Genomic DNA, 70,341 nt, shown 5'->3' with positions numbered 1-70,341 from the left:
CAAACCGAGAATTTGCTGAAAGGCAAAACTTTTCTTCCTCTTCCATGGAAGATTATTATGACAAATGGCAGCCTGACAGGCTGGGGAGCAGTGTTGGAGGAGACGTGCTCGCAGTGGAAATGGTCTGCGATCGAGAAGCTATTGCCCATAAATGTCTTGGAGATCCGGGCAGTTTATATGGCTCTCATAAACTGGTCTTTCAGACCTGTTCGGGTTCAGTCCGACAATGCCACAGCAGTGGCCTATATCAATCACCAGGGCGGTACCAGAAGTCTGGTTGCGCAAAAAGAGGTGAATCGTATACTTGTCTGGGCAGAAAGGCATGTTCCATGCCTTTCTGCAGTCTTCATTCCAGGAGTGGAAAATTGGCAGACAGATTTTCTGCGCCGCCAGCAGTTGTGCCTAGGAGAATGGGCTCTGCACCCCGACGTGTTTTGGAACATATGTCGCAGGTGGGGTACTCCAGACGTAGATCTGTTTGCGTCCAGGTTCAACAGAAAACTGGTGTAAGGGATCTTCCCGGGGTAGGGTGTGTTTGGACACAGTTCACAGCAGACTTGGAATTTATAAAGCAGACCTTGGCGTTTATTCGTGGTACAAACAGTCCAACAAACAAAATATACAGCAACACCGTGCTTCTTGTGTATAACAGGAACAAAATAATAACAAATAAAAACAACCTAGCCCGGCTGGGCGCTTACTAACAGGTTCTTCTCACCTATCTGACACTTATAAACACAGCGTCTTTCGCCTGGATATCGCAGGGTGGGTTTTAGCTCCAGCAGTGGCTGTGCTTGCAGCTTCCTCCAACACACAGACTGTTCGTTTCCCTGGCTGAGAGCGAACACCTGCAGGCCCGCAGAGCCTTTACCTTCCCAGGCTAATTAGGATCAAAGCTCACCTGAACCAAAACCCAGAACTGGATCGAGGGATGGGGGGTGTGGAATGACAGGTCCCTCTACCAAACCTACCTGCCATTCCATATAAACCCAGGCCCGGCAAGATTAAATAACAACTCAGCAGCATATTGCTGCTGAGAAACTGATCCATCCTGGACTTACCATCTCACACTGTGTAGCAACCTAGGTGAGATGTACACCCCCTCAACCACTTCTCCAGTGACATGTCTACATATCCCCCCCCTCTTTTTCAGACCGGAGGGCTGAGCCTTCTGTCCCCACAGACAACTCACCCTCGACAATGCGTCAGCATTTGCCTGTAATTTCCCTGGCCTGTGTTCCACAGTGAAATTAAAGTTTTGTAAGGACAGAAACCATCTAGTCACTCTTGCATTTCTCTCCTTGTTTAACTTCATCCATGTTAGGGGGGCATGGTCTGTCACCAACTTGAACTTCCTGCCTAGCAAGTAATACTTTAAAGATTCTAGGGCCCACTTCACTGCCAAACATTCTCGCTCCACAATGGCATAATTTTTCTCGGCCGGGGTTAGTTTTCTACTCAAGTACGTCACCGGATGCTCCTCACCATTCACTACTTGTGAGAGTACTGCACCTAAGCCTGTGTTAGAGGCATCTGTCTGGACCAGAAATTCTCGCCTGAAATTGGGGGTAACTAACACAGGTGGTTGGCACAAGGCAGACTTAAGGCTTTGGAAAGCCTTCTCGGCCTCTGGGGTCCACGTGACCATTGCTGTCTTTCCGCCCTTTGTCAAGTCAGCAGCAACTGAGGCAAAGTTCGGCACAAATCTACGGTAATAACCCGTAATACCCAGGAAAGCTCTAACCTGTTTCCTTGTCAGGGGTCTAGGCCAATTCTGTATTGCCTCAATTTTATTTAGCTGTGGCTTAATCAATCCTCTCCCAACAATGTAGCCCAGATATTTGGCCTCTTCTAGGGCTAGAGCACACTTCTCGGCATTTATGGTCAACCCTGCATCACTTATGGTATCCAACACGGCCTGTACCTTACAGAGGTGACTTTCCCAATCAGGGCTAAAAATGACCACATCATCGAGGTAGGCGGCTGAGTAATCCCGATGTGGTCGCAGAATCAAGTCCATCAACCTCTGGAAAGTTGCAGGCGCTCCATGTAACCCGAATGGCATCACTACATACTGGAATAGCCCATCAGGGGTGGAGAATGCAGTTTTCTCTTTAGCCTCGCCCGAAAGTGGAATCTGCCAGTAGCCCTTTGTGAGATCGAGGGTGGTTATGTACCTGGCGTTACCTAACTTCTCAATCAACTCATCTACCCTGGGCATAGGATAAGCATCGAACTTGGAGATCTCATTCAACTTTCTGAAATCGTTACAGAACCTCCAAGTTCCATTGGGCTTTGGGATTAGCACAATCGGGCTGGACCATTCACTCTGTGACACCTCAATTACCCCCAGATCAAGCATACGTTTTACCTCGGCAGATACGGCTTTCCTACGTGCCTCCGGTATCCTATAGGGCTTTAGGTTTACTCTGCTTCTAGGCTCAGTTTCAATGTGATGATGGATGAGGTGGGTACGCCCTGGGAGGTCAGAGAACTTGTTTTTGTTTTTCTGTAAAAATTCCAGAGCCTCCTGTTTCTGTGACACTGATAGAGCATCACTTACCTTGACTGAAGGGATTGGTGGTGACAAATTATTAACAGCATTTGTCGCCACCAAGGATTCCCTGTCTTTCCAGGGCTTGATCAAGTTTATGTGATAAACTTGGAAAGGCTTCCTTCTACCTGGTTGGTGCACCTTGTAGTTCACCTCACTGATCTTTTCAACAATTTCATAAGGACCTTGCCACTTCGCTAAGAATTTACTCTCAACAGTGGGGACTAGTATAAGGACCCTATCGCCTGGGTTGAATGTCCTGATTCTTGCGGACCGGTTGTAAATTCTACTTTGGGCCTCTTGAGCTCTCTGGAGGTGTTCCCTTACCAGGGGCATTACAGTGGCTATACGGTCCTGCATTTGTGCTACATGCTCAATAACACTCTTGTATGGGGTGGACTCACTCTCCCATGTCTCTTTTGCAATGTCCAGTAGACCCCTAGGGTGACGACCATAGACCAACTCGAATGGTGAGAACCCTGTGGACGCTTGGGGCACTTCCCTAATAGCAAACATGAGGTAGGGTAATAAATGATCCCAGTCACGACCATCTTTTCCCACCACTTTCTTCAACATATGTTTCAAAGTTTTATTAAATCTCTCCACCAATCCGTCCGTCTGGGGGTGGTATACAGAGGTACGGATGTGTGAGACTTTAAATAGTTTGCATAATTCCTTCATCAGTTTTGACATAAATGGCGTACCTTGGTCAGTTAGGATTTCTTTGGGGATCCCAGTCCTAGAGAACATATAAAACAACTCACGTGCAATTGTTTTAGATGCAGTGTTTCTTAAGGGTACAGCCTCAGGATAGCGGGTCGCATAATCTATGACTACCAAAATATACTGGTGTCCTCTAGCTGACTTTACAACGGGACCCACTAAATCCATGGCAATACGCTCAAAAGGCACCTCTATAATAGGGAGCGAAACCAAAGGACTGCGAAAATGTGACACTGGGGCACTAACCTGACATGTGGGGCACGACTCGCAGTATTTTTTAATGTCATCATATATCGCCGGCAAAAAAAACCTCTGGAGAACCCTCTCTCGCGTTTTGTCAGTCCCCAAGTGTCCCCCAAGAACATGGTTATGTGCCATGTCAAGCACCTGACGCCGGTACGGCTTAGGTACCAGAAGCTGTTCCACAATCTCATCCTTAATCTTATTGACTCTATAGAAAAGATCATTAGTCACCGAAAAATGTGGAAATCTTTTTTCAGCCTCTGGTTCCTGAGGTACCCCATTCATAACAGCAACCTGCTCTCTCGCATTTTTGAGAGTGGGGTCCTGTAATTGTGCAGCGCCAAAATTATCCCTAGACACCTCTAAGTCTAGTATATTTTGCTCAGTGGGAGGAGCCTCCTCCTCCCCAGCCAGGACCTGCAAAGGAGAACAATCATTTTCATCCTGCACACTTCTATCATTCACAGGGGACAAAGCAACCCCCTTAGAGGTATCCCCACTCCTTTTGGGGATTTTCCTTTTTTCCCAGAGAGCCCAGAATAATGGAAAATCGCGCCCCAATATTACATTATGCATGAGGTTTTTCACCACACCCACTTCATATTGTACGGTGCCTTGTTCAGTCCCGACTTTAGCCAGCACTATAGGGTACACTTTTGTATCACCATGTATGCACACAACACTCATATGCTTTTTAGACTCTAAGTCCCCAGCCACCAGGCTAGCATGCACCAAGGTTACGAGGCTTCCCGAGTCCATTAACGCCTCAACGGGAAGGTCATTGATGGTAATATTGCAGATTTGCGGTTCAGTCTCTAGTCCAGGAACTGCAGCACAAGATGGTTCCGCAAACAGCGACTGACGCCGGCTAGCGTCACACTCCATGGGTTCAGTGGTAAGAGGGCAATGGGCAGACACGTGTCCCGCCTCATGGCATCTCCAACACTGGATAGGGCCTGGTCTCTTTGGCAAGGAGTCCTTTTCAGAGCCCCTTAGCCACCCGGGACTATCACCAGTCTTTTGTCCCTGAGACACCACTTGAGCCCTTTTCCCTCCATCAGCACCCCTCCACACTCCCCCAATAGATGGAAGTCTCTTACCAGCTGACGGCACAGATCTGGCGCTCCGGGGAGGTGAAGATGCTGCAGGAACATCACGGAGGTAGTCCTCAGTCGCCTGGAACCTCTCCACAAGGTTGACAAGTTCATTTGCATTCTTAGGATCACCTTGTCCCACCCAGCGTTGCAGGTCAGTAGGAAGCGCTCGGAGGTAGCGATCCATCACGACCTTCTCTAGGATTTGTGCAGGAGTAGAAGTGTCTGGCTCCAACCACTTTCTTGCCAAATGGATTAGGTCATACATCTGGGACCTCGCTGATTTGTCCAGACTGTAGCTCCAGTTGCGTACCCTCCGGGCACGGACTGCAGTAGTAACTCCTAGTCGGGCAAGTACCTCCTCTTTTAGCCGAGTATAGTCCTTAACCTCTTGCTCACTGAGGTCATAGTAGGCCTTTTGAGGTTCACCTGTTAAATAGGGCGCAATTACCTCTGCCCACTCAGCGGCTGGTAACTTCTCTCGCTCAGCCACGCGCTCAAATACTGTTAGATAGGCCTCAACATCGTCCTCAGCAGTCATCTTTTGCAGCGCTTTCTGCACAGTCCTTCTCCCAAAAAAAATCTCTGGAGCGGCTCCCATCACTGTGGGTGGATTAGCAACCACCGGCGCCTCTCGATTTACTATCAGGTGCTCGATAAGTTGTTGTTGGCTTTGGCGCAAAGCTTGCAACTCTTCCTTATGCATCTGCTGTTGTGCCGCCATGGACTGTTCATGTCGTCTATTGGCCTCTGTCTGAGCCTGCTGTTGTTGCAAACTCACTTGCATAAACTGCTTCAGCATCTCCTCCATGTTGCTGGACTGTTCTTGGAGTGTAGTTGCAGCTTTCACCCAGGACATAAGCAGCTGTAGCCAAGTCTGTCCACACCGTTGCCCCTAGCAACCGTGTTGCCCGCATTCTCCACCAATTGTAAGGGATCTTCCCGGGGTAGGGTGTGTTTGGACACAGTTCACAGCAGACTTGGAATTTATAAAGCAGACCTTGGCGTTTATTCGTGGTACAAACAGTCCAACAAACAAAATATACAGCAACACCGTGCTTCTTGTGTATAACAGGAACAAAATAATAACAAATAAAAACAACCTAGCCCGGCTGGGCGCTTACTAACAGGTTCTTCTCACCTATCTGACACTTATAAACACAGCGTCTTTCGCCTGGATATCGCAGGGTGGGTTTTAGCTCCAGCAGTGGCTGTGCTTGCAGCTTCCTCCAACACACAGACTGTTCGTTTCCCTGGCTGAGAGCGAACACCTGCAGGCCCGCAGAGCCTTTACCTTCCCAGGCTAATTAGGATCAAAGCTCACCTGAACCAAAACCCAGAACTGGATCGAGGGATGGGGGGTGTGGAATGGCAGGTCCCTCTACCAAACCTACCTGCCATTCCATATAAACCCAGGCCCGGCAAGATTAAATAACAACTCAGCAGCATATTGCTGCTGAGAAACTGATCCATCCTGGACTTACCATCTCACACTGTGTAGCAACCTAGGTGAGATGTACACCCCCTCAACCACTTCTCCAGTGACATGTCTACACTGGACAAATTCGTGTCAAGGACAAGAGATACACTCGCTCAGGGGTCGGATGCTCTGACAGTTCCCTGGGATCAGTACAATTTGATTTATGCCTTCCCCCCGTGCCCGCTTCTGTCGCGGTTCCTGGGAAGAGTCTAGAGGGAAACAAAGTCGCTTCTTTTGGTAGCCCCGGCTTGGCCCAGGCGACCGTGGTACGCAGAGATCATGAAGTTGGCAGTAGGCAGGCCGTGGATCCTCCCTCTCCAGCCAGATCTGCTCTCACAGGGTCCAATTTACCATGCTGCTTTACACAGTCTGAATTTGATGGTTTGGCTGCTGAGACCCACATTCTGAGAGACCGTGGGCTTTCGGGGCCAGTCCTTTCTACTCTGGTCAATGCCAGAAAGCCGGCCTCCAGGCTTATTTACTACAAAATCTGGAGGGCATATGTTTCCTGTTGTGAACTCAGGGAATGTCATCCTAGAAAGTATGTCATTAGCAGGATCTTGGCCTTCCTCCAGTCAGGCCTAGAAATGAATTTGGCCGTAAGCACTATCAAGGTGCATATTTCGGCCTTGTCAGTGTTTTTTCAGAAACCACTTGCATCACATTCCCTGGTGCGGGCTTTCATCCAGGGGGCTATGCGGATAAGGCCGCCAGTCAAACCTCCGGTATGCCCATGTGATCTGAATTTGGTTCTCTCAGCTTTGCAGGGGCAACCTTTTGAACCTTTGCATCAGGCTTCGTTAGTTCTTTTGACTAAAAAATTGGTTTTCTTGGTAGCCATATCCACGGCTAGAAGAGTGTCAGAACTAGCAGCTCTCTCCAGTAAAGAACCATATCTAATTATTCATAAGGACCTGGTGGTAATGCGTCCCAACAGGTCCTTTCTGCCTAAGGTGGTTTCAGGATTCCATTTGAATCAAGATGTAAGCCTACCATCCTTTTTTCCGGACCCACAGTCCGCAGAAGAAGAATCTTTGCACACTTTGGATGTGGTAAGGGCAATCAGTATCTATCTTCAGGCAACTGCTCAGATAAGGAAAACTGGTTTCTTATTTATTTTGCCGAAAGGCCCTAGGAAGGGCCAGGCGGCATCAAAATCCACTCTCTCAAGGTGGATTAGACAGATTATTTCTCAGGCCTATAGTGTTAAAGGGAAGATCCCTCCTTTTCAAGTGAGAGCGCACTCAACTAGGGCTGTAAGTGCTTCTTGGGCAGTGCATCACCAGGCCTCCCTGGCTCAGATCTGTAAGGCTGCAACTTGGTCATCAGTCCACACATTCACCAGATTCTATCAGGTGGATGTCAGAGGGCAAGAGGATATCGCCTTTGGGCGCAGTGTACTGCAGGCTGCAGTTTAGGTCCTCCGGTCCTTGGCGGTCTATATATTATGATCTGTGTCTCCCTCCCCTCAATCTGAGCATTGCTTTGGGTCATCCCACTATGTAATGAAGCTCCTGTGTCCCGTGATGTATGATCAAGAAAATAGGATTTTTTATATACAGCTTACCTGTAAAATCCTTTTCTTGAGAGTACATCACGGGACACAGAGCTCCCACCCCTCTTGGGTTTTACGTGGTTTCCTATTGCTTTGCTACAAAACTGAGGTGCCCCCCATATGGGAGGGGTTATATAGGGGAGGAATTGTCCTTAATTTGGGGTTAACCAGTGTCCAATCACCAGAGGTGCCTATATAACCCACTATGTAATGAAGCGCCTGTGTCCCGTGATGTACTCTCAAGAAAAGGAATTTACAGGTAAGCTGTATATAAAAATTCTATTTTTTATGTTGTTGGCGTTGACCTGTTTTTTTTCGCTTGTTTCCCAAGATGACCATCTTGGCGTTTGTCAAGAGGGTGAGAGTGCCCAAAGAAAGTGCCTACGGCCAAATCACCCTGAAAGTGCCCGATCTTGTCTGATCTCGGAGGCTAAGCATTGTCGGGCCTGATTAGTAGCAGGTGCCGTAGGCTTCTTTTTATGTTGTTGGCGTTGACATGTTTTTTTTTTCCGCTTGTTTCCCAAGGTGACCATCTTGGCATTTGTCAAGAGGGCTGAGAGAGCCCAAAGAAATCTCCTACGGCCACATCACCCTGAAAGCGCCAGATCTTATCTGATCTCAGAGGCTAAGCAGGGTCCGGCCTGGATAGTACCTAATTACAGGTGCCGTAGGAATCTTTTTATATTGTTGGCTTTGACCTGTTTTTTTTCCGCTTGTTTCCCAAGGTGACCATTTTAGCATCTGTCAAGAGTTTTGAGTATGTCCCGAAGCGTTCGCCTAAGGCCCCATCACCCTGAAAGCGCCCGATCTCAGAGGCTAAGCAGGGTCAGGGTCAGATGGGAGACCGCCAGGGTCTATGTTGTTGGCGTTGACCTGTTTTTTTTCACTTTTTTCCCAAGATGACCATCTTGGCATTTGTTAAGAGGGTTGAGAGTGTCTGAATAGAACACCTATGGCCACATCACCCTGAAAGCGCACAATCTCATATGATCTCAGAGGCCTAGCAGTGTACGGCCTGGTTAATACCTGTATGGGAGACCATCTGTGAATACCAGGTGCCGTAGGCTTCTTTTTATGTTGTTGGTGTTGACCTGTTTATTGTTGCTTGTTTCCCAAGGTGACCATCTTGGCGTTTAACAAGAGGGTCGAGAGTGCCCAAAGAGATCACCTACGGCCCCATCACCCTGAAAGCACCCGATCTTGTCTGATCTCGGAGGCTAAGCAGTGTCAGGCCTGGTTAATACCAGGATGGGAGAACGTCTGGGAATAACAGGTGCCGTAGGCTTCTTTTTATGTTATTGGCCTTGACCTGGTTTTTTTTTTCACTTGTTTCCCAAGGTGACCATCTTGGCATTTGTCAAGAGGGTTGAGAGTACCCGAAGAGATCACCTACGGCCCCATCACCCTGAAAGCGCCCAATCTTGTCTGATCTCGGAGGCTAAACAGTGTCGGGCCTGGTTAGTACCTGGATGGGAGACCGCCTGGGAATACCAGGTGCCATAGGCTTCTATTTATGTTGTTGGCTTTGACCTGTTTTTTTCACTTGTTTCTCAAGGCGACCATCTTGGCGTTTGTCAAGAGGGTTGGAGAGAATGCTTACGGCCACATCACCCTGAAAGCACCCGATCTCATCTGATTTCAGAGGTTAAGCAGTGTCAGGCCTGGTTAGTACCTGAATGGGAGACTGCCTGGAAAGACCAGATGCCATAGAAGGATCTGGCCTGGTTAGTGTCTTGATTGGGAGATCACCTGGGAATACCGGATACCGTAGGCTTCTTTTTATGTTGTTGGCTTTGACCTGTTTTTTTTAGCTTGTTTCCCAAGGTGAGCATCTTGGCCTTTGTCAAGAGGCTTCAGAGTGCCCAAAGAGAGTGCCTACGGCCAAATCACCCTGAGAGAGCCCAATCTCATCTGATCTCGTGGGCTAAGCAGCGATGGGCCTGGTTAGTACCTGGATGGGAGACAGCCTGGGAATACCAGGTGCTGTAGGCTTCTCATTATGTTGTCGGCGTTGACCTGTTTTTTTTCCCTTTTTTCCCAAGGTGACCATCTTGGCATTTGTCAAGAGGGTTGAGAGTGCACAAAGAAATTGCCTACGGGCACAACACCCTGAAAGCGCCCAATCTCTTCTGGTCTCAGAGGCTATGCAGGGTTGGGCCTGGTTTGTACCTGGATGGGAGACCACCTGGGTTTTCCAGATGCCGCAGGCTTCTCATTATGTTGTCGGCGTTGACCTGTTTTTTTTCGCTTGTTTCCCAAAGTGATCACCTTGGCATTTGTCAAGAGGGTTGAGAGTGCCTAAATAGATCGCTTACAGCAGCATCACCCTGAAAGCACCCTATCTCTTCTGATCTCGGAGGCTAAGAAGGGTTGGGCCTAGTTAGTACTTGAATGGGAGACGGCCTTGGAATACCAGGTGCCGTATTCTTCTTTTCATGTTAGTGGCGTTAACCTGTTTTTTTCCGCTTGTTTCCCAGGGTGACTATCTTGGCATTTTTCAAGAGGGATGAGAGTGCCCAAAGAGATTGCCTATGGGCACATCACCCTGAAAGCACCCAATCTCCTCTGATCTCAGAGGCTAGAAAGGGTCGCGCTTGGTAATACCTGGATGGGAGACCGCCTGGGAATACTAGGTGCTGTAGGCTTCTTTTTATGTTGTTGGCGTTGACTTGATTTTTTGTTTGCTTCCCAAGGTGACCATCTTGGCGTTTGTCAAGAGGGATGAACGTGCCTGAAAAAAATCTACTATGGCTGCATCACCCTGAAAGAGCCCAATCTCATTTGATCTCAGAGGCTAAGCAGGGTTGGGACCTGGTTAGTACCTGGATGGGAGACCGCCTGGGATTTCTCAATGCCATAGGCTTTTTTTTTAAGTTGTTGGCATTGACTTCATTTTTTTTTGCTTGTTTCCCAAGGTGACGATCTTGGCGTTTGTCAAGAGGGTTGAAAGTGCCTGAAGGGATTGCCTTCAATGAGTCTGGCTTCCATCAATCATAATGATTCAAGGCACGGATAAAGTACAAGAATTTTTGTGTTATGCATCGGATCTCTGTCCAGAAGTCCACCAAGCTGGGGCAGGACCAAAAAATGTGGAGCAATGTGCCCTCTTCTTCTCCACACCTCCAGCATATGTTTGAGGAAGAGGGGAATTATTTATGCAGCTTTGATGGTGTCAAATACCACCTGGTGAGAAGTTTAAAATTTGTCTCCTGTATCTTCGTGCACAGCGAGGTTTTGAGAGCCAAAGTGATAATGCGTTGTCTCTGTGCTGGGGAAAACGAGCAATTAAGGTCCTTTTCCCAGTTGGACAGACAGGTTAAGTGTGGGTGATCTGTTTGAGAGAGAATGTGGACCAAAGGGCCTTCGCTCCTGCATAGAGTCTCAAACTGCGTCTGAGGGTGGGCGAAAGTTTGAGTATTGGGGATGGAATGGAGAAAATTATGTTGTTGCGCCGCTCTCCAAAACGGCAGTTGGAAAAGCCCTGTCGGATCTGTTAGGGTTGAGAAAGAAGGCCATTTTCCATCAATGACGAATTTAGACGCATGGTCTAGGTTGGAATTTCTAAGTGGGTCCCCGGTTCAAAGTTCGGATGGTCACGTATAGGGAATAGGGGGGAAGTCAAAGACGTGAGTGTGTTTTGGGTAGCGATCAGGTGACTGACTTTCAATGAAGCCCCTATAGTGGGATGTGACGTCAATTCTGTGGGTAAATCCTTATAGCACCACATGGCGCTTCTTAGCGGAATTCGGGAGTAAGATTGTCCTAGTTGCACCCAGAGCTTAGAAAGTTTGTTTCCATTCCAGTCCAATACACGCCCCAGATGGGAGGCCAGGTAGTAGCATCGCAAGTCAGGGAGAACCAACCCTCCCTGTTGTTTAGACAATGTCAGCTGTGACCACTTAAGTCTGGGATTTTTGTGGGCCCAGTTAAATTGAGTGAGCAGGGATTGAGCTTGCTTAAAAAACGGGACTGGACTTTGGATCAGGAGAGCTTGGAAAAGATAGGTACATTTAGGGAGTATGTTCATTTTAATGAGATTGCATCTCCTGAACCAGGAATGGAGGCCAGAATGCCACCCGTGAAGCAAACTGCAGATCTTAGTGACAAGGGGTGGGGGGAAGTTCAACATAAACGTACGCGCGATGTCCGGTGGAATGTAAGTACCTAAGTACTTAAGGGCTGTATGGGTCCATTTAAATCGAAAATTGGACTGCAAGTCTAGTAACGTTTGCGGGGGGACTGTGACCCCCATGGCCTCTGATTTCAAGAAGTATCCCGTATATCTGGAATTCCCGAAGGAGATTTGGCAAGGAAACTCTGGGATTCTTCAACGAGAACAGCATGTCATCCACGTAGGCAGATATCTTGCACTCAATAGTACCCATTTGGAGTCCCGTTATGTCTGAGTTTTGTCGAATTGTGGAGAGAAAGGGTTCCAATGACAGTGCGAATAATAGGGGTGACAGGGGGCAACCCTGTCTGGTCCCATTCCCGATGTCATGGGGAGATGAGAGCACCCCATTCGCTTTGAGTTGAGCTGAAGGGCGTGAGTATATCTTACTTATACATGCCAGCATCCGTTCACTCAGACCTATATGGCGAAGGACCGAGAACATGAATGTCCATTTTACCCGATCAAAAGCCTTCTCGGCATCAGTACTCACGAAAAGACAAGGGGTCCCAGATGACTTTGGCTAAACAGTGTCGGGCCTGGTTAGTACCTGGATGGGAGACCGCCTGGGAATACCAGGTGCCATAGGCTTCTATTTATGTTGTTGGCTTTGACCTGTTTTTTTCACTTGTTTCTCAAGGCGACCATCTTGGCGTTTGTCAAGAGGGTTGGAGAGAATGCTTACGGCCACATCACCCTGAAAGCACCCGATCTCATCTGATTTCAGAGGTTAAGCAGTGTCAGGCCTGGTTAGTACCTGAATGGGAGACTGCCTGGAAAGACCAGATGCCATAGAAGGATCTGGCCTGGTTAGTGTCTTGATTGGGAGATCACCTGGGAATACCGGATACCGTAGGCTTCTTTTTATGTTGTTGGCTTTGACCTGTTTTTTTTAGCTTGTTTCCCAAGGTGAGCATCTTGGCCTTTGTCAAGAGGCTTCAGAGTGCCCAAAGAGAGTGCCTACGGCCAAATCACCCTGAGAGAGCCCAATCTCATCTGATCTCGTGGGCTAAGCAGCGATGGGCCTGGTTAGTACCTGGATGGGAGACAGCCTGGGAATACCAGGTGCTGTAGGCTTCTCATTATGTTGTCGGCGTTGACCTGTTTTTTTTCCCTTTTTTCCCAAGGTGACCATCTTGGCATTTGTCAAGAGGGTTGAGAGTGCACAAAGAAATTGCCTACGGGCACAACACCCTGAAAGCGCCCAATCTCTTCTGGTCTCAGAGGCTATGCAGGGTTGGGCCTGGTTTGTACCTGGATGGGAGACCACCTGGGTTTTCCAGATGCCGCAGGCTTCTCATTATGTTGTCGGCGTTGACCTGTTTTTTTTCGCTTGTTTCCCAAAGTGATCACCTTGGCATTTGTCAAGAGGGTTGAGAGTGCCTAAATAGATCGCTTACAGCAGCATCACCCTGAAAGCACCCTATCTCTTCTGATCTCGGAGGCTAAGAAGGGTTGGGCCTAGTTAGTACTTGAATGGGAGACGGCCTTGGAATACCAGGTGCCGTATTCTTCTTTTCATGTTAGTGGCGTTAACCTGTTTTTTTCCGCTTGTTTCCCAGGGTGACTATCTTGGCATTTTTCAAGAGGGATGAGAGTGCCCAAAGAGATTGCCTATGGGCACATCACCCTGAAAGCACCCAATCTCCTCTGATCTCAGAGGCTAGAAAGGGTCGCGCTTGGTAATACCTGGATGGGAGACCGCCTGGGAATACTAGGTGCTGTAGGCTTCTTTTTATGTTGTTGGCGTTGACTTGATTTTTTGTTTGCTTCCCAAGGTGACCATCTTGGCGTTTGTCAAGAGGGATGAACGTGCCTGAAAAAAATCTACTATGGCTGCATCACCCTGAAAGAGCCCAATCTCATTTGATCTCAGAGGCTAAGCAGGGTTGGGACCTGGTTAGTACCTGGATGGGAGACCGCCTGGGATTTCTCAATGCCATAGGCTTTTTTTTTAAGTTGTTGGCATTGACTTCATTGTTTTTTGCTTGTTTCCCAAGGTGACGATCTTGGCGTTTGTCAAGAGGGTTGAAAGTGCCTGAAGGGATTGCCTACGGGCACATCACCCTGAAAGCACCTGATCTCGTTTGATGTTGGAGGCTAAGAAGAGTCTGGCCTTGTTAGTACGTGGATGGGAGACCGCCTGGGAATACCATACCAATACCCAATACCTGGTAATACCCAATACCTGGGCTTCTTTTTATGTTGTTGGCTTTGACCTGTTTTTTTCACTTGTTTCTCAAGGCGACCATCTTGGCGTTTGTCAAGAGGGTTGAGAGTGCCCAAAGAGATCGCTTACAGCAGCATCACCCTGAAAGAGCCCTATCTCTTCTCATCTCTGAGGCTAAGAAGTGTTGGGCCTAGTTAGTACCTGTATGGGAGATGGCGTTGGAATACCAGGTGCCGTATTCTTCTTTTTATGTTGTTGACATTGACCTGTCTTTTTTCGCAAGGTTGGGCCTTGCTAGTACCTGGATTGGAGACCACCTGGGAATACTAGGTGCTGCAGGCTTCTTTTTATGTTGTTGGCGTTGACTTGTTTTTGTTTTGTTTGTTTACCAAGGTGACCATCTTGGTGTTTGTCAAGAGGGTTGAGAGTGCCTGAAGAGCTTGCCTATGGCCACATAACCCTGAAAGCACCAGATCTCGTCTGATCTCAGAGACTAAACAGGGTTGGGCCTTGTTAATACCTGGATGGGAGACCACCTGGGAATACTAGGTGCTGTAGACTTCTTCTTATGTTGTTGGCGTTAACTTGTTTTTTTTTGTTTGTTTCCCAAAGTGACCATCTTGGCGTTAGTCAAGAGGGTTGAGAGTGCCTGAAGAAATCTCATACGGCCACATCACCCTGTATGAGCCCAATCTCATCTGATCTCAGAGGCTAAGCAGGGTTGGGACCAGTTTAATCCCTGGATGGGAGACCGCCTGGGATTTCCAGATGCTGTAGGCTTCTTGTTATGTTGTTATGTTGTTGCCGTTGACCTATTTTTTTCCGCTGGTTCCCAAGGTGACCATCTTGGCATTTGTCAAGAGAGTTGAGAGTGCCTGAAGATATTGGCTACGGCCACATCACCCTGAATCTGTTCCATCTCATCTGATCTTGGAGGCTAAGCAGGGTTGGGCCTGGTTAATGCCTGGATGGGAGACCGCCTGGGAATACCAGGTGTCGTAGGCTTCGTTTTTTTTTTCTCCAAACAGGGGAAGACGGTCCCCCGAGTACATAATGCAACAGAGAAATACAGAGCAAAAAGCAGCTGAACAATACTTGATACAGGTATATTTCGCAAATGTGAGTCTGGCTTCCATCAATCATAATGATTCAAGGCACGGATAAAGTACAAGAATTTTTGTGTTATGCATCGGATCTCTGTCCAGAAGTCCACCAAGCTGGGGCAGGACCAAAAAATGTGGAGCAATGTGCCCTCTTCTTCTCCACACCTCCAGCATATGTTTGAGGAAGAGGGGAATTATTTATGCAGCTTTGATGGTGTCAAATACCACCTGGTGAGAAGTTTAAAATTTGTCTCCTGTATCTTCGTGCATAGCGAGGTTTTGAGAGCCAAAGTGATAATGCGTTGTCTCTGTGCTGGGGAAAACGAGCAATTAAGGTCCTTTTCCCAGTTGGACAGACAGGTTAAGTGTGGGTGATCTGTTTGAGAGAGAATGTGGACCAAAGGGCCTTCGCTCCTGCATAGAGTCTCAAACTGCGTCTGAGGGTGGGCGAAAGTTTGAGTATTGGGGATGGAATGGAGAAAATTATGTTGTTGCGCCGCTCTCCAAAACGGCAGTTGGAAAAGCCCTGTCGGATCTGTTAGGGTTGAGAAAGAAGGCCATTTTCCATCAATGACGAATTTAGACGCATGGTCTAGGTTGGAATTTCTAAGTGGGTCCCCGGTTCAAAGTTCGGATGGTCACGTATAGGGAATAGGGGGGAAGTCAAAGACGTGAGTGTGTTTTGGGTAGCGATCAGGTGACTGACTTTCAATGAAGCCCCTATAGTGGGATGTGACGTCAATTCTGTGGGTAAATCCTTATAGCACCACATGGCGCTTCTTAGCGGAATTCGGGAGTAAGATTGTCCTAGTTGCACCCAGAGCTTAGAAAGTTTGTTTCCATTCCAGTCCAATACACGCCCCAGATGGGAGGCCAGGTAGTAGCATCGCAAGTCAGGGAGAACCAACCCTCCCTGTTGTTTAGACAATGTCAGCTGTGACCACTTAAGTCTGGGATTTTTGTGGGCCCAGTTAAATTGAGTGAGCAGGGATTGAGCTTGCTTAAAAAACGGGACTGGACTTTGGATCAGGAGAGCTTGGAAAAGATAGGTACATTTAGGGAGTATGTTCATTTTAATGAGATTGCATCTCCTGAACCAGGAATGGAGGCCAGAATGCCACCCGTGAAGCAAACTGCAGATCTTAGTGACAAGGGGTGGGGGGAAGTTCAACATAAACGTACGCGCGATGTCCGGTGGAATGTAAGTACCTAAGTACTTAAGGGCTGTATGGGTCCATTTAAATCGAAAATTGGACTGCAAGTCTAGTAACGTTTGCGGGGGGACTGTGACCCCCATGGCCTCTGATTTCAAGAAGTATCCCGTATATCTGGAATTCCCGAAGGAGATTTGGCAAGGAAACTCTGGGATTCTTCAACGAGAACAGCATGTCATCCACGTAGGCAGATATCTTGCACTCAATAGTACCCATTTGGAGTCCCGTTATGTCTGAGTTTTGTCGAATTGTGGAGAGAAAGGGTTCCAATGACAGTGCGAATAATAGGGGTGACAGGGGGCAACCCTGTCTGGTCCCATTCCCGATGTCATGGGGAGATGAGAGCACCCCATTCGCTTTGAGTTGAGCTGAAGGGCGTGAGTATATCTTACTTATACATGCCAGCATCCGTTCACTCAGACCTATATGGCGAAGGACCGAGAACATGAATGTCCATTTGACCCGATCAAAAGCCTTCTCGGCATCAGTACTCACGAAAAGACAAGGGGTCCCAGATGACTTTGCTTTATGGACCAGGGTAAGCACCTTAATGGTGTTGTCCCTATCTTCCCTGGTGGGAATAAAACCTAACTGGTTAATATGTATAAGGGACTGCAAGTGCTGTGCCAATCACGTGGCGAGGATTTTAGAGAATCGTTTTAGGACCGAATTTAGGAGGGAAATGGGTCTGTAGCTCCCACATAGGCCCGGGTCTTTGCCCTCCTTAGGTATCAACGAGATGTGGGCTCTAAGGGTATCCTCAGGAAAATCCCCATTCGAACTCAGAGTATTAAATAAATTCACCAAGCGCGGGCCGAGAATAGGGAGGAAGGTCATATAGTATTGTGCGGTATATCCGTCAGGGCCCGGAGCCTTACCCACCTTCGGAGGTCCCTGGACTTCTTCCAGTGTGATCGGGTCCTCCAAGTACTCCTGTGATTCTGATGAGAGGGTTGGTAGACCAGAACCGGTTACATATCTGTCTATATTGTCCTGTCCGGACCCTGAATCGGGCAGGTTGTAGAGATCAGAGTAACATTTTTCAAAGACTTTGGCTATTTGGGTTGGGGTAGAGGCCCTCTGGCCATTCTCATCTATCAACTGTGGTATGTAAGAGGCAGATTTCAACTCCTTTACCGACCTGGCTAAGATTTTTCCGCATTTGTCCCCTGACTCCTACGTCAGTTTACGACAAAACTGGAGTGCCGCTTTCGCTTTATAATGAAGTAGGTCAGTAATCTGGGTACGGAGTGTCCCCAATTCAATCTCTAAGGTCCGTGAGGGGGCATGTTTATGTTTTGCTTCCACAGAGGCAAGTTCACAAAACAGATTAGCAAGCTGGTCCTTCTGTGTTCGTTTGATGCGTGCCCCATGCCTGATAAGTACCCTGCGGAGTACTGACTTGTGAGCATCCCAAATTATCCCCAGGTCGCAGTCCTGCGTTTAGTTTTCTTGGAAATAAATGTCCAATTCCCTGGTCACATCTGCTAAAACTTCCGGTATCTGGAGGAGGCTCTCATTAAGGTGCCAGAATAGAGACCTAGGTGAGGGGTTCCTAGAGAGGGTGTAGGTAAGGGCTACAGGAGCGTGGTCGGACCAAGTAATATGGCCGATGGTGGAAGAGCTCACCAAGTGCAGTTGGTCATGTGGAATCAAGAAGAAGTCTATCCTCAAGTATGATTTGTGAGGGGAAGAGCAAAAAGAGTAGTCCCTTTATCCGGAGTGTTGCAGACACCAGACATCAACTTATTGGTCATTCAGTAAACACTTAGTAATCCGCGTTCTAGAGGAAATGAGGAGCGAGGAGCAAGAGACAGAAGTGTCAACCGATGGCGAAAGGGGACATTAAAGTCCCCACCTAATATCAACTGGCTCTCCCGAAAGTCACATAATCTGTGCAGGGTAGTTCTGAGGAATGTGTCTTGGTGATCATTGGGAGCGTACACAGTGGCAAATGTAAAAAGGAGCTCTCCAATGTAGCCCCTAAGAAAAAGATATCGGCCCCCAGGGTCCACCAGAGAATCGTGGAGAACCGAGGGGAGCCTGCTAGAGATCAGAATGGAGATTCCCTTGGTCTTAGAGGAGGGGTTTGTAGAGTGGTAGACCTTAGCGAAGGATCTTGACCGTAGAAAGGGGAGGCTAGTAGTTTTTAAAATGTGTTTCTTGTATAAAGGCCACATCAGTACAGGAAGTCTTCAGTTCTCACAGGAGGATCCACCGTTTTTCAGAGGAGTTCAGTCCCTTAACGTTTAGAGAGGTGACCTTGACTGAGTCTGCCATCGCTCCTCGGGGAGGGGAAGGGGGACGTCAGAGAAAAGCAAAGAAAGTTGAACCAAGGTAGGTATTGGGTAGGTAATGGATGGCGGGAACTAAGGGGGAGAAAGGAAGGGCAAATGGAAGGAAAGGTAAGGGGAAAAAGAGGCCGGGCACCTCAACCCCAGGGGGAGAGGGAAATTAAGGGTTGTCCGCACTCAACAGTACAGGAATTGTATACTAAAACAGCACAATTATGCTATAGCGTTTACCAGATGTACACTGGGTTTAAAGCGCCGTCCTACTTGGGTTGGTGGGTAGACAGGTCGGAGAGGGAGCCCCCGAAACCCAGTCCCCCCAGTCCCAGCAGTGGTAAATGTCACGTCTGATACCGGAATGCAAATAAAAGACAATCAGTAACATCATAGAACCAAAAAACAATAGTATAATCAAAACAGAGGTAGAGCATAGAACTGTCAGCACTGAGGGGTCTCCTCAGCTCGCCCCAAACGTAGGCATGCACGAGGGAGCCCGTCACAACAGAAAAGGCATCACAGAATGGGATCCACCACCCCCCGTCCAATACCCGAAAAGCACATGCAGCCCCCGAACAAATGTATTTCTCCCTTTGGCAGATTGTCCTCTCCTTACCCCCTCTCCTCCGTCCACGCCCCGGGGGAAAAGGGGGAGGGAAGGGGGGGAAATAGGGGGGTAAGGGGAGAAAGGGGGAGTGAAAGGGGGGAGGGAAGGAGGTAAGGGAAGGAGGTAAGGGAAGGAGGTAAGGGAGGGAAGGGGGGAGGGAAGGGGGGGCAGCAAGGAAGAGGGGACAAACATGCGGAAATGTCAAGTCCTTTAGCGCATTCACACCAGCAACCACCCGGACCCCATAAGTTTCAACTCCTCCCCTCCATGGTCACCACATCAAGATGAAAGAGGAGCAGCCCTGGTCGGTGCATGGAGAATCCGGCAGGGAAGGGGCTGGGGCCACCATCCCTCCATCCAACGGGAGACTTCACCCGACCAGCAGTTCTGGGGCCCGCCAATTAGTGTCTCTCCTGCATCGACATCGGGGGCTGTGTAGAGCATCCAGAGAGAGGCTGGGACCGCCCAAACAGTAAGGGGTAAATCCTCCAGGGGGGGTCCAGAGTCAAACTGGAGGGAAGCAGTGTCTCGTACCAATAGGCTCAATAAATAAGTCATCCAGGGTGTCCCCGAAAGCTGCAGAAGGCAATGTCGGCAAAGAGTAGGTTGAGGCCAGAGGGGGGGGGACGTGGGGCGCAACCAGGGAGAGGGGACACATATGCGGGAATGTCAAGCCCTTCCAGTACAGAGCACTAGGTATCACTCAGACCCCCCAAAGTGCAACTCCCCCCTCTAAGGTCAAGACTCCAGAAGGGAAGATGAGCCGCCCTGGTCTGTACATGAAAGAACCTGCTGCCAAGGAGTTGGGGCCATCATCCCTTCCTCCAATGGGAGATGCCACCGGCATGACAGCCCCGTGTCCTGTCAAGTGGTGCCCCTCTGACAATGTTGTCGGGGTATATGTGGAGCATCCAGGGGGAGGCAGAGACCACCCAAACAGTGAGGGGTAAAGCCTCCAAGGGGACCGGTGCCAGACAGGAGGATAGCGGTGTCTGTTACAAGTGTAAAGGCTGACTGCAGGGTAAGCCTGTATTTGTAGGAGGAGTCAGGCTGCATAAAGCCTGCCCTCCTCTGCCTCCTTCTCGTTGGACGTCGGCTCTCGTGTGGCTGACGTCACTTCCGGCGGGTCGGAGGAGGATGTCATTCTGCTGCTCTGGCGCTCATGGATGGGATGCTTTTGGCCCCGCCAGCTCCGTTTGTGGGCATCTGTGGGTGGGGGGGCAGCGTCTGTCTGCACGGGGAGCCTTCCTCCCGCCCGCCTCCTTCTCCGGCTGCTTCTGCTGGAGGGGAGGGGGGTGGGGGTTTTCTGTCTCAGGCTCCTCCTTGTCGCCCACCCGCCTCCTTCTCCCGCTGTACCAGCCACAGGCTTCCCCCGTGTGGTGCTGGGGGGGGCGCGCTTCACCCGCCGGCGGCTGTCTGCACGGGGGAGGCTTTCTCCCGCCCGCCTCGGCGGGAGGGAGGTTTTCTCTCCCAGGCTTCCCTCTGTGATTCTGCCATGAGCGTTTGTCCACTGGGGGGCTTGCACCCGCCGATTCTCCTGGCGGGGGGAGGGGAGGTTTTTGGCCACGCTGGCTCCCCCTCCCCCCCACTCACGTGCAGAGCGCCTGCCGGTTCTCCTGGAAAGGGGGAGGTGAGCGGTCATCGCCGGCTTCCCTTCCCCCCCTCACGTGTGCAGAGTACCGGCTGGTTTCTCCTGGTGAGGGGAAGTTGTTCAGCCGCCGCCACCGGCTCCCCCTCTCCCCTCACATGTGTTCCAGCCTGGTGGGGGTTGGAAGCAAGTTTGTGCTTGTTCCGCCGGGGGGAGCATGCTTCGCCTGGAGAGGGGGGGTTTTGTCTGCGGGGTTGCCACTTCTCCTGCCTGCCCCCTTCTCCCGGTGTTCCGCCGGGGGAGGGGGTTGTCTGCCGGTCGGTTGCCACAGGGGAGCCTTCTCCCGCCGCCTCCCTCTGGCTGCCGGGCTGTGGGGGGGAGGGTGACAGCTCTTATGCTCCTATCATGAATATTAGCCAATATGACAGGTAATAAATTGGTGCAGATTGTATAAAACAGGCCTTCTCCCGCCCGTCTCCCTCTGGCTGCCCCGGGCCGTGGGGGAGGGGGGTGTCTGCTGCGCCCCGCCTGGGCTCCACCTGGCGGGCCTCCCCTCCCCCGCCTAAACTCCACGGGTGGTTGCGGGGGAGCCGCTTCTCCCGTCCGCCCGCTGGGAGGGGGGAATGCTTCACCTGCAGAGGGGGGGTTTTGTCCGCAGGTGGCTGCGGGGGTGATACTTCTGCCGCCCGCCCCCTTCTCCCGGTATTCCGCCGGGGGGAGGACGCGTTAGCCTGCCGGGTGGCTGTGGGGGAACCGTTTCTCCCGCCTCCTTCTTCTCCCTGTGTTCCACCGGGGGGAGGACGCCCCCCGCCTGGGCTCCCTCCCTGCCTGAGCTCCACGTGGCGTGCCCCCCCGCCTGAGCTCCACATGGCATGCCCCCCCGCCTGAGCTCCAAGTGGCGTGCACCCCTCCCCCGCCTGAGCTCCACGTGGCGTGCACCCCTCCCCCGCCTGAGCTCCACGTGGCGTGCACCCCCCCGCCTGAGCTCCACGTTGCATGCACCCCCCGTCTGAGCTCCACGTGGCGTGCACCCCCCCGCCAGAGCTCCACATGGCGTGCCCACCCCCCCGCCTGAGCTCCACGTGGCGTGCCCACCCCCCCCTGCCTGAGCTCCATGTGGCGTGCCCCCCCGCCTGAGCTCCATGTGGCGTGCCCCCCGCCTGAACTCCACGTGGCGTGCCCCCCCGCCTGAGCTCCATGTGGCGTGCCCCCCCGCTTGAGCTGCACGTGGTGTGCCCCCCTGCCAGAGCTCCACGTGGAGTTCTGGTGCATTAATATTCTCGTACATTAATATTCTCGTGCCATTCATGTTCTCGTGCTATTCACGGTTTTCTCATGCAGATTTACGTTCTGGTGCATTTTATGGTTTTCCCATGCGATTCGGTCCCATGCGTTTCCGATCTCAGGCCATTCACATTTTCATAGCGGTCACGTTCTCAAAGCAGTTACGTTGTCATGCATTTGCATCTTCTTGCAGTTGCGTTTTTCATGCATTTGCGTTTTCATGCATTTGCGTTTTCATGCATTTGCATCTTCGAGCAGTTGCGTTTCTCGAGCAGTTGCGTTTTCTCGAGGAGTTGCGTTTTCTCGAGCAGTTGCGTTTCTCAGGCAGTTGCGTTTTCATGCAGTTGCGTTTTTCAAGCAGTTGCGTTTCTCAAGCAGTTGCGTTTCTCAGGCAGTTGCATCTTCTTGCAGTTGCGTTTCTCAGGCAGTTGCGTTTCTCAGGCAGTTGCATCTTCAGGCAGTTGCGTTTCTCAGGCAGTTGCATCTTCAGGCATTTGCGTTTCTTGCATTTGCGTTTCTTGCATTTGCGTTTTCATGCAGTTATGTTTTTGTTTCGTTTTACGTTTTCATGCAGTTATGTTCTCGTTCGTTTACATTCTTATGCAGTTATGTTCTCGTTTCGTTTTCCGTTCTCATTCGATTTGACGTTCTCATGCTTGTTGGTTTCAAGCACGTTGCTTACGGTTCTTACGCAATTTTGTTTTTCATGCGATTTGGGTCTCTCATGTGATTTACTTTTCTTACGAAGTTGTTGTTTCTCATACAATTGATGGTTTTGCATGCAATTTTACGGTTTCTCATGCAATTGCGTTTCTCGTGCGTTTCGCAGGCAGTTGGCAGTTTTTAAACGATGTACAGTTCTTACGCATTTATGGTTCTCATGAATTTATGGTTCTCAGGCATGTTAAATTTCTCATGCAATTTACGTATCAGATGTAATTTACGTGTCTCACGCAACTTCTTGCATTTCCCATGTTTCTGACATTTCCCCATGTTTTATAGCGTTTTCTGACGTATTCCCATGGTACAGTTGACGGTTCATGCAACTACGGTTTCTCGTGCTTTTTTATGGTTTCTCTCGCTTTCCAGGTTTTTCTCTCGCTTTCCAGGTTTTCTCTCACTTTCCAGGTTTTCTCTAGCTTTCCAGATTTCTCTATCGTGTTTCCAGCGTTATGCGTTTTGCATTTCATGTTTTGCGTTCTCATGCAGTTATGTCCTCGTTTCATTTTACGTTCTCATGCTCTCATGTCCTCGTTTCGTTTTACGTTCTCATGCACTCATGTCCTCGTTTCGTTTTACGTTCTCATGCACTCATGTCCTCGTTTCATTTTGCGTTCTCATGCACTCATGTCCTTGTTTCGTTTTACGTTCTCATGCACTCATGTCCTCGTTTCGTTTTACGTTCTCATGCACTCATGTTCTCGTTTCGTTTTAACGTTCTCATACACTCATGTTCTCGTTTCGTTTTAACGTTCTCATACACTCATGTTCTCGTTTCGGTTACATTGGTGTTTCATGAAGTTACGGTTCTTACGCAATTTTGTTTTTCATGCGATTTAGGTCTCTCATGTGATTTACATATGAAGTTGGTATTTCTCATACATTTGATGGTTTTCCATGCAATTTTACGGTTTCTCATACAATTGCGTTCTCGTGTGTTTTTGCTGGCAGTTGACGGTTTTTGAACGACTTACAGTTCTTACGCTTTTATGGTTCTCATGAATTTATGGTTATCAGGTTTTTACGTTTCTCATGCAATTCACGTATCGGGTGTAATGTTCGTGGCTGTTATTTACGTGATGCAACTTCTTGTGTTTCCCTTGTTTCTGACGTTTCCCCATGTTTTTCTAGCATTTTCTGGCGTATTTCCATGGTTTTTGACGTATTCACATGTTTCCTTACGTTTTTTCCTGTGTTTCCTTCCGTATTTCCCATGTGCCGCACGTTTCATGTCTTATGCCTTTCATGTCATTACCCTTGTGTAATTTCATGATTCTCAGGCTTTTTTATGTTCCTCATGCTTGTTAGTGTCGGATGTATTGTACGTGTCTGATGCTATTTACGTGTTTCATGCATCTTCTTGCGTTTCCCATGTTTCTTTTGTTTCTCGTGTTTTCTTGCCTTTTCTCGTGTTTCTTACATATTCCTATATGCCGCACGTTTCATGTCTTATGCTTTTCTTTTCTCTTGTGTACCCCCCAGGGTTTCTCTCTTGTGTTTTTCATCGATTTGCGTTTCTTGTGCAACCTGCATTTCCTAGGCAGGTCGTGTTTTCTAGCAACCGCGGTTCTTAAGCCGCTCACAGTGATCAGTTCACGCTACTCATGTTTTCGTTCAGTCACGTTTCCTTATCACAGGTTTCGTTCTTGTCGCAGGTATTTTTTGTCTGATCACGATTCTCTCGCTAGTTGTGTTCCTGATCAGTTGGGTGCCATTCCTCACTATTTATTTTAATTTCCTAGCTGCGTCCGGCCAGGAGTTGCCCTGGGGTATAGAAAGTTTGGTTAGTCAGTTTTCACTGATCCACAGTTTCTACTGGCTCAGGGACTTTCGTGGATCACGGGGCCTGGGCAAGTATCTGTAGGCTCGGGTCTCAGAAGCAGGTTCCAGTTACGCACTTTCTTTTCAGTTCCAGATGTGGTAGATTGGTTTCCATTTGGTTGGCACTTCAGCCTTGATCATTGGGTTTTGTTTTAAATTCCAGGAAGGCCCATGACACTGCTTGGCATGTTTCCAGGTTAGGTTTCCAGTCCTGATGGTGAAACATCTAGTTCCTTTTTGCTTTTCTGTTTTGTTTTAGTTTCCTTTTTTTTGCCTCCTCCAGCTGGTATCAGCCTTCAGCACTTTCTGGGCGTATCCAGTTAAGTCCCAGTATTTCATGATGAATGATCTGTCAGGTGGTTTTATTTTCTGATTTTCCGTTTGAAGCCATCCAGGTCTCCAGCAGTGGGGACTCCCTGCTGTGCTTAGCTGACTTTCCATTGTGGGTTTCGTTTATCTTGCGTTGGTCGCTGGGTTGGGCTCAAGGGGGTGCTATAGCTGGCCTTGTGGTTCCTGAAGCTAGGGGAGGGGCTACTGCCTTTCTTAGCGTTTCCTTCTCTGCGGCAAAGGCATAACTCATTTGCCGCCACTCCAGGTTAGACGTTATTCACTGGGTCATCTGGTTGTTGAGCTTTCTTCCTACTGTGTTATTTTTTGCCCCCTTTTAGGCATACTGACCACGTGACCTTTGGCACACTTCAGGTCTTTGTTTCCTTGTTGCTCTTTGTTCCTTTCCTCACCATCCACAGAGTGACTCTGAGTACAAGTGTAAAGGCTGACCGCAGGGTAAGCCTGTATTTGTAGGAGGAGTCAGGCTGCATAAAGCCTGCCCTCCTCTGCCTCCTTCTCGTTGGACGTCGGCTCTCGTGTCCCACCCACCCATTCCCTTTTTCTGTTAATTTCATTCTTTACATTTCATACTTGGGTATGCCCCCTTTTAGGCATACTGACCACGTGACCTTTGGCACACTTCAGGTCTTTGTTTCCTTGTTGCTCTTTGTTCCTTTCCTCACCATCCACAGAGTGACTCTGAGTACAAGTTGGTTAATTAGACAAGTCATCCAGTGTGTTCCTGTGAGCAGCGGAAGGAAAGGTTGGTAAGGATTATGAATGGGTGGGGGCCAGGGAAGTGCTGTATGGGTCCATTTAAATCGAGAATTGGACTGCAAGTCTAGTAACATTTGCGGGGGGACTACGACCCCCATGGCCTCCGATTTCAAGAAGTATCCCGTATATCTGGAATTCCCGAAGGAGATTTGGCAAGGAAACTCTGGGATTCGTCAGCGAGAACAGCATGTCATCCACGCAGGCAGATATCTTGCACTCAATAGTACCCATTTGGAGTCCCGTTATGTCTGAGTTTTGTCGAATTGTGGAGAGAAAGGGCTCCAATGACAGTGCGAATAATAGGGGCGACAGGGGGCAACCCTGTCTGGTCACATTCCCGATGTCAAGGGGAGATGAGAGCACCCCATTCGCTTTGAGTTGAGCTGAAGGGCGTGAGTATATCTTACTTATCCATGCCAGCATCCGTTCACTCAGACCTATATGGCGAGGGACCGAGAACATGAATGTCCATTTGACCCGATCAAAAGCCTTCTCGGCATCAGTACTCACGAAAAGACAAGGGGTCCCAGATGACTTTGCTTTATAGACCAGGGTAAGCACCTTAATGGTGTTGTCCCTATCTTCCCTGGTGTGAATAAAACCTAAGGCCGCGTACACACGCGGGGACTGTTCGCTCAACTTTGTCCGCTGAACAGTGTTTCGGCGGACAGTCCGCTCGTGTGTGGGCTTTCAGCGGACAGTTTCAGCGGACAGTCTGACGAACAAAGTTTTTCGGAAATTCCGAAAAACTGTCCGCTGAAACTTGGTTTGAGCGGACAGTCCGCCCGTGTGTAGGCTTGTTCGTCAAACTAAGTCTCGCGCATGCTCAGAAAGAATTTACACGCCGAAGGTTGCATTGCAGTGTATAGGACGTCGTTTTCTAGTCCCGTCGTACGTGCCGTTCACGTCATCACGCACGGTTTCAGCGGACTGTTCGTTCGTCGTGTGTGGGCAAGTCCGTCCATGCTAATTTTGAGCGGACTGTCCGCTGAAACTGTTTGACGAACAAAGTTGAGTGAACAGTCCCCGCGTGTGTACGCAGCCTAACTGGTCAAAATGTATAAGGGACTGCAAGTGCTGTGCCAATCACGTGGCGAGGATTTTAGAGAATAGTTTTAGGACCGAATTTAGGAGGGAAATGGGTCTGTAGCTCCCACATAGGCCCGGGTCTTTGCCCTCCTTAGGTATCAACGAGATGTGGGCTCTAAGGGTATCCGTAGGAAAATCCCCATTCGAGCTCAGAGTATTAAATAAATTCACCAAGCGCGGGCCGAGAATAGGGAGGAAGGTCTTATAGTATTGTGCGGTATATCCGTCAGGGCCCAGAGCCTTACCCACCTTCGGAGGTCCCACGGCCATCTGGACTTCTTCCAGTGTGATCGGGTCCTCCAAGTACTCCCGTGATTCCGATGAGAGGGTTGGTAGACCAGAATCGGTTACATATCTGTCTATATTGTCCTGTCCGGACCCTGAATCGGGCAGGTTGTAGAGATCAGAGTAACATTTTTCAAAGACTTTGGATATTTGGGTTGGGGTAGAGGCCCTCTGGCCATTCTCATCTATCAACTGTGGTATGTAAGAGGCAGATTTCAACTCATTTACCGACCTGGCTAAGATTTTTCCGCATTTGTGCCCTGACTCCTACGTCAGTTTACGACAAAACTGGAGTGCCGCTTTCGCTTTATAATGGAGTAGGTCAGTAATCTGGGTACGGAGTGTCCCCAATTCAATCTCTAAGGTCCGTGACGGGGCATGTTTATGTTTCGCTTCCACAGAGGCAAGTTCACAAAACAGATTAGCAAGCTGTTCATTCCGTGTTCGTTTGATGCGTGCCCCGTGCCTGATAAATACCCTGTGGAGTACTGACTGTGAGCCTCCCAAATTATCTCCGGGTCGCAGTCCTGCGTTTAGTTTTCTTGGAAATAAAGGTCAAATTCCCTGATCACATCTGCTAAAACTTCCGGTATCTGGAGGAGGCTCTCATTAAGGTGCCAGAATAGAGACCTAGGTGAGGGGTTCCTAAAGAGGGTGTAGGTAAGGGCTACAGGAGCGTGGTCGGACCAAGTAATAAGGCCGATGGAGGAAGAGCTCACCAAGTGCAGTTGGTCATGTGGAATCAAGAAGAAGTCTATCCTCAAGTATGATTTGTGAGGGGAAGAGCAAAAAGAGTAGTCCCTTTATCTGGAGTGTTGCAGACACCAGACATCAACTAATTGGTCATTCAGTAAACACTTAGTAATCCGCTTTCTAGAGGAAATGAGGAGCGAGGAGCAAGAGGCAGAAGTGTCAACCGATGGCGAAAGGGGACATTAAAGTCCCCACCTAATATCAACTGGCCCTCCCGAAAGTCACATAATCTGTGCAGGGTAGTTCTGAGGAATGTGTCTTGGTGATCATTGGGAGCGTACACAGTGGCAAATGTAAAAAGGAGCTCTCCAATGTGGCCCCTAAGAAAAAGATATCGGCCCCCAGGGTCCACCAGAGAATCCTGGAGAACCGAGGGGAGTCTGCTAGAGATCAGAATGGAGATTCCCTTGGTCTTAGAGGAGGGGTTAGTAGAGTGGTAGACCTTAGCGAAGGATCTTGACCATAGAAAGGGGAGGCTAGTATTTTTAAAATGTGTTTCTTGTATAAAGGCCACATCAGTACAGGAAGTCTTCAGTTCTCACAGGAGGATCCACCATTTTTCAGAGGAGTTCAGTCCCTTAACGTTTAGAGAGGTGACCTTGACTGAGTCTGCCATCGCTCCTCGGGGAGGGGAAGGGGGACGTCCGAGAAAAGCAAAGAAAGTTTAACCAAGGTAGGTATTGGGTAGGTAATGGATGGCGGGAACTAAGGGGGAGAAAGGAAGGGCAAATGGAAGGAAAGGTATGGGGAAAAAGAGGCCGGGCACCTCAACCCCAGGGGGAGAGGGAAATTAAGGGTTGTCCGCACTCAACAGTACAGGAATTGTATACTAAAACAGCACAATTATGCTATAGCGCTTACCAGATGTACACTGGGTTTAAAGCGCCGTCCTACTTGGGTTGGTGGGTAGACAGGTCGGAGAGGGAGCCCCCGGATCCCAGTCCCCCCAGTCCCGGCAGTGGTAAATGTCACGTCTGATGCCAGTATGCAAATAAAAGACAATCAGTAACATCATAGAAACCAAAAAACAATAGTATAATCAAAACAGAGGTAGAGCATAGAACTGTCAGCACTGAGGGGTCTCCTCAGCTCGCCCTAAACATAGGCATGCATGAGGGAGCCCGTCACAACAGAAAAGGCATCACAGAATGGGATCCACCACCCACCGTCCCATACCCCAAAAGTACATGCAGCCCCCGAACAAATGCATTTCTCCCTTTGGCAGATTGTCCTCTCCTTACCCCCTCTCCTCCTTCCACGCCCCGGGGGAAAAGGGGGAGGGAAGGGGGGAAAAGAGGGGGGAAAGGGGGGAAAGGGGAGGGAAAGGGGTGAGGGAAGGGGGGAGGGAAGGGAAGGAGGTAAGGGAGGGAAGGGGGGAGGGAAGGGGGGGCAGCAAGGGAGAGGGGACAAACATGTGGAAATGTCAAGTCCTTTAGAGCACTCACACCAGCAACCACCCGGACCCCATAAGTTTAAACTCCTCCCCTCCATGGTCACCACATCAAGATGAAAGAGGAGCAGCCCTGGTCGGTGCATGGAGAATCCGGCAGGCAAGGGGCTGGGGCCGACATCCCTCCATCCAACGGGAGACTTCACCCGAGCAGCAGTTCTGGGGCCCGCCAATTAGTGTCTCTCCTGCATCGCCATCGGGGGCTGTGTAGAGCATCCAGAGGGAGGCTGGGACCACCCAAACAGTAAGGGGTAAATCCTCCAGGGGGGTCCAGAGTCAAACTGGAGGGAAGCAGTGTCTCGTACCAATAGGCTCAATAAATAAGTCATCCAGGGAGTCCCCGAAAGCTGCAGAAGGCAATGTCGGCAAAGAGTAGGTGGGGGCCAGAGGGTGGGAGACGAGGGGCGCAACCAGGGAGAGGGGACACATATGCGGGAATGTCAAGCCCTTCCAGTACAGCGCACTAGGTATCACTCAGACCCCCCAAAGTGCAACTCCCCCCTCTAAGGTCAAGACTCCAGAAGGGAAGATGAGCCGCCCTGGTCTGTACATGAAAGAACCTGCTGCCAAGGGGTTGGGGCCATCATCCCTTCCTCCAATGGGAGATGCCACCGGCATGACAGCCCCGTGTCCTGTCAAGTGGTGCCCCTCTGACAATGTCGTTGGGGTATATGTGGAGCATCCAGGGGGAGGCAGGGACCACCCAAACAGTGAGGGGTAAAGCCTCCAAGGGGACCGGTGTCAGACAGGAGGACAGTGGTGTCTTGTACAAGTTGGTTAATTAGACAAGTCATCCAGTGTGTTCCTGTGAGCAGCGGAAGGAAAGGTCGGTAAGGATTATGAATGGGTGGGGGCCAGGGAAGTGCTGGATGGGTCCATTTAAATCAAAAATTGGACTGCAAGTCTAGTAACGTTTGCGGGGGGACTGCGACCCCCATGGCCTCTGATTTCAAGAAGTATCCCGTATATCTGGAATTCCCGAAGGAGATTTGGCAAGGAAACTCTGGGATTCGTCAGCGAGAACAGCATGTCATCCACATAGGCAGATATCTTGCAGTCAATAGTACCCATTTGGAGTCCCGTTATGTCTGAGTTTTGTCGAATTGTGGAGAGAAAGGGTTCCAATCACAGTGCGAATAATAGGGGCGACAGGGGGCAACCCTGTCTGGTCCCATTCCCGATGTCAAGGGGAGATGAGAGCACCCCATTCGCTTTGAGTTGAGCTGAAGGGCGTGAGTATATCTTACTTATCCATGCCAGCATCCGTTCACTCAGACCTATATGGCGAAGGACCGAGAACATGAATGTCCATTTGACCCGATCAAAAGCCTTCTCGGCATCAGTACTCACGAAAAGACAAGGGGTCCCAGATGACTTTGCTTTATGGACCAGGGTAAGCACCTTAATGGTGTTGTCCCTATCTTCCCTGGTGGGAATAAAACCTAACTGGTCAATATGTATAAGGGACTGCAAGTGCTGTGCCTATCACGTGGCGAGGATTTTAGAGAATCGTTTTAGGACCGAATTTAGGAGGGAAATGGGTCTGTAGCTCCCACATAGGCCCGGGTCTTTGCCCTCCTTAGGTATCAACGAGATGTGGGCTCTAAGGGTATCCTCAGGAAAATCACCATTCGAGCTCAGAGTTTTAAATAAATTCACCAAGCGCGGGCCGAGAATAGGGAGGAAGGTCATATAGTATTGTGCGGTATATCCGTCAGGGCCCAGAACCTTGCCCACCTTCGGAGGTCCCACGGGCATCTGGACTTCTTCCAGTGTGATCGGGTCCTCCAAGTACTCCCGTGATTCCGATGAGAGGGTTGGTAGACCAGAACCGGTTACATATCTGTCTATATTGTCCTGTCCGGACCCTGAATCAGGCAGGTTGTAGAGATCAGAGTAACATTTTTCAAAGACTTTGGCTATTTGGGTTGGGGTAGAGGCCCTCTGGCCATTCTCATCTATCAACTGTGGTATGTAAGAGGCAGATTTCAACTCATTTACCGACCTGGCTAAGATTTTTCCGCATTTGTCCCCTGACTCCTACGTCAGTTTACGACAAAACTGGAGTGCCGCTTTCGCTTTATAATGGAGTAGGTCAGCAATCTGGGTACGGAGTGTCCCCAATTCAATCTCTAAGGTCCGTGACGGGGCATGTTTATGTTTCGCTTCCACAGAGGCAAGTTCACAAAACAGATTAGCAAGCTGTTCCTTCCATGTTCCTTTGATGCGTGCCCCGTGCCTGATAAGTACCCTGCGGAGTACTGACTTGTGAGCCTCCCAAATTATCCCCGGGTCGCAGTCCTGCATTTAGTTTTCTTGGAAATAAAGGTCCAATTCCCTGGTCACATCTGCTAAAACTTCCGGTATCTGGAGGAGGCTCTCATTAAGGTGCCAGAATAGAGACCTAGGTGAGGGGTTCCTAGAGAGGGTGTAGGTAAGGGCTACAGGAGCGTGGTCGGACCAAGTAATATGGCCGATGGAGGAAGAGCTCACCAAGTGCAGTTGGTCATGTGGAATCAAGAAAAAGCCTATCCTCAAGTATGATTTGTGAGAGGAAGAGCAAAAAGAGTAGTCCCTTTCCCCGGAGTGTTGCAGACACCAGACATCAACTAATTGGTATTTCAGTAAACACTTAGTAATCCGCTTTCTAGAGGAAATGAGGAGCGAGGAGCAAGAGGCAGAAGTGTCAACCGATTGCGAAAGGGGACATTAAAGTCCCCACCTAATATCAACTGGCCCTCCCAAAAGTCACATAATCTGTGCAGGGTAGTTCTGAGGAATGTGTCTTGGTGATCATTGGGAGCGTACAAAGGAGCTCCCCAATGTGGCCCCTAAGAAAAAGATATCGGCCCCCAGGGTCCACCAGAGAATCCTGGAGAACCGAGGGGAGCCTGCTAGAGATCAGAATAGAGATTCCCTTGGTCTTAGAGAAGAGGTTAGTAGAGTGTGTAGAGCACACTCTTCAAGTCTTCAAGTGGGAAATGCGATATTACTTAAGAACCAAGGCCTAAGGTGTGCCATGGCCTGGACAGTCAGTATGCCTGAAAAGAGGGCAAAAAGACACAAGTATAGGTGGAAAAGGGAAGGTAAAGATCCCATCCATGAAATTACATATGCCCAAATGCCAACTGTAAGTAACCGGTAAGTTACCGCTGTGAGAGTAGAACCCAGCGACTCCTGACCTGGAGATGAGAAGGAACCCCCTAAGATCCTTAGGGAAGGATCTTGACCGTAGAAAGGGGAGGCTAGTATTTTTAAAATGTGTTTCTTGTATAAAGGCCACATTAGTACAGGAAGTCTTCAGTTCTCACAGGAGGATTCACAGTTTTTCAGAGGAGTTCAGTCCCCTAACCTTTCCTTAGTTCTTTAGAGAGGTGACCTTGACTGAGTCTGCCATCGCTCCTCGGGGAGGGGAAGGGGGACATCAGAGAAAAGCAAAGAACCAAGGTAGGTATTGGGTAGGTAATGGATGGCGGGAACTAAGGGGGAGAAAGGAAGGGCAAATGGAAGAAAAGGTAAGGGGAAAAAGAGGCCGGGCACCTCAACCCCAGGGGGAGAGGGAAATTAAGGGTTGTCTGCATTCAACAGTACAGGAATTGTATACTAAAACAGCACAATTATGCTATAGCGCTTACCAGATGTACACTGGGTTTAAAGCGCCGTCCTACTTGGGTTGGTGGGTAGACCGGTCGGAGAGGGAGCCCCCGGATCCCAGTCCCCCCAGTCACGGCAGTGGTAAATGTCACGTCTGATACCGGTATGCAAATAAAAGACAATCAGTAACATCATAGAACCAAAAAACAATAGTATAATCAAAACAGAGGTAGAGCATAGAACTGTCAGCACTGAGGGGTCTCCTTAGCTTGTCCTAAATGTAGGCATGCACGAGGGAGCCCGTCACAACAGAAAAGGCATCACAGAATGGGATCCACCACCCCCCATCCCATACCCCAGAAGTACATGCAGCCCCCGAACAAATGCATTTCTTCCTTTGGCAGATTGTCCTCTCCTTACCCCCTCTCCTCCGTCCACGCTCCGGGGGAAAAGGGGGAGGGAAGGGGGAAAAGAGGGGGGGAAGGGGGAAAGGGGAGGGAAAGGGGAGAGGGAAGGGAAGGAGGTAAGGGAGGGAAGGGGGGAGGGAAGGGGGGGCAGCAAGGGAGAGGGGACAAACATGCGGAAATGTCAAGTCCTTTAGCGCACTCACACCAGCAACCACCCGGACCCCATAAGTTTCACCTAATCCCCTCCATGGTCACCACATCAAGATGAAAGAGGAGCAGCCCTGGTCGGTGCATGGAGAATCTGGCAGGCAAGGGGCTGGGGCCACCATCCCTCCATCCAACAGGAGACTTCACCCGAGTAGCAGTTCTGGGGCCCGCCAATTAGTGTCTCTCCTGCATTGCCATCGGGGGCTGTGTAGAGCATCCAGAGGGAGGCTGGGACTGCCCAAACAGTAAGGGGTAAATCCTCCAGGGGGGTCCAGAGTCAAACTGGAGGGAAGCAGTGTCTCGTACCAATAGGCTCAATAAATAAGTCATCCAGGGGGTGTCCCCGAAAGCTGCAGAAGGCAATGTTGGCCAAGAGTAGGTGGGGGCCAGAGGGGGGGGGGCGAGGGGCGCAACCAGGGAGAGGGGACACAGATGCGGGAATGTCAAGCCCTTCCAGTACAGCGCACTAGGTATCACTTAGACCCCCCAAAGTGCAACTCCCCCCTCTAAGGTCAAGACTCCAGAAGGGAAGATGAGCCGCCCTGGTCTGTACATGAAAGAACCTGCTGCCAAGGGATTGGGGCCATCATCCCTTCCTCCAATGGGAGATGCCACCCGCATGACAGCCCCGTGGCCTGTCAAGTGGTGCCCCTTCGACAATGTCGTCAGGGTATATGTGGAGCATCCAGGGGGAGGCAGGGGCCACCCAAACAGTGAGGGGTAAAGCCTCCAAGGGGGACCGGTGTCAGACAGGAGGATAGCGGTGTCTTGTACAAGTTGGTTAATTAGACAAGTCATTCAGTGTGTTCCTGTGAGCAGCGGAAGGAAAGGTTGGTAAGGATTATGAATGGGTGGGGGCCAGGGAAGTGCATAAAACTGCCACCAGATGACCGGGGCAGAGAGGGCAAGGGGATGAAAGTCAGATCTGTCAGAAAGTCACGTTGGCCTTCCCTTGAAGCTGAGCGCTCGGCATGCCCAGGATGTTCTTCTGTATAACCTAGCCTATCTGTATACATTAGCCTGTTTTTTGTACACATTAGCCTCTCTGTATTAACTTGCCGGTCCTCTGTATACACTAGTCCGTCCCTAGCTTGTCTTTTATACACCTAGTCTCTCGGTATACCCCGCCTTTCTGTATACATCTTTATACACTAGCCTCTCTGTGTACCCTAGCCTCTCTGTATAATCTTGCCTCTCATTATACCCCAGCCTGTATTCTGTTTACCCAATTTTGTCTTTTATATAAACTAGCCTGTCTACTGTATAACCTAGCTTCTCATTATACCCCGGCCTCACTGTCAGCTTGTCTCTGTACACTACACTATTCCGTCTGTATACACTAGCAAGTCTGTGTAACCCAGTCTCTCTCTCCCTAGAAAACACCAACCCTGGCCCTGGCAGAGGAGGAGGGTTAAATAGTCCCTCAGGCTCCTCCCACAAATACAGGCTGGCCTGCGGCCAGCCTTCCCACTTTTAATCGGATTCTTCAAGTGGTAAATGCGATATTACATAAGAACCAAGGCCTAAGGTGTGCCATGGCCTGCATGGTCAGTATGCCTGAAAAGAGGGCAAAAAGACACAAGTATAGGTGGAAAAGGGAAGGTAAAGATCCCATCCATAAAATGACATATGCCCAAATGTCAACTGTAAGTAACCAGTAAGTTACCGCTGTGAGAGTAGAACCCACCGACTCCTGACCTGGAGATGAGAAGGAACCCCCTAAGAGCCTGCAAGCTACGCAAACCCAAATGAATGTCCCGTGAAGGATAGGATGAGCCTGATGCCCAAGGTAACCCAGACATGAGAATGAACTTCTTGTGAATGAGAGGATACGTGGGGAAAAGGGAGCAAGGGCTGACCCGAAGAACCCCTGCAAGAAGATGGCTGAGCAGACTGAAAAAACCCAACACAAGACCACCTGTCAAAAACCCAGTGAGGCTATTATAATTGGAATGAGGTTGGGGTAATAAGACTGGCTTGGGTATACAGCGAGGTACACCCTAGAAAAGAAAGAGAAAACAGAAAAGTCAAACAAGGTAATACAGATAGGCTAATGTTATTCCTCTGAGCCTAGTGTATACAGAAGAATGGCTAGTGTATACAGAGAGGCTAGTGTGTACAGATGACAAGCTATTGTTTACAGATAGGCTTGTGTATACAGAAGAGAGTCTGGGGAATTCAGTGAGGCTAGAGTATGCAGAGAGGCTGGGACACCGAGACTATTGTAAAAAGAAGGCAGGCTAGTGTATATAGGTTACGGGCACGTGTATACAGAAGACAGAGAGGCTAGGCTATATAGAGGGACTGGTGTACACAGAAAGATTAATGTATACAGAAAGGCTAGCGTGTACAGAAGACAGGACTTTATTTTTTGCTAATGCAACTACTTCTAAATCATGTAAAGAGTTACAGTGCTTTTTTCATATTTTGATGCTGTTAAAAGGTCACTGGTGTGTTGTCAGTGGTGATATCAATGTGACAGTTAATGTGGAGAACTACAAATATACAAAATAGAGCAAAAGAGTGCTAAGTTTATTTTGTTAAGTCATTGACTGATAGACGTTCAGTAATTGGATGTTATTGGTTTGGCAGTACATGGTTTATTTTGATGTAAGATAGTTTTATTCTCTACCTATAGCGGAGTTTTAGACGACTTTAGCATTAGTCGCATTATTCATATTTATTATGCAGAGTGTAAGTATTGTAGTGAGACGATATTGCTTTTGAAAGATTTGTATTATTATACATATCATTGTTAGTAGACCAATAGGACAACTTACATGGCTTAATATTGCAGAGCGTAATTTAACAGGAAAGAATTCCAAAGCGTTAGTTGCAGTACCTTCATAAATCTGAGTAATCGCTGCATTACTCTAAATTTAAAAGTTGTTCCGGTAGCACTGAGAAGACTGATATTAGATGAGTGATCTACACATTTCGTTTACTATTGCAGAGAGATACCGGTTAAATGTTAATATCTTAATATGTTATGTGCTGCGTGTAAGGTAGAAATATGATGGTTTTGTGTGAGTTGGTTTACCAGGATTTAGAGATCGTAATCTGGTATTATATAGCATAAGGAAGAGAAAGGATAATAACTGGCAAAGGATGACATGGCAAAAAGACAAACTGCATTAGAAATGTAGACATGAAATGTCAATCCCCTTTTGTTACTTACAGGTAACCATTAATAAAGTTAACACGGCTACGTACAGCAAAGTTTCAGCTAAGCAGCTAAATATTCCTTAATATTGCAGAGCTTAAGTATTGCGGTTGAAAAGAGATCGGAAGCGTTTGTTGCAGTAGTTTCAAATCATTTCATTACTCTAAATGCAAAAGTTATCCCGGTAGCACTGAGTGGACTGATATTAGACGAGTTATCGTTGTAGTACAAATTCAGTTTCCTATAGCAGAGATATACCAGCTAAATGTGAGAAGAGCAATTAAACTGTTCACATCGATAGCATTGTATTACTCTTAATATGTGCAGCGTGTAAAGAAGCAAAAGATGGTTTTGTTTTATCCTAAAATTAGCAGTATACGAAATAAAGGTGAGTAGGTAACCTGGATTTAGACATAGCAAACTCTATAATATAATTTAGCAAAATTAGAAAGGATAATATTGAGACAATATATACAGGTCGAGTTTAACTGGAAATACACAAAATATCTAGCTTACCTTTATATTGTTCAATAGAGCGTTGCAAAGTAATACCAAGGCAAAATGTTGGAATAGCAATTAGATGAGATGATTGCTGTAATCATAAAATATCAGCAAATATCAGCAACGTGTCTCAAAGAGACAAATTGCATTAGAGATGTGAGATAGACATGAAATGTCAATACCCATTGGTTACTTACATGTAACCATTAATACAGTTAACGCAGCTACATACAGCAAAGTGTGAGCTAAGCAGCTAAAGAGTATACATTATTTAAGAGTAAATTGACGAATTTTGAAATTTTGTTACGCACGAAGACTAGTTACACTGACTGTTTTCCGTTTCCACTGGTTATCGGCATAATGTATCAGTAACCCTGAACATTAATAGTGATAGACAGTTTACATTAGGATGTATGTTTGATGTGAATGTAAAATAGTTGCATTATGTGTTATTAATGTAATCAAACTTTATTGCTATCCTTTGGTACTGCAACCACTTCTCAGTCAAGTAAACCGTCCCACTGCTTTTCTCACATTTTGCTGCTGTTAAAAAATGGGTTGCCAGTGTTATCTGTTACAAATGGTTATCAGTGTGACAGTTAATGTGGAGAAGACGTAATACACCAAATAGAGTCAGAAAGAGAATCCTATTGCATAGAGGTAGAGAAATGGTTGCATTACTCTTAATGTGCAGTATGTAAAAGGTTTTAAAAAGATGGTTTTGTGTGAAGTTTGCTTTAACGTAAAATTACTTGTACATTATAACTATGGTTACGTTTACAATGATTTAGAGATAGTAATCTCTATAATATAATAATAATAAGTATATTGAGGCAGAAGGGTTCAAGGGATAGTTGCAAAGTAATATCCTCATTAAGGCAGAATGTCGGAATAGCAATGAGTTCAGATGGTTGCAACATAACACGAAATATGAGTACGGCTAAAATACAGAAAAACAGTACATAATTTAATAGTACCGTAGAATATAGTATAAATTATTTAAGATTAAATTGATTTAGCTTGAAAAAATCTAAGTTTAAATCGTTGAGTAAATCGTTGAGTAAATCGTAAATTTATCAGCTAAATTAACTCTGAGATTATGAATAATTTGACAGTTCCATTACGCGGTCCTTTTCACTAGTATAATCATAATGTAATATCAGTAATTGATATCAGTAAATGTTAAAATTTTAAGACGGTTTAAATTAGGATGTGGAATTGATATGGATTTAAAAGCGGTACATTAACTTTCTGAAGCATTTCTGGCAGAAAGACGGCTTACACTGCTTTTCTAACATTTTGCTGCGTTAAAAAGATATGTTTTGTCACTGTGTTTTAACTGTGACTTATTTGCTTATGTCATGACAGCTTCATACGGGTTGAGCAATAAAACAGTTTTATTAAGATGTAAGACTAGTTTTATTCTCTACATATATGCTTTTCAGAGAGTTGTATAATATAGACGACCAATAGGACATTGCAAGGAGGAAGTATCGCTGTTCAACGGTAAGAGATTGAAAGCTTAGCTTGATAGTCTAAATTTAAAGGATATGCCGGTACCACTGAGAAAGCTTATATTCGACTAGTTGATCTTTGCCTTACATAATCCTATTATTATTATTAAGATCCTAGTGCATAGAGATACTCAGTTAATGCAGAGATACTCGGTTAATGTCAGAAAAGCAATAAAACTGTTTACATCGTTAGCGAGCGATAGTTACATTACTCATAATATGTGCAGCATGTCTGGTAGCAAATGGATGGTTTTGTGAACATTTTGCATTACCGTAAAATTAGCGGTAGACCTCATCGAAGTGAATAGATTTAACTGGTTTTGAGATAGTACTCTCTATTTCTAATAATAAATAAAGCAAAATAAGTCAGGATGGTGGGTCGTCAGTGGTGATATCAAAGTGACAGTTGATGTGGAGAATTACAAATATGCAAAATAGAGCAAAAGAGTGCAAAGTTTATTTTGTTAAGTCATTGACTGATAGACGTTAAGTAGTTGGCCGTTATTGGTTCGGCAGTACATGGTTTATTTTGATGTAAGATAGTTTTATTCTCTACCTATAGCCGAGTGTTAGCATTACTCTGTCTTCTTTATACCCTGGCCTGTCTTCTATATACACTCTGTTATACACTAGTTTCTCTGTATACACTAGCCGGTCTTCTGCATACAATAGCCTGTCTTTGGTATACACTAGCCTATTTTCTGAATAAACTAGCCCGTCTTCTCTATGCCCTAGCCTGTCTTCTGTATACATTAGTCTCTCTGTATAAACTAGCATCTCTTTATACCCCAAACTGTCCTCTGTAAACACTTGTTTCTCTTTATAGCCTGTCTAGCCTTTCTTCTGTACACACTAGCTTCTCTGTATACACTAACCAGGCTTCTATATAAAATAGCTTCACTGTATGCACTAGCCTCTCTGTATAATCTAGCCTCTCTTTATACCCTAGATAGTGTTCTGCATACACTAGCCTCTCCGTAGAAGCCAGCCTTTATGCTGCATTCACTAGCCTTTCTTCTGTATGCTGTAGTCTTCTATATATACCAGCTTCTCTGTACACCCTTGCATCTCTGTAAACACTGTGTAAACTAGCCAGTCTTATGTATACACTCGCCGACTGTATACACTAGACTCTCTGAATACCTAGCCTATGTTCTGAATACACTAGCCTGTCTTCTGTCTTCTGTATGCCCTCTCTGTATAAACTAGCATCTCTCTATACCCCAAACTGTCCTCTGTAAACACTTGTCTCTCTTTATAGCTTGTCTAGCCTTTCTTCTGTACACACTAGCTTCTCTGTATACACTAACCGGGCTTCTATATAAAATAACTTCACTGTATGCACTAGCCTCTCTGTATAATCTAGCCTCTCTTTATACCCTAGATAGTGTTCTGCATACACTAGCCTCTCCGTAGAAGCCAGCCTTTATTCTGCATTCACTAGCCTTTCTTCTGTATGCTGTAGTCTTCTATATATACTAGCTTCTCTGTACACCCTTGCATCTCTGTAAATACTGTGTAAACTAGCCAGTCTTATGTATACACTCGCCGACTGTATACACCAGACTCTGAATACACTAAACTCTCTGTATACCACATCCTGTCTTCTGTATACACTAGACCGTAAAAATTAGCTAGGATACACCAGCCTGTCTTCTGTACCCACTAAACTCTCTGTATACACTACCCAGTCTTCTGTATACACTGTCAGCTTTGATGTATACCCAAGCCTGTCTTCTGTATATGCACTGTCCTTTCTGTATACACTCGACTCTCTCTATACACTAATCTCTCTATATACACTAACATCTTTGTATATACTAGCCTCTCTTTAAACTAGCCTCTCTTTAAACTAGCCTCTCTGTGTACCCCAGCCTCACTGTTTACTCTAGCATCTCTGTATACTCAAGCCTATCTGCATACACGAGTCTGTATTCACTAGCCTTTCTTCTGTATGCTGTAGTCTTCTATATACACTAGCTTCTCTGTAAACCCTTGCATCTCTGTAAACACTGTGTGAACTAGCCAGTATTATGTATACACTCGCCGACTGTATACACTAGACTCTCTGAATACACTAAACCCTCTGTATACCACAGCCTGTCTTCTGTATACACTAGACTGTAAAAACTAGCTAGAATACACCAGCCTGTCTTCTGTACCCACTAGATTCTCTGTATACACTACCCAGTCTTCTGTATACACTGTCAGCTTGGATGTATACCCAAGCCTGTCTTCTGTATACACTAGTCTCTTTATATGCACTGTCCTATCTGTATACACTCGACTCTCTCTATACACTAACCTCTCTATATACACTAACATCTTTGTATATACTAGCCTCTCTTTAAACTAGCCTCTCTGTGTACCCCATCCTCACTGTTTACTCTAGCATCTCTGTATACTCAAGCCTATCTGCATACATGAGTCTTTATTCTGTATACACTAGCCTCTCTTTAAACTAGCCTCTCTGTATACCCCAGAATAACTGTATACTCTAGCCTCTCTGTATACACTAGCATTTCTGTATACATCACCCTATCTGTATTCACTTGCCTCTCTATATACACTAGCTTTTCTTCTGAATATAATAGTCTCAGTCTCTCTCTATAACCAAGCCTGTTTTCTGTATACATTAGCATGTGTCCTGTATACACTAGCCTGTCTTCTTTATTCTCTAGCCTAGCTTCTGTATACCTTAGCCTCTCTGTATAAACTTGCCTTCCTTCTATATACACTGCCATTTATGAGGTAAACAAAGAGTCTAGTGTACATAAACGACAGGCTAGAGTATAAAGAGAGGATAGGGTATACAGAAGAAAGCCTAGTGTATACAGAACACAGGCTAGTACCCTGAGCCTGGGTGAGAGAGGATGAGGAGCATTAGGAGGGCTTGGTCTTTCACATCCGACCAAGTGTTCAGCATGATGTGGCTCAACACGTCCAGCTGCCGAAAATAAGGACAAGCATGGGAGGCACACAACACCCACTGTAACAGTGCTAGGTTCCTGCATTACAGAACCAGAACACCAGAAATAAGGGGTATCTTCAGGTGTATACTGTGCAGGAGGCACACAACACCCACTCTAACTTCTGCACTGCAGATGCCTGTATTGCAGAAATTGAACACCAGTAATAAAGGGTAGCTTCAGGTGTGTACTGTGCAGGAGGCACATAACACCCACTGTAACAGTGCTAGGTTCCCAAGCAGTAAAGACACGTTCCATGCCTATCGTCCTCTTTCCCTGACCGCCGCAACACACTATACAAGGCCACCGCGCTGGCGACCTTATATAGTGTGGGGTGTGTACTAAACCCCCTTGAGATATAATTGGCCACAGGAATACTGCCTGTGGTCAATTGTGGCTCTCCTCTCAGAGGATGTCACATCTATTCTTATTATATAGAACTTATTATGCTCCTCGTAAACTTTTTCAATTTGGCCGAACGGCTGGACGCAAGTTGCCCCCGGTGCGGGAACATGGGGGGAGACATGATGCACATGGTTTGGAGATGCCCGAAGTTGATCTGCTACTGGACGGAGGTGACAGGAACCATTGATCGGGTGTTTGGAACCTCCACCAGGATGGAGGCGAAGTATTGTCTCCTGGGATTAGTTGAAGGAGTTGGAAACCCGGGAAGCAGCCAGATGGCAGTTCTGAGATGCCTATTTCAGGCAAGGAAACTGATTGCCCAATCCTGCTTAGCCTCCAATGTTGGCAATGACTTGTTTTTTTTCGCTTGTTTCCCAAGATGACCATGTTGGCGTTTGTCAAGATGGTTGAGAGTGCCCAAAGAGATCGCCTATGGCCCCATCACCTTGAAAGTGCCCGATCTCTTCTGATCTCGGAGGCTAAGGATTGTCGGGCCTGATTAGTAACTGGATGGAAGACCGACTGGGAAATACCAGGTGCCGTATGCTTATTTCTTGATCATACATCACGGGACACAGGATCATTACATAGTGGGTTATATAGGCACCTCTGGTGATTGGACACTGATTAACCCCTAATTAAGGAAAATTCCTTCCCTATATAATCCCTCCCATATGGGAGGCACCTCCATTTTTTCGCCTGTATCTATGGTGGTTGGTCACGTAAAACATGTGCTATGAAGAAAGCTCTGTGCAGGTCCCTTCGGGGGCCTTAGGGCTACAACAAACCGGATCCATATCTCGGGCCGATATTTTGACTCCCAAGATGATATGATACCCAGGCCCCGTCATCTGAAGAAACAAGGTTTTGCCTGTAAGTCCTCTCCTATTGGAAGACTGGTCTCTGGGAAAACCAGACTTACTGTACTATTTACATAGTGGCACGAAAGTTTCTGGCAGAGTCTATTACAAGGTCCAGGTAGGAGGTTCTTCTGAGAAGGAACCCCAAAAAAAACCTGAAGTTGGCACAATTCTGCCCGCCGTGATGGGTGAAGGCTGGAATCTGTCTGTTTTCAGCAATTCCTGCGGCGAGGACAGGTAAGGGAAGTTAATCCTGTATAAATTATATTATGGATTTCTTCATTGAGTAGTTGTATGTCTTACCTGGTTTCCACCACTAGAGGGAGTAAGAGTGGCCTGATGCATACTTACATGCCTTTCAGATACACACGCTCAGTGAAGCCTGGTTCTCCCAGATGACTCACGTCTCCACTGCAATCTCTGCCACAATGAAGGTAATACAGGGGTCCCACATAGTCTGGGGGTCCCAGGCAGCTCCGATGGCAATTCCCTTCCCCCCTGGATACCGGCGGTCCTCGTGCACACGCGCACACGCGTGCATGCGCGCCGAGCTTGCTCCCATGCTAATGGAGGAATGTGTTTCCGAGCCGTGTCGTTCGGTGTGCACAGCGCTGTACTGTGCAGGCGCACAGGTGTAGGTGCAGGTGCAGGTAAGTGGAGACACAGGAGCTGTGGGCGGGTTTGGATCCAGGCAAACCTAAGACACCTACTCAGCATCAGGTTGTGCAGTTTAAGCATATATATTTATTGTGAGACTTTAAGCACAACAGTGATTGCACTTTGTACTAGTACCTCTGCTTTGTAGCTTAGTCAGCCTCACAGGATGAGTCAGTGCCCCTGTCAGGATTTGAAGCCTCTCCTAATATTTCAGCCCCGGTATACGTCACTGAGGACGGACTCCCTTAGAGCTACATTGGAGGGTTTTGAAGGGAGAATCATGAATTTTATTTCAGCTTCCCTGAAAGATAGCAGGAAAAGGGGTAGATCCCCTCCCTCTGCTGAGATTCCTCTTTCAGATGACACTTCTGACAATGAGGAGAGATCCCTATCTTGGGACAGGGAGCTTGAGCAGTCGGATGAATCAGAGGAAGAGGAGAGAGTCCCCTCCTCGCAGGTGCTCAGAAAACAGGTGCAGTATTATACTGAATTGGTGCGTACCACATTCAGAATGCCTGCTGCTGAGATCGCTACATCCTCTGTTTCTTCCCTGGGAGTCAGGAAAATCCCACAACTGGCCTTTTCCTTTCCAATTCATCCCTTAATGGATAAATTGTTGTATGAGGATTGGGGACATTGGGTTTTCTCCTCCTAAAAGGTTTTCTATGCTTTATCCTCTGGAGGAAAGTTTCACCAAGATATGGGGGGTCCCATCTGTCGATGCGGCTGTTTCGTGCGTGAATAGAAACCTGACCTGTCCTTTGGATAATGCTCAGGTATTTAAAGATCCAACTGATAAGAAGCTGGAAACATTAATAAAAGCCTCCTTTTCCATGACTGGCGCTGTAGTGCAAGCTACAGTCGCACTTGTGGGGTTGTGTCAGTTCCTCAAGGAACAGGTTAAGCAGATGCTTGGCCTCCTTCCCAGTGAGGAAGTGGAGAATTATGCAGAAATACCTCAAATTCTGTGTTTCATGATTGATGCGATTTTGGATTCTGTCCAACAAGCATCTCGTTTGTCTCTCCTATAGTACACATGCGCAGGGCCCTATGGCTAAAGAATTGGGCAGCTGAGCTATCATGCAAGAAGCATTTGATTGGGTTCCCGTTTAAAGGGGAACGTTTGTTTGAAGAAGAATTAGACAAATTCGTACAAAAAATTTCAGGGGGTAAATCTACTCTCCTTCTAGTCAAAAGGAGCAAACGTCCATCATTTAGGCGTTCTCTCTCTCCCGGAGCATCAAGCTCTAAGCAGTGGCGACGGCCTTCTCAACCCCCCTCTACAGGAAAGGCTCAAGGCCGGGCCCAGGGGCAGAAGAAATCCTGGGGGCGAAAGCCTGCCAAGCAGAGCCCGAAAGCTTCCTTGTGAAGGGGCGCCCCCGCTCGGCCAAGTGGGGGGAAGGCTCCTGCAGTTTGCAGAAGCCTGGCGGGAAGAGATCCGGGACGAGTGGGTGGTCTCTTTGGTATCCCTGGGCTACAAGCTGGATTTCTCAGGAGATTCCACCTTCTCGCTTTCTAAGGTTAAGGATCCCCAGGGACCCAGTAAAGCAAAGACCACTATTTCTGGCCTTAGATCACTTACTATCCCAGGGGGTGATAGTAGAAGTGGACCCAAAAGAACAGGGTTCAGGGTTTTACTGGAATCTCTTCACCGTTCCAAAGCCAAATGGAAGTGTCAGACCTATCCTGGATCTGAAGGATCTGAACCGATTTTTACGCATCCGGTCCTTCCGAATACAGTCAATTCGCACTGTGGTCTCCTCCCTGCAAGGGGGAGAGTTTATGGCATCAATAGACATCAAGGATGCATATCTCCATGTGCCAATTTTTCCTGCACACCAAAAGTATCTAAGGTTCGCGGTAGAGCAGCACCATTTTCAATTTGTGGCTTTGCTGTTAGGGCTAGCTACGGCCCCTCGAGTCTTCACAAAGATTCTGGACCCTCTCTTGGCAAACCTAAGAGCTCAGGGTATAGCCATCATGGCTTATCTAGATGATTTGCTTCTCATAGAAAAAACAGTAGCGCTCCTGAACCACAGTGTTACCAGAACGCTAGAACACCTGGAACGCCTAGGTTGGATTATAAACCTAGAAAAGTCGTCCCTACAGCCTGCTACCAGGTTGGAATACCTGGGTATGGTTATCGACACTGCTCAGGGCAAGGTGTTTCTACCAAGGCCAAAAGCCTTGGCCATTGGGGATCTGGTGTGCCTAATTCTGGGCAGAAGATCTTCCCCCATTCGGTTGTGCATGAGACTGTTAGGGGAAATGGTCGCCTCCTTCGAGGCCGTTCCATTCGCCCAGTTCCACTCAAGGCCTCTGCAAAGATGCATCCTTGCGGCTTGGAACAGGAAGCCCCAGTCCTTGGATCTTCCTATGCGTCTATCCCCAGGGACACGCAAGAGCCTCGTCTGGTGGTTACAAACCGAGAATTTGCTGAAAGAAAAACTTTTCTTCCTCTTCCATGGAAGATTATTATGACAGATGCCAGCCTGATAGGCTGGGGAGCAGTGTTGGAGGAGACGTGCTCGAAGGGGAAATGGTCTGCGGTCGAGAACCTATTGCCCATAAATGTCTTGGAGATCCGGGCAGTTTATATGGCTCTCATAAACTGGTCTTTCAGACTACGGGGTCTCCCTGTTCGGGTTCAGTCTGACAATGCCACAGCAGTGGCCTATATCAATCACCAGGGCGGTATCAGGAGTCTGGTTGCGCAAAAAGAGGTGAATCGCATACTTGTCTGGGCAGAAAGGCATGTTCCATGCCTTTCTGCAGTCTTCATTCCAGGAGTGGAAAATTGGCAGGCGGATTTTCTGCGCCACCAGCAGTTGTGCCCAGAAGAATGGGCTCTGCACCCCGACGTGTTTTGGAACATATGTCGCAGGTGGGGTACTCCAGACGTAGATCTGTTTGCGTCCAGGTTCAACAGAAAACTGGACAAATTTGTGTCAAGGACATGAGATACACTCGCTCAGGGGTCGGATGCTCTGACAGTTCCCTGGGATCAGTACAATTTGATTTATGCCTTCCCCCCGTGCCTGCTTCTGTCAGGGTTCCTGGGAAGAGTCAAGAGGGAAACAAAGTCGGTTCTTTTGGTAGCCCCGGCTTGGCCCAGGCGACCGTGGTGCGCAGAGATCATGAAGTTGGCAGTAGGCAGGCCGTGGATCCTCCCTCTCCGGCCAGATCTGCTCTCACAGGGTCCTGCTTTACACAGTCCTGCTTTACACAGTCTGAATTTAATGGTTTGGCTGCTGAGACCCACATTCTGAGAGACCGTGGGCTTTCGGGGCCAGTCCTTTCTACTCTGGTCAATGCCAGAAAGCCGGCCTCCAGGCTTATTTACTACAAAATCTGGAGGGCATATGTTTCCTGTTGTGAACTCAGGGAGTGTCATCCTAGAAAGTATGTCATTAGCAGGATCTTGGCCTTCTTCCAGTCAGGCCTAGAAATGAATTTGGCCGTAAGCACTATCAAGGTGCATATTTCGGCCTTGTCAGTGTTTTTTCAGAAACCACTTGCATCGCATTCCCTGGTGCGGGCTTTCATCCAGGGGGCTATGCGGATAAGGCCACCAGTCAAAACTCTGGTATGCCCATAAGATCTGAATTTGGTTCTCTCAGCTTTGCAGGGGCAACCTTTTGAACCTTTGCATCAGGCTTTGTTAGTTCTTTTGACTAAAAAATTGGTTTTCTTGGTAGCCATATCCACGGCTAGAAGAGTGTCAGAACTAGCAGCTCTCTCCAGTAAAGAACCGTATCTAATTATTCATAAGGACCTGGTGGTAATGCGTCCCAACAGGTCCTTTCTGCCTAAGGTGGTTTCAGGATTCCATTTGAATCAAGATGTAAGCCTACCATCCTTTTTTCCGAACCCACAGTCCGCAGAAGAAGAATCTTTGCACACTTTGGATGTGGTAAGGGCAATCAGTATCTATCTTCAGGCAACTGCACAGATAAGGAAAACTGATTGCTTATTTATTTTGCCGGAAGGCGGCATCAAAATCCACTCTCTCAAGGTGGATTAGACAGATTATTTCTCAGGTCTATAGTGTTAAAGGGAAGATCCCTCCTTTTCAAGTGAAAGCGCACTCAACTAGGGCTGTAAGTGCTTCTTGGGCAGTGCATCACCAGGCCTCCCTGGCTCAGATCTGTAAGGCTGCAACTTGGTCATCAGTCCACACATTCACCAGATTCTATCAGGTGGATGTCAGAGGGCAAGAGGATATCGCCTTTGGGCGCAGTGTACTGCAGGCTGCAGTTTAGGTCCTCCGGTCCTTGGCGGTCTATATATTATGATCTGTGTCTCCCTCCCCTCAATCTGAGCATTGCTTTGGGACATCCCACTATGTAATGAAGCTCCTGTGTCCCGTGATGTATGATCAAGAAAATAGGATTTTTATATACAGCTTACCTGTAAAATCCTTTTCTTGAGAGTACATCACGGGACACAGGGCTCCCACCCCTCTTGGGTTTTACGTGGTTTCCTATTGCTTTGCTACAAAACTGAGGTGCCTCCCATATGGGAGGGGTTATATAGGGGAGGAATTCTCCTTAATTGGGGGTTAACCAGTGTCCAATCACCAGAGGTGCCTATATAACCCACTATGTAATGAAGCTCCTGTGTCCCGTGATGTACTCTCAAGAAAAGGATTTTACAGGTAAGCTGTATATAAAAATCCTATTTTTTATGTTGTTGGCGTTGACCTGTTTTTTTCCGCTTGTTTCCCAAAATGACCATCTTGGCGTTTGTCAAGAGGGTGAGAGTGCCCAAAGAAAGTGCCTACGGCCAAATCACCCTGAAAGTGCCCGATCTTGTCTGATCTCGGAGGCTAAGCATTGTCGGGCCTGATTAGTAACTGGATGGGAGACCGACTGGGAATACCAGGTGCCGTAGGCTTCCTTTTATGCTGTTGGCGTTGACATGTTTTTTTTTTCCGCTTGTTTCCCAAGGTGACCATCTTGGTATTTGTCAAGAGGGCTGAGAGAGCCCAAAGAAATCTCCTACGGCCACATCACCCTGAAAGCGCCCGATCTCATCTGATCTCAGAGGCTAAGCAGGGTCCAGTCTGGATAGTACCTAATTACAGGTGCCGTAGGAATGTTTTTATATTGTTGGCTTTGACCTGTTTTTTTTTCGCTTGTTTCCCAAGGTGACCATTTTAGCATCTGTCAAGAGTTTTGAGTATGTCCCGAAGCGTTCGCCTAAGGCCACATCACCCTGAAAGTGCCCGATCTCAGAGGCTAAGCAGGGTCAGGGTCAGATGGGAGACCGCCAGGGTCTATGCTGTTGGCGTTGACCTGTTTTTTTTTCACTTTTTTCCCAAGATGACCATCTTGGCATTTGTCAAGAGGGTTGAGAGTGTCTGAATAGAACACCTATGGCCACATCACCCTGAAAGCGCACAATCTCATCTGATCTCAGAGGCCTAGCAGTGTACGGCCTGGTTAATACCAGGATAGGAGAACGTCTGGGAATAACAGGTGCCGTAGGCTTCTTTTTATGTTATTGGCCTTGACCTGTTTTTTTTTTTTCACTTGTTTACCAAGGTGACCATCTTGGCATTTGTCAAGAGGGTTGAGAGTGCCCAAAGAGATCACCTACGGCCCCATCACCCTGAAAGCGCCCAATCTCGTCTGATCTCGGAGGCTAAACAGTGTCAGGCCTGGTTAGTACCTGGATGGGAGACCGCCTGGGAATACCAGGTGCCATAGGCTTCTTTTTATGTTGTTGGCTTTGACCTGTTTTTTTCGCTTGTTTCTGAAGGCGACCATCTTGGCGTTTGTCAAGAGTGTTGGGCGTGTCTTGAAGAGAATGCTTACGGCCATATCACCCTGAAAGCACCCGATCTCATCTGATTTCAGAGGCTAAGCAGTGTCAGGCCTGGTTAGTACCTGGATGGGAGACTGCCTGGGAAGACCAGGTGCCATAGAAGGATCTGGCCTGGTTAGTGTCTTGATTGGGAGATCGCCTGGGAATACCGGATGCCGTAGGCTTCGTTTTATGTTGTTGGCTTTGACCTGTTTTTTTAGCTTGTTTCCCAAGGTGAGCATCTTGGCCTTTGTCAAGAGGCTTCAGAGTGCTCAAAGAGAGTGCCTACGGCCAAATCACCCTGAGAGAGCCCAATCTCATCTGATCTTGGAGGCTAAGCAGCGATGGGCCTGGTTAGTACCTGGACGGGAGACAGCCTGGGAATACCAGATGCCGTAGGCTTCTCATTATGTTGTCGGCGTTGACCTGTTTTTTTTCCCTTTTTTCCCAAGGTGACCATCTTGCAATTTGTCAAGAGGGTTGAGAGTGCACAAAGAAATTGCTTACGGGCACAACACCCTGAAAGCACCCAATCTCGTCTGGTCTCAGAGGCTAAGCAGGGTTGGGCCTGGTTTGTACCTGGATGGGAGACCGCCTGGGTTTTCCAGATGCCACAGGCTTCTTTTTATGTTGTTGGTGTTGACCTGTTTTTTTCCGCTTGTTTCCCAAAGTGATTATCTTGGCATTTGTCAAGAGGGTAGAGAGTGCTTAAAGAGATCGCTTAGAGCAGCATCACCCTGAAAGAGCATCACCCTGAAAGCACCCTATCTCTTCTGATCTCAAGGGCTAAGAAGGGTTGGGCCTAGTTAGTACTTGAATGGGAGATGGCCTTGGAATACCAGGTGCCATATTCTTCTTTTCATGTTGTTGGCGTTGACCTGTTTTTTTTTTGCTTGTTTCCCAGGGTGACTATCTTGGCATTTTTCAAGAGGGATGAGAGTGCTCAAAGAGATTGCCTATGGGCACATCACCCTGAAAGCACCCAATCTCCTCTGATCTCAGAGGCTAGAAAGGGTCGTGCCTTGTTAATACCTGGATGGGAGACCACCTGGGAATACTAGGTGCTGTAGGCTTCTTTTTATGTTGTTGGCGTTGACTTGATTTTTTGTTTGCTTCCCAAGGTAACCATCTTGGCGTTTGTCAAGAGGGTTGAGCGTGCCTGAAAAAAATCTACTATGGCTGCATCACAATGAAAGAGCCCAATCTCATTTGATCTCAGAGGCTAAGCAGGGTTGGGACCTGGTTAGTACCTGGATGGGAGACCGCCTGGGATTTCTCAATGCCATAGGCTTTTTTTTTAAGTTGTTGCTTGATTCCCAAGGTGACCATCTTGGCGTTTGTCAAGAGTGTTGAAAGTGCCTGAAGGGATTGCCTACGGGCACATCACCCTGAAAGCACCCGATCTCATTTGATGTTGGAGGCTAAGAAGAGTCTGGCCTTGTTAGTACGTGGATGGGAGACCGCCTGGGAATACCAAGTGTCGTAGGCTTCTTTTTATATTGTTGGCGTTGACCTGTTTTTTTTTTAGCTTGTTTCCCAAGGTCACCATCTTGGTGTTTGTCAAGAGGGTTGAGAGTGCTTGAAGAGATTGCCTATGGCCACATCACTCTGAAAGCACCCAATCTTGTCTGATCTTGGAGGCTAAGAAGAGTCAGGCCTGGTTAGTACCTGGATGGGAGACCACCTGGGAATACCAGTTATTGTAGGCTTCTTTTTATGTTGTTGGCATTGATTTGTTTGTTTTTTTCCGCTTGTTTCCCAAGGTGACCATCTTGGCATTTGTCAAGAGGGTTGAGAGTGCCCAAAGAGATCGCTTACAGCAGCATCACCCTGAAAAAGCCCTATCTCTTCTCATCTCTGAGGCTAAGAAGGGTTGGGCCTAGTTAGTACCTGGATGGGAGATGGCGTTGGAATACCAGGTGCCGTATTCTTCTTTTTATGTTGTTGACATTGACCTGTCTTTTTTCGCTTGTATCTCAAGGTGACTATCTTGGCATTTGTCAAGAGGGTTGAGAGTGCCCAAAGAGATTGCATATGGGCACATAACCCTGAAAGCGCCCGATCTCCTCTGATCTCAGAGGCTAAACAGGGTTGGGCCTTGCTAGTACCTGGATTGGAGACAACCTGGGAATACTAGGTGCTGTAGGCTTCTTTTTATGTTGTTGGCGTTGACTTGTTTTTGGTTTGTTTGTTTAACAAGGTGACCATCTTGGTGTTTGTCAAGAGGGTTGAGAGTGCCTGAAGAGCTTGCCTATGGCCACATAACCCTGAAAGCACCAGATCTCGTCTGATCTCAGAGACTAAACAGGGTCGGCCCTTGTTAATACCTGGATGAGAGACCACCTGGGAATACTAGGTGCTGTAGACTAATCCATCCAGAGGGGGGGTGGGCCGTCATTCCCAATTTTCCACTTTTTCCAAAAGAGAGAGTGGGTGGAGGGGGTGAGAGATAGGGGAGGAAGGCAGAAAAGAGAAGGGGTGAAAGATCAGGAAAGGAGAAGAGGGGACGAGACACAATGGCAGCCACTGTCCAAGGGGCCAGTCAAGGAAAGCTCAGAGCACTAAGGTGATAGCAGGCGACATCCTTCCAGCGAGAATATAAAGGTATTCCAGATGTCCCAGGTTTGTTTAAAAAATTCTTGTTTACCTTGTGATGTGAGGATCAAGTCCTCCATTTTTTTTAATGTCCTCTATTTTCCTAAGCCAGCGAGTAATGAAAGGGGGGGAACATTTTTTCCAATTGAGAGGGATGCAGGATTTTGCCGCATTTATCACATGTCGTAAAATTGATTTTTTTGTACTTCTTAATGGGAATCTGTGAATGGTGCAAGAGAAAGAATGCAGCCTCTTCCGGAATGGAGAAGTCTGTGAATTTTTGTGTTATGCATCGGATCTCTGTCCAGAAGTCCACCAAGCTGGGGCAGGACCAAAAAATGTGGAGCAACGTGCCCTCTTCTTCTCCACACCTCCAGCATATGTTCGAGGAAGAGGGGAAACATTTATGCAGCTTTGATGGTGTCAAATACCACCTGGTGAGAAGTTTAAAATTTGTACACTGTGTGGTCATTGTTGTGGATGTCTTGTGACATTATGTTTTCATATAAAAACTTTTTCTGATAAAAAAAAAAAGATATGGGGGGTCCCATCTGTCGATGCGGCTGTTTCTTGCGTGAATAGAAACCTGACCTGTCCTTTGGATAATGCTCAGGTATTTAAAGATCCAACTGATAAGAAGCTGGAAACATTATTAAAAGCCTCCTTTTCCGGGGGGCGTGGCCTGAGCTGCAATGGAGTAGGACGTCTGCAGTAGGAGCTCCGCTCGTCCACACTCCTGCAACCTCCATCCTGCAACGTCCTGCCTTGGTACTGTGCCTGGACGTCCCTGCCTTCTCCCCCGCAATACTCCTGGAGCCATCCGCCCGTTCGGTCGCTGCGCGGAGCCGTTCTGGTAGGATTTCCCCGTTCGGGGACGGCCTGTAGGAAAGTCCGTGGCTTCGGCCTAGGCGCCGGAGCGGCGGCCATCTTGCTACACCCGGCGGCGGCTCTCCGGCCTCCCCAGCCCCCTAGGCTGCTCCAGAGCTGCCCCGCAGCACTCCCGGCTGCCGGATCGCCCTCGGCCGCGGGTGTGGGACCTATTTTTCGGACGGAGACCGGTGGGACAGTCCGCGGCTTCGGCCTGGTCCCTCTGCCGGCGGCCATCTTGCTACACCCGAGGCGGCCTCTACAGGCATTTATGACTGCCTGCAAACTTGCATCTCTCTGCTGTGGCCACCGATTGCTTTCTACCACCTGTGAAGTGCCCCTTTATCTTCCTGCGACTGGTGGGACAGCCTGTGGGACCGGCCTGGGCCTACGAGCAGTGGCCATCTTGCTATACTCGCTCAGGTACTGTTCCCAGTGATCTGTAACCCCCTGACCATCCTGTCCCCGGTTTATTCCCGCTGCAGCCGCTGATCCTTTTGAACACAGTCCATAACCTTAATTGCGGCACTGTACAGCTGTTGTGAGCAGGGAATTTAAGAGGTTGGCCTAATACACAGCGGCCATATTGGAACACCTCGGACCACTTCTGGACCATGTCCCCTCCTAAAAAGTCAGCCAAAGCCGCTGACAAGCTTGCCAGGTACCGCCGCCATGAGGAGGAGCACCGGGCCAGGGATGGCGCCGGAGCTCCCTCTGACGCAGACCACTCTGCGTCAGCCACTAACCAAGTCCTCGATGCCATCGCCCTGTGCCAGAGCACGCTCACCTCCAAAATTGAGGAGGTTAAAATTGATGTGTCCCTCATCCGGCAAGACCTCTCCACCCTCCGGGACCGCGTGGCGGAGACAGAGACCCGCATCAGTAGAGCTGAGGACATCATACATCCCCTGCAACACACCACTGACGAGGTACGCCGCCAGCTGCAACAGCTTAGCGCAAAACAGGACGACATGGAGAACCGCCTTCGGAGGTGCAATCTCCGCTTTATTGGCCTCCCTGAGTCGGCTGAGGGCAGCGACCCGGCGGGTTTCCTTGAAAATCTCCTGACCTCCACCTTCGGCAGAGAGGCATTTTAAGTGATGTTCGCGGTGGAGAGGGCCCATCGCATTCCTGCTCGTCCTCCTCCCCAGGGAGCCCCACCGCGCACCTTGATAGCGAAATTTCTTAATTTCCGGGACCGCGACAAAATCCTCCGCCTGACCAGAGAAAGGGGTAATATCCCTCATACCAATACGCATGTGGCAGTATTTCCAGACTTCTCCAGTGAGGTACAGCGGCAGCGCTCCAGGTTTCAGGATGTTAAACTACGCCTTCGTGTTCTACACCTCAAATACGCAATATTGTATCCTGCGAAGCTTCGCGTGGAACACGAGGGCCGAACCCTCTTTTTTGAAGATCCTGCACTGGCGTCCACCTGGATTGACCAGAGGGAACACCGAGACTGAACATGCTACCCTACCTGGGCGCCCATGACTTTTTGATTAAGCCGTTGATGGGCCCATTACAACTGACGGCCCTTTGCGGAACCTGGGGGCTAACCCGGAAATTCCTTTAACGCTAGTTCCGGCTCTTACAGCATGCTTATCGACTCCGGGCGACCTTGCCGGCATGCGCTCCCTGCCTCCTTTATACCTGCAGAGCGCCTGGGGAAGACCGTAGGCTACGCGACGTCCACACCTTTTCTACTATACTTTAAGCAATCATCCCTATGGCGGGCGGAGCTACCCCCTGCTCAGCCATGATGGTGTTACACCTTTTTGGCTCCTACTCCCCAAGCACCCTTCAGAGAAGAAGTCAGACTACGTGCCTCTAAACATTGAACCCCTGTATACCCTGATCAAGAACAAGACACAAACCTGGGCCAGACTACCTCTAGGTGTTATGGGACGCATCAGTCTGGTCAAAATGATACTTCTACCTAAGATACTTTATTTGGTGTGGCATGCACCCCTATACATACCACAAAAGTTTTTCAAAACAATCAAATCAATTCTTAATTCATTCGTATGGGGTCACAGCAGACACAAATTGTCTTGGAAAATTCTGAAGAATCCAACGATATTGGGAGGGGCTGCTCTTCCAGATTTCCAGGATTACTATCTTGCCTCCCAATTGTCCCACTTTTATCATTTTGACAAGAGCGAGCTACCAAGATACCAGACACTACTTTGCCAACGTCCGGGCGACCCGGCCCATACCCCACTTCAGTCGGTCCTTCGGGCCCCATTGTCAGGACATTCCCCCCCATCACAAAGTAGACATGCTCACACATCACCGGAGGATCTGGCGGACGGCCCTGAAAAAAAACGGGACCCCGCAGGTCCATTCCTATACACCTCTCTGGTTCAACACTCATTTGCCCGAACTGTTGTCCGTTCCAGACCCCGCGGTCTGGATACGTTATGGGATCCTATACGTGCACCAAACTATGACTAACGCTGGGCTCAAATCATTTCAAACATTAAAGGAAGAATTCTCACTCCCTAACCATGCCCTTTTGAGGTACTTACAGCTCCGACATGCTTTACAGACTCAATTCGCCGGCTCCAACCCAACCCTGACAGTCCCTCCTATAGTTGATATAATTAAAGGTGATGAGCCAACCAGGTTGATTTCCGCCCTCTACTCCACCATCCGTCTCCCAGGCACCGTGACATTGGCATATGCTGCTAAGACCCGATGGGAGGTGGATTTTGGAATAATTGAGGATGAGGAGTGGGATGAAGTCTTGGGGGATGTGAAGAGAGTTTCCCCCAAGCTGTCGGACCGCCTTACGCAGTTGTACATCATTCATAGGACATACTTGACTCCCCAGAGGATAGCACGGTTTAAACCAATGTATAAACCGGGATGCCGCTTATGCGACCACACCCCAGGCGCCTTCTTTCACCTCATATGGTCCTGTCCGGTTATCCAAACATACTGGATACAGGTGATTCGCTTTCTCCATGATCGGATGGGCTCTCCTGCTAGCCTTGACCCGAAGATGTGCCTGCTTGGTCTGTTGCCGGAGTTAGATGCTGACAAACCTCTTCGCACCTTTTTACATGAAACGCTGTTCCTGGCGAGAAAAGGGATTGCTCGTGGCTGGATGCAGGCCCTCCCCCCCACTGTCCAGTGCTGGAAGAAGGATATCAACGATACCCTTCCATATAAGAAATTGATTTATGCACATAGAGGATGTCCACTTAAATATGAGCAGATCTGGGGTAGATGGTTGGAAGATGGGGAGACATGTACCTGATTTGCTGCTATATTGCTCCCTTACCCCCCTCCCCCCTCTGCCTCTCCCTTTCTGTGTATCTTCCACCCATTGGGCCTCCTCTTATTATTTTCCCCTCCTCCTCCTTCCCCCCCCCCTTTTCAGTTACTTTTGTATTAATTTTCTCTTTTTTTTTCTCTGCTTGCTCCCCCTACCCCAGCTGATACACAATGGCTCTATAATGACTTTGCCAATGATGAGTGTTTATTTTTCTACAGCACAGATAATCTACTGTACTCATATAGGCAATACTGCCTTGGCCATGTTGGCCTATGTTACCCTCTGTACCGATGGCATGTTTGCTATGTCTGCTTTTTACCCTGTTTTCTGCTCCTTTCAATAAAGTTTGTTTTTCAATAATAAAAAAAAAAGCCTCCTTTTCCATGACTGGCGCTGTAGTGCAACCTACAGTCGCAGCTTTGGGGTTGTGTCAGTTCCTCAACGAACAGGTTAAGCAGATGCTTGGCCTCCTTCCCAGTGAGGAAGTGGAGAATTATGCAGAAATACCTCAAATTCTGTGTTTCATGATTGATGCGATTTTGGATTCTGTCCAACAAGCATCTCGTTTGTCTCTCCTGTTGGTACACATGCGAAGGGCCCTATGGCTAAAGAATTGGGCAGCTGAGCTATCATGCAGGAAGCATTTGATTGGGTTCCCGTTTAAAGGGGAATGTTTGTTTGGAGAAGAATTAGACAAATTCGTCCAAAAAATTTCAGGGGGTAAATCTACTCTCCTTCCAGTCAAAAGGAGCAAACGTCCATCATTTAGGCGTTCTCTTTCTCCCAGAGCATCAAGCTCTAAGCAGTGGCGACGGCCTTCTCAACCCCCCTCTCCAAGAAAGGCTCAAGGCCGGGCCCAGGGGCAGAAGAAATCCTGGGGGCGAAAGCCTGCCAAGCAGAGCCCGAAAGCTTCCTTGTGAAGGGGCGCCCCCGCTCGGCCAAGTGGGGGGAAGGCTCCTGCAGTTTGCAGAAGCCTGGCAGGAAGAGATCCGGGACGAGTGGGTGGTCTCTTCGGTATCTCTGGGCTACAAGCTGGAGTTTCAGGAGATTCCACCTTCTCGCTTTCTAAGGTCAAGGATCCCCAGGGACCCAGTAAAGCAAAGACCGCTATTTCTGGCCTTAGATCACTACTATCCCAGGGGGTGATAGTAGAAGTGGACCCAAAAGAACAGGGTTCAGGGTTTTACTCGAATCTCTTCACCGTTCCAAAGCCAAATGGAAGTGTCAGACCTATCCTGGATCTGAAGGATCTGAACCAGTTTTTACGCATCCGGTCCTTCCGAATACAGTCAATTTGCACTGTGGTCTCCTCCCTGTAAGGGGGAGAGTTTATGGCATCAATAGACATCAAGGATGCATATCTCCATGTGCCAATTTTTCCCGCACACCAAAAGTATCTAAGGTTCGCGGTAGAGCGGCGCCATTTTCAAATTGTGGCCTTGCCGTTCGGGATAGCTACGGCCCCTCGAGTCTTCACAAAGATTCTGGACCCTCTCTTGGTAAACCTAAGAGCTCAGGGTATAGCCATCATGGCTTATCTAGACGATTTGCTTCTCATAGAGAAAACAGTAGCGCTCCTGAACCACAGTGTTACCAGAACGCTAGAACACCTGGAACGCCTAGGTTGGATTATAAACCTAGAAAAGTCGTCCCTACAGCCTGCTACCAGGTTGGAATACCTGGGTATGGTTATCGACACTGCTCAGGGCAAGGTGTTTCTACCAAGGCCAAAAGCCTTGGCCATTGGGGATCTGGTGCGCCTAATTCTGGGCAGAAGATCTTCCCCCATTCGGTTGTGCATGAGACTGTTATGCCCTGTACACACGACCGGACTTTTCAACATCCAAAGTCTGACGGAATGATTCCGGCAGACTATTCGATCGTGTGGGGGCTGCAACGGACTTTTGATTCGCAAAAGTCTGACAGACTTTAGAAATGGAACATGCTTCAAATTCTTCCGACAGAACTCTGCCGGACCCAGTTCCTACCGAGAAATTCGCTCGTGTGTATGCTATTTCGACGGACTAAAACCGACGCTAGTGCAGCTATTGGCTACTGGCTATGAACTTCCTTATTCGAGTCGAGTCGTACGTCATCACGTTCGAATCCATCGGAGTTTGGTGTGATTGTGTGTGGCCAAGTCCGCTCATTCGGAAAGTCCGTCAGAACTCTGCCGGAACTCCGTCAGAACTCCTTTGAAAGTCTGTCGGACATAAGTCTGGTCGTGTGTACGCAGCTTTAGGGAAAATGGTCGCCTCCTTCGAAACCGTTCCATTCGCCCAGTTCCACTCAAGGCCTCTGCAAAGATGCATCCTTGCCGCTTGGAACAGGAAGCCCCAGTCCTTGGATCTTCCTATGCGTCTATCCCCAGGGACACGCAAGAGCCTCGTCTGGTGGTTACAAACCGAGAATTTGCTGAAAGGCAAAACTTTTCTTCCTCTTCCATGGAAGATTATTATGACAAATGGCAGCCTGACAGGCTGGGGAGCAGTGTTGGAGGAGACATGCTCGCAGTGGAAATGGTCTGCGATCGAGAAGCTATTGCCCATAAATGTCTTGGAGATCCGGGCAGTTTATATGGCTCTCATAAACTGGTCTTTCAGACTACGGGGTCTCCCTGTTCGGGTTCAGTCCGACAATGCCACAGCAGTGGCCAATATCAATCACCAGGGCAGTACCAGGAGTCTGGTTGCGCAAAAAGAGGTGAATCGCATACTTGTCTCGGCAGAAAGGCATGTTCCATGCCTTTCTGCAGACTTCATTCCAGGAGTGGAAAATTGGCAGGCAGATTTTCTGTGCTGCCAGCAGTTGTGCCCAGGAGAATGGGCTCTGCACCCCGACGTGTTTTGGAACATATGTCGCAGGTGGGGTACTCCAGACGTAGATCTGTTTGCATCCAGGTTCAACAGAAAACTGGACAAATTTGTGTCAAGGACAAGAGATACACTCGCTCAGGGGTCGGATACTCTGACAGTTCCCTGGGATCAGTACAATTTGATTCATGCCTTCCCCCCGTGCCCGCTTCTGTCGCGGTTCCTGGGAAGAGTCAAGAGGGAAACAAAGTCGCTTCTTTTGGTAGCCCTGGCTTGGCCCAGGCGACCGTGGTATGCAGAGATCATGAAGTTGGCAGTAGGCAGGCCGTGGATCCTCCCTCTCCGGCCAGATCTGCTCTCACAGGGTCCAATTTACCATCCTGCTTTACACAGTCTGAATTTGACGGTTTGGCTGCTGAGACCCACATTCTGATAGGCCGTGGGCTTTCGGGGCCAGTCCTTTCTACTCTGGTCAATGCCAGAAAGCCAGCCTCCAGGCTTATTTACTACAAAATCTGGAGGGCATATGTTTCCTGTTGTGAACTCAGGGAATGTCATCCTAGAAAGTATGTCATTAGCAAGATTTTGGCCTTCCTCCAGTCAGGCCTAGAAATGAATTTGGCCGTAAGCACTATCAAGGTGCATATTTCGGCCTTGTCAGTGTTTTTTCAGAAACCACTTGCATCGCATTCCCTGGTGCGGGCTTTCATCCAGGGGGCTATGCGGATAAGGCCGCCAGTCAAACCTCCGGTATGTCCATGGGATCTGAATTTGGTTCTCTCAGCTTTGCAGGGGCAACCTTTTGAACCTTTGCAACAGGCTTCGTTAGTTCTTTTGACTAAAAAATTGGTTTTCTTGGTAGCCATATCCACGGCTAGAAGAGTGTCAGAACTAGCAGCTCTCTCCAGTAAAGAACCGTATCTAATTATTCATAAGGACCTGGTGGTAATGCGTCCCAACAGTTCCTTTCTGCCTAAGGTGGTTTCAGGATTCCATTTGAATCAAGATGTAAGCCTACCATCCTTTTTTCCGGACCCACAGTCCGCAGAAGAAGAATCTTTGCATACTTTGGATGTGGTAAGGGCAATCAGTATCTATCTTCAGGCAACTGCTCAGATAAGGAAAACTGATTGCTTATTTATTTTGCCGGAAGGCCCTAGGAAGGGTCAGGTGGCATCAAAATTCACTCTCTCAAGGTGGATTAGACAGATTATTTCTCAGGCCTATAGTGTTAAAGGGAAGATCCCTCCTTTTCAAGTGAAAGCGCACTCAACTAGGGCTGTAAGTGCTTCTTGGGCAGTGCATCACCAGGCCTCCCTGGCTCAGATCTGTAAGGCTGCAACTTGGTCATCAGTCCACACATTCACCAGATTCTATCAGGTGGATGTCAGAGGGCAAGAGGATATCGCCTTTGGGCGCAGTGTACTGCAGGCTGCAGTTTAGGTCCTCCGGTCCTTGGCGGTCTATATATTATGATCTGTGTCTCCCTCCCCTCAATCTGAGCATTGCTTTGGGTCATCCCACTATGTAATGAAGCTCCTGTGTCCCGTGATGTATGATCAAGAAAATAGGATTTTTATATACAGCTTACCTGTAAAATCCTTTTCTTGAGAGTACATCACGGGACACAGGGCTCCCACCCCTCTTGGGTTTTACGTGGTTTCCTATTGCTTTGCTACAAAACTGAGGTGCCTCCCATATGGGAGGGGTTATATAGGGGAGGAATTCTCCTTAATTGGGGGTTAACCAGTGTCCAATCACCAGATGTGCCTATATAACCCACTATGTAATGAAGCTCCTGTGTCCCGTGATGTACTCTCAAGAAAAGGATTTTACAGGTAAGCTGTATATAAAAATCCTATTTTTTATGTTGTTGGCTTTGACCTTTTTTTTTCCGCTTGTTTCTCAAGGCAACCATCTTGGCGTTTGTCAAGAGGGTTGGGCGTGTCTTGAAGAGAACGCTTATGGCCACATCACCCTGAAAGCACCCGATCTCGTCTGATTTCAGAGGCTAAGCAGTGTCAGGCCTGGTTAGTACCTGGATGGGAGACTGCCTGGGAAGACCAGGTGCCATAGAAGGATCTGGCCTGGTTAGTGTCTTGATTGAGAGATCGCCTTGGAATACCGGATGCCGTAGGCTTCTTTTTATGTTGTTGGCTTTGACCTGTTTTTTTTAGCTTGTTTCCCAAGGTGAGCATCTTGGCCTTTGTCAAGAGGCTTCAGAGTGCCCAAAGAGAGTGACTACAGCCAAATCACCCTGAGAGAGCCCAATCTCATCTGATCTCGGAGGCTAAGCAGCGATGGGCCTGGTTAGTACCTGGATGGGAGACAGCCTGGGAATACCAGGTGCCGTAGGCTTCTCATTATGTTGTCGGCGTTGACCTGATTTTTTTCCCTTTTATCCCAAGGTGACCATCTTGCCACTTGTCAAGAGGGTTGAGAGTGCACAAAGAAATTGCCTACGGGCACAACACCCTGAAAGCGCCCAATCTCGTCTGGTCTCAGAGGCTAAGCAGGGTTGGGCCTGATTTGTACCTGGATGGGAGACCACCTGGGTTTTCCAGATGCCGCAGGCTTCTTTTTATGTTGTTGGTGTTGACCTGTTTTTTTTCGCTTGTTTCCCAAAGTGATCATCTTGGCATTTGTCAAGAGGGTTGAGAGCGCCTAAAGAGATCGCTTACAGCAGCATCACCCTGAAAGCACCCTATCTCTTCTGATCTTGGAGGCTAAGAAGGGTTGGGCCTAGTTAGTACTTGAATGGGAGACGGCCTTGGAATACCAGGTGCCGTATTCTTCATTTCATGTTGTTGGCGTTGACCTGTTTTTTTTCGCTTGTTTCCCAGGGTGACTAACTTGGCATTTTTCAAGAGGGATGAGAGTGCCCAAAGAGATTGCCTATGGGCACATCACCCTGAAAGCACCCAATCTCCTCTGATCTCAGAGGCTAGAAAGGGTCGCGCTTGGTAATACCTGGATGGGAGACCGCCTGGGAAAACTAGGTGCTGTAGGCTTCTTTTTATGTTGTTGGCGTTGACTTGATTTTTTGTTTGCTTCCCAAGGTGACCATCTTGGCGTTTGTCAAGAGGGTTGAGCGTGCCTGAAAAAATCTACTATGGCCGCATCACCCTGAAAGAGCCCAATCTCATTTGATCTCAGAGGCTAAGCAGGGTTGGGACCTGGTTAGTATCTGGATGGGAGACCGCCTGGGATTTCTCAATGGCATAGGCTTTTTTTTTTAAGTTGTTGGCATTGACTTAGTTTTTTTTTGCTTGTTTCCCAAGGTGACCATCTTGGCGTTTGTCAAGAGGGTTGAAAGTGCCTGAAGGGATTGCCTACAGGCACATCACCCTGAAAGCACCTGATCTCATTTAATGTTGGAGGCTAAGAAGAGTCGGGCCTTGTTAGTACGTGGATGGGAGACCGCCTGGGAATACCAGGTGTCGTAGGCTTCTTTTTATGTTGTTGGCATTGACCTGTTTTTTTTTAGCTTGTTTCCCAAGGTCACCATCTTGGTGTTTGTCAAGAGGGTTGAGAGTGCCTGAAGAGATTGCCTATGGCCACATCACTCTGAAAGCACCCAATCTTGTCTGATCTTGGAGGCTAAGAAGAGTCAGGCCTGGTTAGTACCTGGATGGGAGACCACCTGGGAATACCAGTTATTGTAAGCTTCTTTTTATGTTGTTGGCGTTGATTAGTTTTTTTTTCCGCTTGTTTCCCAAGGTGACCATCTTGGCATTTGTCAAGAGGGTTGAGAGTGCCCAAAGAGATCGCTTACAGCAGCATCACCCTGAAAGAGCCCTATCTCTTCTCATCTCTGAGGCTAAGAAGGGTTGGGCCTAGTTAGTACCTGGATGGGAGATGGCGTTGGAATACCAGGTGCCGTATTCTTCTTTTTATGTTGTTGACATTGACCTGTCTTTTTTCGCAAGGTTGGGCCTTGCTAGTACCTGGATTGGAGACCACCTGGAAATACTAGGTGCTGTAGGCTTCTTTTTATGTTGTTGGCGTTGACTTGTTTTTGTTTTGTTTGTTTACCAAGGTGACCATCTTGGTGTTTGTCAAGAGGGTTGAGAGTCCAGCTTACCTATAGCCACATAACCCTGAAAGCACCAGATCTCGTCTGATCTCAGAGACTTAACAGGGTCTCGTCTGATCTCAGAGACTAAACAGGGTCGGGCCTTGTCTGATCTCAGAGACTAAACAGGGTCGGGCCTTGTTAATACCTGGATGGGAGACCACCTGGGAATACTAGGTGCTGTAGACTTCTTCTTATGTTGTTGGCGTTAACTTGTTTTTTTTTGTTTGTTTCCCAAAGTGACCATCTTGGCGTTAGTCAAGAGGGTTGAGAGTGCCTGAAGAAATCTCCTACGGCCACATCACCCTGAAAGAGCCCAATCTCATCTGATCTCAGAGGCTAAGCAGGGTTGGGACCAGTTTAATCCCTGGATGGGAGACCGCCTGGGATTTCCAGATGCCGTAGGCTTCTTGTTATGTTGTTGCCGTTGACCTATTTTTTTCCTCTTGTTCCCAAGGTGACCATCTTGGCATTTGTCAAGAGAGTTTAGAGTGCCTGAAGATATTGGCTACGGCCACATCACCCTGAATCTGTTCCATCTCATCTGATCTTGGAGGCTAAGCAGGGTCGGGCCTGGTTAATGCCTGGATGGGAGACCGCCTGGGAATACCAGGTGTCGTAGGCTTCGTTTTTTTTTTCTCCAAACAGGGGAAGACGGTCCCCCGAGTACATAATGCAACAGAGAAATACAGAGCAAAAAGCAGCTGAACAATACTTGATACAGTTATATTTCGCAAATGTGAGTCTGGCTTCCATCAATCATAATGATTCAAGGCACGGATAAAGTACAAGAATTTTTGTGTTATGCATCGGATCTCTGTCCAGAAGTCCACCAAGCTGGGGCAGGACCAAAAAATGTGGAGCAACGTGCCCTCTTCTTCTCCACACCTCCAGCATATGTTCGAGGAAGAGGGGAATTATTTATGCAGCTTTGATGGTGTCAAATACCACCTGGTGAGAAGTTTAAAATTTGTCTCCTGTATCTTCGTGCACAGCGAGGTTTTGAGAGCCAAAGTGATAATGCGTTGTCTCTGTGCTGGGGAAAACGAGCAATTAAGGTCCTTTTCCCAGTTGGACAGACAGGTTAAGTGTGGGTGATCTGTTTGAGAGAGAATGTGGACCAAAGGGCCTTCGCTCCTGCATAGAGTCTCAAACTCCGTCTGAGGGTGGGCGAAAGTTTGAGTATTGGGGATGGAATGGAGAAAATGATGTTGTTGCGCCGCTCTCCAAAACGGCAGTTGGAAAAGCCCTGTCGGATCTGTTAGGGTTGAGAAAGAAGGCCATTTTCCATCAATGACGAATTTAGACGCATGGTCTAGGTTGGAATTTCTAAGTGGGTCCCCGGTTCAAAGTTCGGATGGTCACGTATAGGGAATAGGGGGGAAGTCAAAGACGTGAGTGTGTTTTGGGTAGCGATCAGGTGACTGACTTTCAATGAAGCCCCTATAGTGGGATGTGACGTCAATTCTGTGGGTAAATCCTTATAGCACCACATGGCGCTTCTTAGAGGAATTCGGGAGTGAGATTGTCCTAGTTGCACCCAGAGCTTAGAAAGTTTGTTTCCATTCCAGTCCAATACACGCCCCAGATGGGAGGCCAGGTAGTAGCATCGCAAGTCAGGGAGAACCAACCCTCCCTGTTGTTTAGACAATGTCAGCTGTGACCACTTAAGTCTGGGATTTTTGTGGGCCCAGTTAAATTGAGTGAGCAGGGATTAAGCTTGCTTAAAAAACGGGACTGGACTTTGGATCAGGAGAGCTTGGAAAAGATAGGTACATTTAGGGAGTATGTTCATTTTAATGAGATTGCATCTCCTGAACCAGGAATGGAGGCCAGAATGCCACCCGTGAAGCAAACTGCAGATCTTAGTGACAAGGGGTGGGGGGAAGATCAACATAAACGTACGCGCGATGTCCGGTGGAATGTAAGTACCTAAGTACTTAAGGGCTGTATGGGTCCATTTAAATCGAAAATTGGACTGCAAGTCTAGTAACGTTTGCGGGGGGACTGCGACCCCCATGGCCTCTGATTTCAAGAAGTACCCCCTATATCTGGAATTCCCGAAGGAGATATGGCAAGGAAACTCTGGGATTCTTCAACGAGAACAGCATGTCATCCACGTAGGCAGATATCTTGCACTCAATAGTACCCATTTGGAGTCCCGTTATGTCTGAGTTTTGTCGAATTGTGGAGAGAAAGGGTTCCAATGACAGTGCGAATAATAGGGGCGACAGGTGGCAACCCTGTCTGGTCACATTCCCGATGTCAACGGGAGATGAGAGCACCCCATTCGCTTTTAGTTGAGCTGAAGGGCGTGAGTATATCTTACTTATCCATGCCAGCATCCGTTCACTCAGACCTATATGGCGAAGGATCGAGAACATGAATGTCCTTTTGACCCGATCAAAAGCCTTCTCGGCATCAGTACTCACGAAAAGACAAGGGGTCCCAGATGACTTTGCTTTATGGACCAGGGTAAGCACCTTAATGGTGTTGTCCCTATCTTCCCTGGTGGGAATAAAACCTAACTGGTCAATATGTATAAGGGACTGCAAGTGCTGTGCCAATCACATGGCGAGGATTTTAGAGAATCGTTTTAGGACCGAATTTAGGAGGGAAATGGGTCTGTAGCTCCCACATAGGCCCGGGTCTTTGCCCTCCTTAGGTATCAACGAGATGTGGGCTCTAAGGGTATCCTCAGGAAAATCCCCATTCGAACTCAGAGTATTAAATAAATTCACCAAGCGCGGGCCAAGAATAGGGAGGAAGGTCTCATAGTATTGTGCGGTATATCCGTCAGGGCCCGGAGCCTTACCCACCTTCGGAGGTCCCACGGCCATCTGGACTTCTTCCAGTGTGATCGGGTCCTCCAAGTACTCCCGTGATTCCAATGAGAGGGTTGGTAGACCAGAACCGGTTACATATCTGTCTATATTGTCCTGTCCGGACCCTGAATCGGGCAGGTTGTAGAGATCAGAGTAACATTTTTCAAAGACTTTGGCTATTTGGGTTGGGGTAGAGGCCCTCTGGCCATTCTCATCTATCAACTGTGGTATGTAAGAGGCAGATTTCAACTCATTTACCGACCTGGCTAAGATTTTTCCGCATTTGTCCCCTGACTCCTACGTCAGTTTACGACAAAACTGGAGTGCCGCTTTCGCTTTATAATGGAGTAGGTCAGTAATCTGGGTACGGAGTGTCCCCAATTCAATCTCTAAGGTCCGTGACGGGGCATGTTTATGTTTCGCTTCCACAGAGGCAAGTTCACAAAACAGATTAGCAAGCTGTTCCTTCCGTGTTCGTTTGATGCGCGCCCCGTGCCTGATAAATACCCTGCTGAGTACTGACTTGTGAGCCTCCCAAATTATCTCCGGGTCGCAGTCCTGCGTTTAGTTTTCTTGGAAATAAAGTTCAAATTCCCTGGTCACATCTGCTAAAACTTCCGGTATCTGGAGGAGGCTCTCATTAAGGTGCCAGAATAGAGACCTAGGTGAGGGGTTCCTAGAGAGGGTGTAGGTAAGGGCTACAGGAGCGTGGTCGGACCTAGTAATATGGCCGATGGAAGAAGAGCTCACCAAGTGCAGTTGGTCATGTGGAATCAAGAAGAAGTCTATCCTCAAGTATGATTTGTGAGGGGAAGAGCAAAAAGAGTAGTCCCTTTATCTGGAGTGTTGCAGACACCAGACATCAACTAATTGGTCATTCAGTAAACACTTAGTAATCCGCTTTCTAGAGGAAATGAGGAGCGAGGAGCAAGAGGCAGAAGTGTCAACCAATGGCGAAAGGGGACATTAAAATCCCAACCTAATATCAACTGGCCCTCCCGAAAGTCACATAATCTGTGCAGGGTAGTTCTGAGGAATGTGTCTTGGTGATCATTGGGAGCGTACACAGTGGCAAATGTAAAAAGGAGCTCTCCAATGTGGCCCCTAAGAAAAAGATTTCGGCCCCCAGGGTCCACCAGAGAATCCTGGAGAACCGAGGGGAGTCTGCTAGAGATCAGAATGGAGATTCCCTTGGTCTTAGAGGAGGGGTTAGTAGAGTGGTAGACCTTAGCGAAGGATCTTGACCATAGAAAGGGGAGGCTAGTATTTTTAAAATGTGTTTCTTGTATAAAGGCCACATCAGTACAGGAAGTCTTCAGTTCTCACAGGAGGATCCACCGTTTTTTCAGAGGAGTTCAGTCCCTTAACGTTTAGAGAGGTGACCTTGACGGAGTCTGCCATCGCTCCTCGGGGAGGGGAAGGGGGACGTCCGAGAAAAGCAAAGAAAGTTTAACCAAGGTAGGTATTGGGTAGGTAATGGATGGCGGGAACTAAGGGGGAGAAAGGAAGGGCAAATGGAAGGAAAGGTAAGGGGAAAAAGAGGCCGGGCACCTCAACCCCAGGGGGAGAGGGAAATTAAGGGTTGTCCGCACTCAACAGTACAGGAATTGTATACTAAAACAGCACAATTATGCTATAGCGCTTACCAGATGTACACTGGGTTTAAAGCGCCGTCCTACTTGGGTTGGTGGGTAGACAGGTCGGAGAGGGAGCCCCCGGATCCCTGTCCCCCCAGTCCGGGCAGTGGTAAATGTCACGTCTGATACCGGTATGCAAATAAAAGACAATCAGTAACATCATAGAACCAAAAAACAATAGTATAATCAAAACAGAGGTAGAGCATAGAACTGTCAGCACTGAGGGGTCTCCTCAGCTCGCCCTAAACATAGGCATGCACGAGGGAGCCCGTCACAACAGAAAAGGCATCACAGAATGGGATCCACCACCCCCCGTCCCATACCCCAAAAGTACATGCAGCCCCCGAACAAATGCATTTCTCCCTTTGGCAGATTGTCCTCTCCTTACCCCCTCTCCTCCTTCCACGCCCCGGGGGAAAAGGGGGAGGGAAGGGGGGAAAAGAGGGGGGAAAGGGGGGAAAGGGGAGGGAAAGGGGGGAGGGAAGGGGGGAGGAAAGGGAAGGAGGTAAGGGAGGTAAGGGGGGAGGGAAGGGGGGGCAGCAAGGGAGAGGGGACAAACATGTGGAAATGTCAAGTCCTTTAGTGCACTCACACCAGCAACCACCCGAACCCCATAAGTTTCAACTCCTCCCCTCCATGGTCACCACATGAAGATGAAAGAGGAGCAGCCCTGGTCGGTGCATGGAGAATCCGGCAGGCAAGGGGCTGGGGCCGACATCCCTCCATCCAACGGGAGACTTCACCCGAGCAGCAGTTCTGGGGCCCGCCAATTAGTGTCTCTCCTGCATCGCCATCGGGGGCTGTGTAGAGCATCCAGAGGGAGGCTGGGACCGCCCAAACAGTAAGGGGTAAATCCTCCAGGGGGGTCCAGAGTCAAACTGGAGGGAAGCAGTGTCTCGTACCAATAGGCTCAATAAATAAGTCATCCAGGGTGTCCCCGAAAGCTGCAGAAGGCAATGTCGGCAAAGAGTAGGTGGGGGCCAGAGGGTGGGGGACGAGGGGCGCAACCAGGGAGAGGGGAGACATATGCGGGAATGTCAAGCCCTTCCAGTACAGCGCACTAGGTATCACTCAGACCCCCCAAAGTGCAACTCCCCCCTCTAAGGTCAAGACTCCAGAAGGGAAGATGAGCCGCCCTGGTCTGTACATGAAAGAACCTGCTGCCAAGGAGTTGGGGCCATCATCCCTTCCTCCAATGGGAGATGCTACCGGCATGACAGCTGGATAGCGGTGTCTTTTACAAGTGTAAAGGCTGACCGCAGGGTAAGCCTGTATTTGTAGGAGGAGTCAGGCTGCATAAAGCCTGCCCTCCTCTGCCTCCTTCTCGTTGGACGTCGGCTCTCGTGTGGCTGACGTCACTCTGGCGCTCATGGACGGGGTGCTTTTGGCCCCGCCAGCTCCGTTTGTGGGCATCTGTGGGTGGGGGGGGCAGCGTCTGTCTGCACGGGGAGCCTTCCTCCCGCCCACCTCCTTCTCCGGCTGCTTCTGCTGGAGGGGAGGGGGGTGGGGGTTTTCTGTCTCAGGCTCCCCCTTGTCGCCCTCCCGCCTCCTTCTCCCGCTGTACCAGCCACAGGCTTCCCCCGTGTGGTGCTGGGGGGGGCGCGCTTCACCCGCCGGCGGCTGTCTGCATGGGGGAGGCTTTCTCCCGCTCCCGCCTCAGCGGGAGGGAGGTTTTCTCTCCCAGGCTTCCCCTGTGATTCTGCCATGAACGTTTGTCCACTGGGGGGCTTGCACCCGCCGATTCTCCTGGCGGGGGGGGAGGGGAGGTTTTTGGCCACGCTGGCTCCCCTCCCCCCCTCACGTGCAGAGCGCCCGCCATTTCTCCTGGGGGGGAGGGGGAGGTGATCGGCCGCCGCCGGCTCCCCCTCCCCCCCCACTCACGTGCAGAGCGCCTGCCGGTTTTCCTGGAAAGGGGGAGGTGAGCGGTCTTCGCCGGCCCCCCTTCCCCCCCTCACGTGTGCAGAGTACAGGCCGGTTTCTCCTGGTGAGGGGGAGGTGTTCGGCCGCCGCCACCGGCTCCCCTCTCCCCTCACATGTGTTCCAGCCTGGCGGGGGTTGGAAGCAAGTTTGTGCTTGTTCCGCCGGGGGGAGCATGCTTCGCCTGGAGAGGGGGGGGTTTGTCTGCGGGGTTGCCACTTCTCCTGCCTGCCCCCTTCTCCCGGTGTTCTGCCGGGGGAGGGGGTTGTCTGCCGGTCGGTTGCCACAGGGGAGCCTTCTCCCGCCCGCCTCCCTCTGGCTGCCGGGCCGTGGGGGGGAGGGTGACAGCTCTTATGCTCCTATCATGAATATTAGCCAATATGACAGGTAATAAATTGGTGCAGATTGTATAAAACAGGCCTTCTCCCGCCCGCCTCCCTCTGGCTGAACTCCACGTGGCGTGCACCCCCCCCCCGGCCTGAGCTCCACGTGGCATGCACCCCCCCGCCTGAGCTCCACATGGCGTGCCCACCCCCCCGCCTGAGCTCCACATGGCGTGCCCACCCCCCTGCCTGAGCTCCATGTGGCGTGCCCCCCCCGCCTGAGCTCCATGTGGCGTGCCCCCCCCCGCCTGAGCTCCATGTGGCGTGCCCCCCCCGCCTGAGCTCCACGTGGCGTGCCCCCCCCCCCCGCCTGAGCTCCACGTGGCGTGCCCCCCCGCTTGAGCTCCATGTGGCGTGCCCCCCCCCCGCCTGAGCTCCACGTGGCGTTCTGGTGCATTAATATTCTCGTACATTAATATTCTCATGCCATTCATGTTCTCGTGCTATTCGCGGTTTTCTCATGCAGGTTTACGTTCTGGTGCATTTTATAGTTTTCCCATGCGATTCGGTCCCATGCGTTTCCGGTCTCAGGCCATTCACGTTTTCATAGCGGTCACGTTCT

General features: G+C 48.7%; 16 pseudogenes; all 16 read left to right on the top strand.

Moving 5' to 3' along the window:
- The first annotated feature begins 8,815 nt into the window (after nucleotides 1-8,815).
- LOC143998805 (5S ribosomal RNA) lies at nucleotides 8,816-8,934 on the top strand (annotated as a pseudogene).
- Nucleotides 8,935-9,036: 102 nt separating this feature from the next.
- On the top strand, nucleotides 9,037-9,155 carry LOC144000108 (5S ribosomal RNA; annotated as a pseudogene).
- Nucleotides 9,156-9,522: 367 nt separating this feature from the next.
- LOC143998910 (5S ribosomal RNA) lies at nucleotides 9,523-9,641 on the top strand (annotated as a pseudogene).
- Nucleotides 9,642-12,778: 3,137 nt separating this feature from the next.
- Nucleotides 12,779-12,897, top strand: LOC143998909 (5S ribosomal RNA; annotated as a pseudogene).
- A 1,535-nt stretch (nucleotides 12,898-14,432) lies between these two features.
- LOC143998551 (5S ribosomal RNA) lies at nucleotides 14,433-14,551 on the top strand (annotated as a pseudogene).
- A 325-nt stretch (nucleotides 14,552-14,876) lies between these two features.
- Nucleotides 14,877-14,995, top strand: LOC143998821 (5S ribosomal RNA; annotated as a pseudogene).
- Nucleotides 14,996-48,353: 33,358 nt separating this feature from the next.
- On the top strand, nucleotides 48,354-48,472 carry LOC143999989 (5S ribosomal RNA; annotated as a pseudogene).
- A 699-nt stretch (nucleotides 48,473-49,171) lies between these two features.
- Nucleotides 49,172-49,290, top strand: LOC144000125 (5S ribosomal RNA; annotated as a pseudogene).
- Nucleotides 49,291-49,389: 99 nt separating this feature from the next.
- LOC143998570 (5S ribosomal RNA) lies at nucleotides 49,390-49,508 on the top strand (annotated as a pseudogene).
- A 159-nt stretch (nucleotides 49,509-49,667) lies between these two features.
- LOC143998574 (5S ribosomal RNA) lies at nucleotides 49,668-49,786 on the top strand (annotated as a pseudogene).
- A 1,188-nt stretch (nucleotides 49,787-50,974) lies between these two features.
- Nucleotides 50,975-51,093, top strand: LOC143998486 (5S ribosomal RNA; annotated as a pseudogene).
- A 321-nt stretch (nucleotides 51,094-51,414) lies between these two features.
- On the top strand, nucleotides 51,415-51,533 carry LOC143998947 (5S ribosomal RNA; annotated as a pseudogene).
- Nucleotides 51,534-60,902: 9,369 nt separating this feature from the next.
- Nucleotides 60,903-61,021, top strand: LOC143998674 (5S ribosomal RNA; annotated as a pseudogene).
- A 160-nt stretch (nucleotides 61,022-61,181) lies between these two features.
- On the top strand, nucleotides 61,182-61,300 carry LOC143998754 (5S ribosomal RNA; annotated as a pseudogene).
- A 1,191-nt stretch (nucleotides 61,301-62,491) lies between these two features.
- On the top strand, nucleotides 62,492-62,610 carry LOC143998757 (5S ribosomal RNA; annotated as a pseudogene).
- Nucleotides 62,611-63,523: 913 nt separating this feature from the next.
- Nucleotides 63,524-63,642, top strand: LOC143999067 (5S ribosomal RNA; annotated as a pseudogene).
- Nucleotides 63,643-70,341: the final 6,699 nt, after the last annotated feature.

Source organism: Lithobates pipiens, unplaced genomic scaffold (genome assembly GCF_037356315.1).
Source record: "Lithobates pipiens isolate NorthernLeopardFrog02 unplaced genomic scaffold, aLitPip1_a1.2 Scaffold_19, whole genome shotgun sequence".
Classification (NCBI taxonomy): domain Eukaryota; kingdom Metazoa; phylum Chordata; class Amphibia; order Anura; family Ranidae; genus Lithobates; species Lithobates pipiens.
This window is presented reverse-complemented; position numbering and strand designations above follow the sequence as displayed.